A 72,089-nucleotide genomic window follows, 5' to 3' on the forward strand; every position below is an offset into this window, starting at 1 on the left:
TACAGGGCACAGACTGTGAGAGCCGCCAATAAACGCAGGATTAAGAGTCCAAGGTATTGTTGCGGCCAGAGAGTGTGGCTTTCCACTCGCAACCTTCCTCTTACGACAGCTTCTCGTAAGTTGACTCCGCGGTTCATTGGTCCGTTCCGTGTCTCCCAGGTCGTCAATCCTGTCGCTGTGCGACTGCTTCTTCCGCGACATCTTCGTCGCGTCCATCCTGTCTTCCATGTCTCCTGTGTTAAGCCCTTTCTTCGCACCCCCGTTCGTCTTCCCTCCCCCTCCCGTCCTTGTCGAGAGCGCACCTATTTACAAGGTACATAAGATCATGGACATGCGTTCTCGGGGACGGGGTCACCAATACTTAGTGGATTGGGAGGGTTACGGTCCTGAGGAGAGGAGTTGGGTTCCGTCTCGGGACGTGCTGGACCGTTCACTCATTGATGATTTCCTCCGTTGCCGCCAGGATTCCTCCTCGAGTGCGCCAGGAGGCGCTCGGTGAGTGGGGGGTACTGTCATGTTTTGTCATTTATTATCTTGTCTTGTCCCTGTGCTTCCCATTCTATTCGTTTCCCTCTGCTGGTCTTATTAGGTTCTTTCCCTCTTTCTATCCCTCTCTCTCCCCTCCCTCTCTCACTCTCTCGCTCTCTCTTCTCTCTATCGTTCCGTTCCTGCTCCCAGCTGTTCCTATTCCCCTAATCAATCATTTAGTCTTCCCACACCTGTTCCCGATCCTTTCCCCTGATTAGAGTCCCTATTTCTTCCTTTGTGTTCCGTTCCTGTCCTGTCGGTTCCTTGTCTAGAATTCACCGTGCTGTGTTTGTGTATCGCCCTGTCGTGTCGTGTTTTCCTCAGATGCTGCGTGGTGAGCAGGTGTCTGAGTCTGTCTGGTTCAAGTGCCTTCCCGAGGCAACCTGCTGTTCACCTGCTGTTCAAGATCGAGTCTCCAGTTTGTCCTCGTCATTTCGAGTGAAAGTTGTGTTTTTTGTTTGTATTTACTTTACTGGATTAAAGACTCTGTTTTCGCCAAGTCGCTTTTGGGTCCTCTTTCACCTGCATGACACCATTACCTCACCCAATGGCATATATCAAATACACCCCCTCCTGGACAAGAACACAGAGAGGAGAGTGACTCTCTAGGTCAAGATAAGGGCAACCTCAGAGGGAACATAGAATGGTTCCAGACACTGCCATCCTCCTCTCCCCGATGGGAAAAGTAGGGAGTGACTGGCACACAGACATTGTGAAGCCAAGAGATAATTGGTTCCCCCTCAATCATCCCTTCACATGGTTTAAAAGATCTTTCTTTGGCTCAAGTAACTGAACCCTGACAGAGAACAGATAACTGCAAACGGCCAACACTATAGTACAACAAAATACATTCTAAATGACAAGTATCTCACAAGCATATTATGAAAATAAAACATCTTATCTATGTTACCCAACTTATTCTGATTCTTCTACGACAACGTAATTTTTTTGACTAGGCTACCTGTGTTTGACATTGTGTTATTTCGCTGAACACTAGATAGTTGAATTTTATTTTTGTCAGTGAAACGAGGCTACTCAGGTGAGAAAAAACCCTCACCCAAATGTATAGCCCCATTGAAAAATATAAATGGACTGTTAGAAAATGTGGGGAAAACCTGCTCTATGCCGATCCTTCAGTTGTTTAATTGTTTCAACTGCAGATTTGAGCTTTAATGTGTTTTCTTCTGATGTGCTGTACCAGCCAAGCAAACTACATTCGTTATTTAAGAATGTCAGTTTGACCATGTGAAACAGTGTTGCTTCCCCCCATGTCCTTGCCCAAACCTGGGCACGAACCAGGTACCCTCTGAACACATCGGCGACCGTCATTAACGCACACTGCTAACTAGCTAGCCATGTCACATTGCCTAGACATGCCCTGTTTAATATACTATTCTCTATGAATGACTGTATTTCTATAGAATTTAAAGGAAAGATTCACCCATTTTGAGTGTTGTTTTTTGTGCTTCTCTGTGATTTTCTATCTGAGTTATTAACGTTCAAGCAGGCAGAAATTCTGGCCAGTATGACGTAGCATATTTATAAAGCTGTTCTCACTACACTGGTAGTTAACAGGAATACGACTTTTAGATTGCGAAAACGTCTATCATACAAGTCAGATTTGAATACTGGCCGATGTCATAATGCAATAATATAATAATATAATAATAATATATGCCATTTAGCAGACGCTTTTATCCAAAGCGACTTACAGTCATGTGTGCATACATTCTACGTATGGGTGGTCCCGGGGATTGAACCCACTACCCTGGCGTTACAAGCGCCATGCTCTACCAACTGAGCTACAGAAGGACCAATAGGTTGTCTTCTCTCGAATGAGCCATTGGTCATATTTTTGCAACATTCCAGTCTAGCTTTAAATTACGTTTAGCTTATAAAGGCTTCATAAAGCCTTCATAAGCACTACATAAATGTGTTAGTATCTTCAACCGTATGTCATGCTTTATAAAGGGTTCATAAATGTGTCATAACTGTGTGTCATAATCATCATTGTCAAATGTAACATAAACAACTATGTTGGATATAATATAACCATGTGCTTTGTAAAGGGTCACATGTTGGGTCAAATGATTGGAATACGCTCTAAAGTAAAGTCATGTTAGTCACATTACATCAATTTGACCTTCATTAGTTAGGGTTAGGTTCAAAATGTCATTTTCAGAAGATAAATTGTGGAAATGGGTAGGGTTTAGCCATAGTTATGACTTTCTGACGGTTAACTAGTGACGATGACAAATACTTCACTCAGTAAGGTCACTCCTATAGAATTCTATGGTCACTCCCACTAAGGCCAACTTTGAATGGTAGCTATCCCAGGCTTATATGTGCCGTGTGTGCAATAGGCTGGGGATGACGTTACACCAAGAAACAGTTACCTCGATGAAAGCCCCCAGCGTACCGAAATTGAAAGTGGCTTTCTTCTGGAAGCAGTACACAAACATGCACACAACAAAAACAACAAAAACCTCTCACACCGTACAGTAACCTATGAATCATGAGAGAACCTTCATAAATCAGTAGAATGTTAAGAACCTATTTATTGACACTTTATGTGGTGTCCTATAATACTTGGTTGGAAGTGAGGCACATTCAGTAATTCATAACACATCCATAAAGTCTCTATATCGCATGGCGCTGCACTTACTTTAAAGTCAGGCCCCTTCAGTCATTTATAACACGTACATAAATGCATTGTATCATATGACTTACTATAAAGTCAGACACCTTTGGTGATGTCAACACAAATGTATTAACCCTAAGAAATTATCCACAACTACTAAAACAAAAAAATTACATTTTTAAATGTAACCTTTATTTAACTAGTCAAATCAGTTAACTTAAGAACAAATTCTTATTTACAAACCCGGATGACGCTGGGCCAATTGTGTCCCACCCTATGGGACTCCCAATCATGGCTGGTTGTGATACAGCCTGGATTCAAACCAGAGTGTGTGTAGTGACGCCTCTAGCACTGAGATGCAGTGCCTTAGACCGCTGTGCCACTCGGGAGCCCTAAATAAGGTACTTCTCGCATGTGTCAGAGATCTCTATTTTTATTTAAAACATACATTTCCTTTTATTTGTATATTTCTAAAACAATACAAATACATACAATTTCAAAAAGTCCAGCAATGAATTAAACATTACACAGGACTAGGCTGGACACATGACATTTTTATCATCATTTTTTTCCTGGATAAAATTCAGTTCATTGCATTTGCTGTGGTGCTCAGTTTCATAATATGACCATATTTCCCAGCTATTTGCTGTCGTTTTAAAGTAATCACGAGAAAACTGGCCTTATTTTAGGGCATTTTTCACCCTGCAAGCTCCTATTTGTTCTACTGAGCACTGTGGCACCAACTCGCCTTCCGAACATTCTATTCCTAACTTCCCAGCTTGTTCAACGTCACAATGCCTGATTCGCTATTGTTGGCAATGAGACCTGCTCACGTTGTTTATAGTTAAATGTAAACAACAAAATAAAAATGCAATTTCATTCATTTGCTATGAGCTCGCGCTAGTGTTCCAGCTTAGCCAACATTCTTAAGACGTTTTTCAGCCTTGGGTGAATTTTGACTCGTTCTATTGTCCAGCCTAACAGAACTGAGAATAGTGTAGCTTGTCCCTGAGCTGGTGGATGAATGGTTCTTGCCTCTCTGCCTGCTGGAGGTACTGCATGTTGGTTCCAACCTTAAAATTAACAACAAATAAAGTTAGCAGGTCTGTTAGGAAATGCCTTTAACACACCATCTTGACAAGGGCATTTCTGTGCTAAACGATAAACTCTAAATGGGGAGATGTGCCACGCTCTGAACTTTATTTCCTTTGTTTTGTCTTTATTTAGTATGGTCAGGGCGTGAGTTGGGGTGGGCAGTCTGTGTGTTTTTCTATGTTGGGGTTTTGAGATCAGCCCAGTATGTTTCTCAATCAAAGGCAGGTGTCGTTAGTTGTCTCTGATTGAGAATCATACTTAGGTAGCCTGGGTTTCACTTTTGAGTTGTGGGTGTTGTCACGCCTTGGTCATTGTATTTTGTGGTTTTGTTATATGTTTGGGTAGGCCAGGGTGTGACATGGGTTTATATGTTGTATTCGTATTGGGGTTTGTATTATTTGGGATCGCGGCTGATTAGGGGTGTGGTATAGGCTTGGCAGCCTGAGGTGATTCTCAATTAGAGTCAGGTACTTATCGTTGTCTCTGATTGGGAACCGTATTTAGGCAGCCTGAGTTCGCTTTGTATTCGTGGGTGTTTGTTCCTGTCTCTGGGTTGTAGTCACCAGATAGGCTGTAATAAGTTTCACGTTCCGTTCTGTTGTTTTGTAGTTAGTATCAGTTATTCCATGTACCGCATTCTTTCATTAAAGTCATGAGTAACCTACACGCTGCATTTCGGTCCGACTCTTTCTTCAACAGACAAACGCCGTTACAGGTGTTTGTTTCCGTGTGAGTGTTTGTTGCCACATGGTACTGTTTCGGTTGCGTTCGTTTCACGTTTATTGTGTTCCTCAGAAGAGGAGGAGGAATGCCGTTACAAGATGAAAGAGGAATATAATAATACGAATCTAAGGGAGTTTTCCCCTTAGATTCGTATTATTATATTCCTCTTTCATTTACAAATCTCATGATGTGACTACGAGACGAGACGTGTATTTAGCTAGCTAGCAAAATGTCAGCTAGCTAGCAATTGCTGTAAAGTCACCAGAATTATTTGAAATAACGACTGAGGTGGCTACAGTATGTAATGTAACTCAACACTTTACTACAAACTAATTTAAACTACAATAAATAAAGGTGATGTAACGGTTTTCATGGTGTGGTGAAGGAGAGTCGGACCAAACTGCAGCGTGTAGATTGCGATCCATGTTTAATGAAAACAAACGTAAATACGAAATAAACACAAAACACTACATAATAATAAACCTAATGAAAACCGAAACAGCCTATACTTATCAACTAAATACAGCGACAGGAACAAAGACACCAAGGACAATCACCCAGGACAAACTCAAAGAATATGGCTGCCTAAATATGGTTCCCAATCAGAGACAACGATAAGCACCTGCCTCTGATTGAGAACCACTCCAGACAGCCATAGACTTTGCTAGATAACCCCACTAGCTACAATCCCAAATACATACACACCAAAACCCCAAGACAAAACACACCACAATACAAAAACTCCATGCCACACCCTGGCCTGACCCAATACATGAAGAAAAACACAAAATACTTAGAGACCAGGGCGTGACAGAACCCCCCCCCCCCTAAGGTGCGGACTCCCGAATGCACCTCAAAACAATAGGGAGGGTCCGGGTGGGCGTCTGTCCATGGTGGCGGCTCTGGCGAGGGACGTGGAACCCACTCAGTCAATGTCTTAGTCCCCTCTCCTCGCGTCCCTGGATAGACCACCCTCGCCGCCGACCATGGCCTAGTAGTCCTCACCCAGAACCCCACTGGACTGAGGAGCAGATCGGGACTGAAGGACAGCTCGGGACTGAAGGACAGCTCGGGACTGAGGGGAAGCTCGGGAATGAGGGGAAGCTCGGGAATGAGGGGAAGCTCGGGAATGAGGGGAAGCTCAGGCAGGTTGATGGATCTACCAGATCCTGGCTGACTGGCGAATCCTGGCTGACTGGCAGATCCTGGCCGACTGGCAGATCCTGGCCGACTGGCAGATCCTGGCCGACTGGCAGATCCTGGCCGACTGGCAGATCCTGGCCGACTGGCAGATCCTGGCTGACTGGTGAATCTAACTGATCCTGACAGACTGGCGGCGCTGGGCAGACTGGCGGCGATGGGCAGACTGGCGGCGCTGGGCAGACTGGCGGCGCTGGGCAGACTGGCGGCGCTGGGCAGACTGGCGGCTCCTTGCAGACTGACATCTCCTCGCAGACTGACATCTCCTTGCAGACTGACAGCTCTGGCTGCTTCATGTAGACTGACAGCTTTGGCTGCTCCTTGCAGACTGACAGCTCCTTGCAGACTGGCAGCTCTGGCTGATCCATGCAGACTGACAGCTCTGGCTGCTTCATGCAGACTGGCAGCTCTGGCTGCTCCATGCAGACTGGCAGCTCTGGCTGCTCCATGCAGGCTGGCAGCTCTGGCTGCTCCATGCAGGCTGGCAGCTCTGGCTGCTCCATGCAGGCTGGCAGCTCTGGCTGCTCCATGCAGGCTGGCAGCTCTGGCGTCTCCATGCAGGCTGGCAGCTCTGGCGTCTCCATGCAGGCTGGCAGCTCTGGCGTCTCCATGCAGGCTGGCAGCTCTGGCTTCTCCATGCAGGCTGGCAGCTCTGGTTGTGCTGAACAGGCGGGAGACTCCGGCAGCGCAGGAGAGGAGAAAGGCTCTGGCTGCGCTAAACAGGCGGGAGGCTCCGGCAGCGCTGTAGAGGAGGAAGGCTCTGGCTGCGCTGAACAGGCGGGAGGCTCCGGCAGCGCTGAAGAGGAGAAAGCTCTGGCTGCGCTGAACAGGCGGGAGACTCCGGCAGCACAGGAGAGGAGAAAGGCTCTGGCTGCGCTAAACAGGTGGGAGGCTCCGGCAGCGCTGTAGAGGAAGGCTCTGGCTGCGCTGAACAGGCGGGAGGCTCCGGCAGCGCTGTAGAGGAGAAAAGCTCTGGCTGCGCTAAACAGGCGGGAGACTCCAGCAGCGCAGGAGAGGAGAAAAGCGCTGGCTGCGCTGAACAGGCAAGGCGCACTGAAGGCCTGGTGAGTGGTGCTGGAACTGTGGGTACTGGATCGAGGACACGCACAGGAAGGCTGGTGCGGGGAGCTGCTACCGGAGGACTGGAGTGTGGAGGTGGCACAGGATGGGCTAGACCATGAAGGCGTACTGGAGATCTTGAGAGCAGTGTTGGCACAGGACGTGCAAGGCTAGGGATGTGCACAGTAGGCCTGGTGCGTGAGGCTGGCACCAACTTCACCAGCCGACTAACACGCACCTCAGGACGAGTATGGAGCGCTAACCCAGGTGCCATCAAATCCCCAACACGTTCCGTCGGGCGAATTCCATGCAAAAAGCACCAACACAGCAACTCCCTCATTTCTCTCTCATCCCAATTTCCCCATTAACTCCTTCACAGTCTCTGTTTCGCTCACCTCCAACACCGGCTCTGGTTCTGGTCTCCTCACGATAAACAGGGAGAGTTGGCTCAGGTCTGACTCCTGACTCTGCCACACTCTCCCTGAGGCCCCCCCCCCAAGACATTGTTGGGGCTGATTCTCAGGCTTCCATCCGCTACGCCGTGCTGCCTCCTCATATCTGCGCCTCTCAGCTTTCTTCGCCTCCAGTTCTTCCTTGGGGCGGCGATATTCTCCAGGCTGAGCCCATGGTCCTTTACCGTCCAGTTCCTCCTCCCATGTCCATTTCTCCAGGTGGTGCAGCCTCTCCCACTGCAGCTGCTGTTGCTCCTGCTGCTGCTGCCTCTGTTGCCTCTCCTGTGGCTCCTGCCTGTTAACATGCTGCTTGGTCCGTTGTTGGTGGGTGATTCTGTAACGGTTTTCATGTTGTGGTGAAGGAGAGTCGGACCAAACTGCAGCGTGTAGATTGCGATCCATGTTTAATGAAAACAAACGTAAATACGAAATAAACACAAAACACTACATAATAATAAACCTAATGAAAACCGAAACAGCCTATACTTATCAACTAAATACAGCGACAGGAACAAAGACACCAAGGACAATCACCCAGGACAAACTCAAAGAATATGGCTGCCTAAATATGGTTCCCAATCAGAGACAACGATAAGCACCTGCCTCTGATTGAGAACCACTCCAGACAGCCATAGACTTTGCTAGATAACCCCACTAGCTACAATCCCAAATACATACACACCAAAACCCCAAGACAAAACACACCACAATACAAAAACTCCATGCCACACCCTGGCCTGACCAATACATGAAGAAAAACACAAAATACTTAGAGACCAGGGCGTGACAGGTGAACTTACTTGATTTTTGCTTTCAGGTTGGCACCACAATTGGATATTTGATTTGCGAACTCACCACATGATCAGCGTCTCATCAGCAACACTAAAAAATACTTCTGGGTCCACCACGTAATAGTATAAAAGAGTCAACAACCTGTATTTATTAATGATATATGAAAAATAATTGTCTAAAAATGAACAATGATTCATATTTGTTCATATTAAAGTGAAATTTGCATTAAATGTGGGTTTTAAAACATGTTCCAAGGTCATATGAATACCCCCATTTTGAATCACTGGACAGTATATGCAATACATATTGGCTTATAGAGCAAAAATTGTTCTGGGTGCCGGAGTAAAAGTATTGTCAGCTGTACTCAACAGGGTCTGTAGAATGTATATCTGTCATCATTTAATGGAGTTCTGAATAATACGAAGTGTTGGCCTTTTACTCTACCCATTCCATTGGTGGCCACAATGTGAATCACACTATATGGAATATAGAGTGAATACATACATCATTACTGCACTACAGAAAACCCTCTAACCAAACAACAGTGGACAACTACAAAGGGCAATTATACAAAAAAAATGAAGTTTCTTTGATTTTTCACATCATCACATGATGTGGCTTAAGCATTGTTGTGAACACAGAAAATCAAATGTTGCTGTTTTTCTAAAAAAAAAAAAAGTTTGGAAGAAACTGGGGGAAACCGGAAAAACATGGGGGAAATCCGAAACCTGGAAAAACTCAACTGAGAATATGGAATTTGGGGAGAAAAAAACGAAGTAGACATAAAATTGAAACGGATTTAAAAGGACTCACCAACGTTTTTTTCTGTGCATGACTGCACTTTAGAGTGTTATCCTGCTGCACAGCATTTTGTGGAAAGTTGAGGTCAAGTCCAATATTGACTATGCACCCAAGAGGGAAAGATGTTGGGCCTACCTAGAAATGTTTTAGAGAAATTGAATATATCAAATTTAGCAGACTCTTTTATCCAAAGTGACTTAGTAATGTGTGAAGACATTTTTATGTATGGGTGGCACCGGGAATCAATCCCACTATCATGGCATTACAAAAGTCTACCAAGATGCATGACAGGTTTATAAATGCTTTGTGAAACTTCATTCCAAAATGATTTATAAGGCCTTTATTAAGCGTTGCTTATGCTACACTTTATAAAGCACAAGTTTGTCAAATTTGACATCGGTGATTATGTCACACAGTTATGCCAAATTTATGAAACCTTTATAAAGCATATCATACGGTTATAGATTATTTGTAACACATTTAAGTATTGTTTATGAAAGTTTTATGAAGGCTTTATAAGCTGCATGTCATTTAAAGCTGGACCGATACTCCTACCTCAAGAAATGTGTAATTTTACAGACAGTCGAGCACATTTCTTCTATTTTTCTGCCTCTTCAGTCCAGGGCCCACTGTATGGTACCGTTGAGAATGCCAGACTCCACTCGGTGAGGCACATCGATCTGCAGGTTGAACATGATTCCATTGTAGACAACTAAAATAAGTACAGTTGGATAAGGCAATTTTACAGCTAACCTGCTACGTCACATACTGATATTGTCTTTGGTATTATTGTGTGTAGCTATGTTTGCTAGCTAGCCAGCCAGCCCATAGAGAAAGCATTGTAATGTGGATTTTTGTCGTCAACTTGAGCTGCAACAGATTTCCACAACAATTTTCATATGTTGCTACCATCCCTATTAAAAAGACAAAATGAAACATTGGTTCACAAAAACATATTGTTGTCACATAGGAGTGTTATTTAAATTATAAGAATCATCGTTTTGGGTGGATTTTTCATTTAAAAAAGGCATTTGAACAGCATGTAATACAAAATTGTATCTGTTTTTCCTCTATATGGTTTCCTTGACTCTGAAAATATCTAATTATCCCCAGGTATTGATAATCATTTGCATATCACGCCATGGCAGGCTTCTTTTTTTTTTATCTCACAAGTATAAGAATCAAGTGAGGAGCTGAGTTTAAGGAGATCATCATGGATTAGAAATGAGCTGTCTTCATTTTGGATTTAGAATACATGTATCATTTTGCATTTGAATGTAATAAGTTACATGAGTACAGCATACAAAGTAAAATATTTGTAGAATTATGTGTTCATGAGAATGAAAAGCAGTCTATATTGGTGAGTATACTGTATATGTGGGGAAATCTATTACTGAATCAACAAGTCAAGGAATTATCCATTTAGGTTGTCTGTTCTTTGTGATTTCATCAATTTAACTTATATGAAAGCTACAGTAGGAAGATTCGCTCCTCTTCTTCAAACATTGACAGCACATCTTTACCAACTCCCAGGACCATGGAAAACTCTACTCACTTTAAGGTCTTCAGGCTTGCTGCATACGGTGATATTGGACAATTGAAGTATTGCTACTTTGCTGTAGTAACTGTTTTATATTTTGCCATCATTCTTGCCAATGCTTTGCTTATTGGAGTTATCTGCATTGAAAGAAGCCTTCATGAACCCATGTATATGTTTCTATGTGCTTTGTTTGTTAATCAGTTGTATGGGAGCACTGGTTTGTTTCCTGCTCTCATGTTTTACTTGCTGTCTGACACACATGATATTTCCCTTCTTTATTGTTGTCTCCAGGTTTATATGTTGTACACATATGCTCTAACAGAATTTAGTAATTTAGCAGTTATGTCCTATGACAGGTACATCTCTATTTGTTATCCTCTACAGTATAACAATATTATGACACCTAAAATAATTTGTGGCTTAATTCTGCTGTCGTGCTCGTCTTCTTCTTTTCTCAACGTCATCAATATCTCCCTGAGTTTGCGACTGCAATTTTGTGGTAATGTTCTAGACAGACTGTATTGTGACAACTACTCAGTAGTCAAGCTTGCCTGTTCAAATACTACTATGACTAACATATGGGGTCTTGTTGTCACTGTGGTTTATCTTTATTGTACTATATTTCCTACCATATACTCATATGTAAGAATTCTACAGATATGTTTAAAGTCTTCTAAAGAGACGAAACAGAAAGCATTTAACACCTGTACACCACATATAGCCTCTTTGCTGAACTTCTTATTTGGCTGTTTATTTGTGATTCTACAAGGCAGATATGAAACTGCAGATCTTCCACCTATAATTCGCACTATTTTATTAGTTTATTTTCTGATGTGTCCACCAATTTTCAATCCTATAATGTATGGCGTTAGGATGGTTAAAATCAGGCAGGCTTGTAAAAAGGTACTAGGACTTTACCCTAAAACATAACCTGATAGTTCCTTTTTCTCATGTTGAATCATGTTCTCTTACTTATAGTTGCTATAATTGAATGTAAAAATCACATCAAGTTTATAATGTATTGTAACTGAGAATGTTTTGTGTCATATTAGCTAGTTAACTGCATAACTACAGAGCATCAAGGGGAGCTACCCTCCCTACCTTCAGACTATATTCAAACAGATGCTGAGTGGGATCTTTGGGAAGACCCTACACCCAAAACCATTCTGCCAGATCTGGACTCTTGGCCCACCTAACTTCAGGACAGCTGTGTCCCTGCGCATCTTCCTAAAAGTTAATTTCCTGCAGTTCTACACGTTTTGCCATGAGGCAGAAATAAAGGGAATCTCTCACGAAGGTTGTGTATTGCAGGTTTTTTCTGCAATGTATATGTAATGAGTGCTTACTTATTCTGTCAGTGATGGCTCATGACCGGCATGTCTTCATTTGTATTTTATTCCATAACCATTTTCTCTCACTTAGCAGTTGTTAAACTCTCCTGTGTTGAAAGTGCACTGAGAAACCTGCATGGTATATGTATCATAGCAAGTTTAATGTTTTAATCTCTGTGTAAGTTGTGCTCTCATATACTTGTTTGCTTGAAAGCCTCAAAGGAGTCACGAACTAAGGATTTTAATACATGTGCTCCCCACTTGATCACTTTCATCAACTTCTCTACAACCATCCTTTTTTCTGGTGTTTACAGTAACCAGAGATATCAGTATAGTTGAGCCATGGGGGAAAGATATTCTATGCCCGTGCTACAGAATGCTATATTGTTCCGCTAATGCAGGATAGTAAAGGCCCAGTGTGCTACTTTTGTGATAAAAAAAGTAATCCAAAAATATTTATATTAATATTTATTAATTCAGATTTTTCAGGGGGTGCTGCACCCCTACTTCCTGTGGCTATGTTCTGTTCCCACCACTGTTGCACCCTATCATATAGGGATGAGAACCAAGGAGATCAGAAATCTGAACCTAAACTGGTACCAATTATGACTTTAGATGGTACAGCAGCAGGGCCAGGGTTACTGGTTTGAATCCCAGGACTGACAGACATATCTGCCAAGATGTGAGCTGCCAGAACTGAATGCTTATACTGTACATTTGTTTTTTATCATCAACATAATTGTTTGTATTGCATTTTATTTCTGTAAATGTATTTTACTGTCATAGTACTGTAAAGCACTGTAGTAAAGTCAAGTCAGGGATGCTGCTGTGGCTCTGACCCTACATTCTTCTAGAATGTCAATGGATATGTACTGTTTGTGTGTTTCAGGGGGGTTGGGGAAAGGGCAAAATTATGTGAGGTTCCAATAAGTTCTGGAAGCACCATTGAGGCAATCTCCATTTTAAAGTAGTCCATTTTCTTCTACTACTTCTACGAGTTTTCAAACAAGCTGGAATGGTGCATACTGCCACCTGGACAGTGTTTTTTTAAAACAGGTATAAAGCCAAGGTTGGCTATTTACTGACACCTGCAGTTATGGAAAGTTTGCTCATAAGTATAATTCATTGGCTGATCCACCAGTTACTACTTCAAAATGGTGAAGGTCCTCAATGTCCAACCCATGCTAAAACTGGCTTTTGGACCGGTCACTGAGCTAAAGATGGATCAGGCCATCTGGCATTTGCCCTTACTACCTGGCTCGTCTGTTTCTGCTTAATTCTTAAATATATGTTCACACTGTCATTTAAGCACAGGTGTTGTTGAATACCACTATCCAATGATAATGTCCCTGAGAGGAAAAGCTTGTGAGTTGTGTTCGTTTTAACATAGAGAACCGCTTACAGCATAATATTCTAAGTGAGTGTTCCCGCACAAGGTGTCGGCACTACCACCACACCCCCCCCCCAAAAAAAACTGGGTAGTGCATCAGCAGTTCCTCTTGTTTTGTTAGTCATTGCATACCTTAGAGAGCTATTTACAACTTGTCAGAAATGTACAGATCAACTAGCCCATGTCAGCTAATGTATTTGTATTTATTTTTTGTCCATAGATATTGTCGTAATTGTTTAGTCACTCAAATATCACATGAATACACATAAGACATGGCAAAATGTATAGAATTGCAAGAACATTTGCTTTAAATGCATTTTCTTTGTACCCGATGACAAAATGTGTAGAATTGCAGGAAATAATAATTAAACTTGCAAAATTCTCTCCACCAACAAGAGAGGTGTGAACAGTTTGTGTCATAAACAGTGCTTGTGCCCAGAGAAATAGATCAATGTTAGTTTCACTTAAATGTCCAATGCAGCCATTTTTCTCTCAATATCAAAACATTTATGGGTAACAACTTAAATACCTTACTGTGGTTATTTTTTTACCACTTTAATTGAAACCAAACAATAATGGCTTCTTAGCAAGGACACAATTTCTCAAGCAAGAATATTTTTGAGTGTCTGGGAGTGGTCTGATTGAGGAGGGGGAAACTGAAAACTAGCTATGAACGCAACATGTAGGTCCCACGTTTCATTAGCTAAAATAAAAGATCCCTGAAATGTTTCATGAGCTGAAAAAGAAGATCCCAGAAATTGTCCATACGCACAAAAGATTAATTCTCTCAAATTTGTGTCAGAAGTTTGTTTACGGTTAGTGAGAGTTTCTCCTTTGCCAAGATAATCCATACACCTGACAGGTGTGGCTTGTCAAGAAGCTGATTAAACAGCATGATCACTACACAGGTGCACCTTGTGCTGGACATAATAAAAGGCCACCAAAATGTGCAGTTTTGTCACACAACACAATTCCACAGATGTCTCAAGTTTTGAGGGAGTGTGCAATAGGCATGCTGATTGCAGGAATGTCCACCAAAGTTGTTGCCAGAGAATTTTATGTTCATTTCTCTACCATAAGCCACCTCCATTTTAGAGAATTTGGCAGTACTTTAAAAAGGCCTCACAACCGCAGACCATTTATACAGCGTCGTGTGGGTGAGTGGTTTGCTGATGTCAACATTGTGAACAGTGCCCCATGGTGTAGGTGTGGTTATGGTATGGGCAGGCATAAGCTACGGTATTTTATCAATGGCAATTTGAATGAACAGAGATACATTGTTGTGCCACTCATCTGCTGCTATTACATGTTTCAGCATGATAATGCATGGCCCCATGTCGCAAGGATCTGTACACAATTCCTGGATGCTGAAAATGTCCCAGTTCTTCCATGGCCTACATATTCACCAGACATGTCACCCATTGAGCATGTTTGGGATGCTCTGGATTTACATGTACGACAGCGTGTTCCAGTTCCTGCCAATATCCAGCAACTTCGCACAGCCATTAAATAGGAGTGGGACAACATTCCACAGCCCACAATCAACAGCCTGATCAACACGATGCGGAGGACATGTATCGTGCTGCATGAAGCAAACGGAGGTCACACCAGATACTGACTGGTTTTATGATCCACACCCCTACCTTTTTTTTACGGTATCTGTGATCAACAGTCCATCTCATTCCCAATGATGTGTTATCCATATGTTAGTTCAGCGTTGGGAGGGCCAAGAGACCAAAGGTGTCAGAACGGAGTGCTCAGGTTGGCCATGGTGTTAAGAGATTTTATCATGTGTGAATATACATCTTTGCAAAACTCATTACATGGACTGGTGTAGTTCACAGAATTTCCAACCTTATGAGATCTGTTTTTATCATGACGTGTCAATACTCAGCTTTTATTTATAATGATTAAAGATAATAGGATGGCTATTTCGCACCAGATCCTGCTATCAAAATCCTCCTCTCTCCCTCTCGCTCAAACGCTAAAGAATTAATTGTGTTAGTAAATGTCCTACTGCTACTGTAGACCTAGGTCCAATCACTGCAAAAATACATATCATTTACTAATCATACATACCAATAACCGTTGTTTTATATAGCTTAATAACAAGATAGATATTGGTCTCCACTACGACATACAGGTGTCAAGTTTATTAGAAATGCTACTCCTAAACTATATCCTACTGTAGCCTATCAAATCTAATTTAACACATAGGTTTATAATATTAGATGTAGATGAAATTGAGAAAAGTGCAGCCTGGTCTCATAAACTAGACGTAACATGGTAAATGTAAATTCAGTCAACAAATTTGTATAATAATTTATTTTATGTTTGGTATGGTTACATAAGACAAAAGGTTACTTAGGGCAAAAATGTAAGGAGGGTGGGTAGTTGGTTGGTTGCTATGAAATGTTACAAGTTGTAATTAGTAACATATTATACTAAATGGAGGGAGACTGATTTACATGAATTATGTTACGTCTACCCCTGATTCCCGATTGAATGCAATATCAAAGTTTATTAAAATAGTTTGGGGAATGGCCTCCTCTCCGAGGGAAGATTTGACGGCAAGTCACATATGTCACATTAATGGAAGGTGTGAAAAACATTCATTTGTGTTTCCCTGGCTGAGTTGACTAGCTGATATGAGCTGATGGCCCATCAGTTGAACTTCAAATGTAGGATCTTAATTTGAGCCAGTTTGCCGCAACCGGAAATGTGAATAATTATGTGGATTTTAATTAATGGACATTTTGTAAGGGCTGATACAATTTCCATAAGAGGAAATCAAGTCTGAAATTTCTAAGTGGAAATTACAAACTTCAGAAGTATTTTTAAACTTCAAATATATTACAAATTCGACATTTCCTGCATTACAGGAAAGTTCTCTTGCAACAGGGTGATCAAATGAAGATCCCACATCTGTAGGAAGTTTGCTAGCGACAGATTTTTTGTCTTTGGGTCATTGAAGGCTGCCAGTGTGGGCATGAGGTATGGGTGAGATGGCGGACAGAAAAAAATGAGAAAAGTGGAACACATAAGTAAATATGGAATGTACAAGCCTTGTGGAAGATCTGATGGAGTAGATGGCGGACAAGGAAGAAAAAGGAGATAAGTGGAACTTGTTTTGAGTAAATATGAAATGGTGGATCACACATAACTTTTGGAGGAGCTACAGAAGGAAATTGAACATGATGACAGTGAGGATGAATTAACTGTGGTGGCATGCGCGATGAAGACCACCGAGTTTGAACCTCATCCTGATGATGACAAAGACGATTCTGACCCAGGGGGAGTGATATTTTTGGAGAGAATTTATCCTTTGCTTTTGGCAGATCCATATGTGGATTGAGATGCAACAGATTTCCACCAAAATTAAACATTGGTTCAAGATGGCATAGCAGTCAGACGTCTTTGACCTGTCGTGTCCCTTCTATATATATTTTTTTTTAACATATTCTTCTTTGCATATCTTTTAAAATATTTTGCTAAACCTCAACATCTAAATACTCCCCTGCAACCCGCCTCACCCAATGTCGCGTGGATCTGCTTTTTTCCCCTAAAGTATCTATATTTACTTCGGATCTGGAATCCCTCAACTGAAGCTAGCCAGCTAACTACCAGCTATCAGTCAGCAAACCATTGCCAGCGGTCATCAACTAACCTTCAGCTCGAATACCTCTCGCCAGTTCGAACAACGTGACTCTAACCAGAGCATAACGGACCTATTATTTTTATCCCCGGATTCCCACCGCAAACTGAACATTTTCATCTGGATCTTCACAACTAGCTAACCGCAACCCCGGATGACTACTCCTGGCTAGCGTTTCCATCCACTTAGCTTGAAGCTAGCCCAGCCAGAGCTCCTGTGCTACCACTGAAGCATACTCCTGGGCTACAATATCCGGACCCCTTCTACAGCTGGTACGGGGCATGGAACCCCGCAGATCCCCTACGACTGGAATACCGACATAATCTGCCCGAGGACTCCAACAGGCCCCTCAGGCGCGACGCCCGCTGAAGGCCCATTATGCTAACCAGCTAGGCCTGCTAGCTACCTAGAGCTACTTGGAACCCTACTAATTCTACGACCGGTCTATCGATGCCACGAAGAGGCCTTCTCCGCTGTGCATGAAGAGGCAAAAACAGACTTAACCCCATCGCGACGTCCACCAAAGGCTAACTTTATAGCCCTTGCTATCTGCTTGCGTGCTAACCCGGCCTGCTAACTGCTAACCTGCTCCGGTCTACTAACTGCTAGCTTGTTTAGCCCCGGTCTGCTAACTGCTAGCTTGTTTAGCCCCGGCCTACTAACTGTTAGCTTGTTAGCACAGGCCTGCTAACTGTCTGAATCGCTGTGTCCCCAGCCAGCCCAACCACTCACTGGTCCCATATTTATTTTCAATCTCTTTTCGATTTTTTATTTGATTATACCTTCCGGTGTGGTTGCAAATATAACACATAGACAAAATGCATAAGATATATAGAATAGTTGAACAATAAAAACAGACTACATGAAGGGAAGGTGACATAGACGCCTAGACCAGCTTGACATACAAAGATCAAAGATGTTGTCTGAGGAGGGGGTCAGCCAAATGACCAACTGATGGATTACAGACATCAATCACAGGGCAGCTGGACACTGAAGCTGGAGGAGATGAAAGACACATGCAGAGGGACACATGGAGTTAATTACAGGGTCTAAAACACAGGCCACAGGAAGAGGAATGTATAGTATTTTTAGTATAGCTGGACACGCTAGAAACTGAGGAGACACATAGTCTGCTGATCTTAGATAATACACAAACAAAAGAATGCATTTAGTTAAGTGCAGGAACAAAGCAAGGGTCTTATCATTATCTGGCCGAAAGCAGATGTGGGCGTTACTGGGCTGAACAAGCAGGACGCACAGATTGGGATGTAACTGTATTTGCATTGGGGGATGAACTGATGATGTATGCATGGATATAAAAGGGAAGAGCGAGAGCTCTGGAGGGTGTGGGTCCCACGGGGCTCTCCGGCTTGTGATTCTGCTGTATTAAAAGTCTATATTGATTTTCACAAAGTTCTTCATTGTGTCATATTTGAACCGATTGGCCGCTACACCGGTAACCTGCCTCACCCAATGTGATACGGAATCGCTATTCATTTTAATTTTAGAATACTTTCAAGAACCTCCAGAAGCTAACCAGCTAATTAGCTACAAGCTGTTTAGTCATTGTTAGCCACTGCTAGTGGCTTTTACCTTCTGCACAGCCAGTCCTGTTTTTAGCCTGGATAATACTCGCCAGTCTACCAGTATCGAACTGTCTCTCCACAACAATGCCGGATTCCTGCCATAATCCCTGGACCACTACTTCTGATCTTCACAGCTAGCTTGCACCCAGTACTGAAGCTATCCCTGAGGCCCACCTCCCGGCCTACTCAGCTGTTCACCCGAACCCCACTCAAACACGGCTAGATCCCAATACTCCACCGGATCCTTGCTGTAAACTCTGGACCTTGGCTAACGCCACTGCCACGAAGCTAGCACCAGTTAGCCGTGAGCCAGGCACATCTCCCTGTTAGCAAACTAAATTCTACAATACCTCTTTTGCCATCTGGCTTGGATTCTCTGTCGACCCGGCTGTTTCAGTATGATATGTAGTATAAAGGAATAAAGACAGACACCAATGTCAAGTTCAATAGCCTTGTTTGTGCATTGTACAAATCCCTACACATGGAGTCCGGGGAACAGTCCGGGCTAGTCGAATACCTATCAACTAGACTCCGTAACAACTGCCCCCCGCCGCATCACCATGACTGGTCTGCCGACGAATACTCCACCCGCTGTGCCTTCAACCGGCCTCCGTCTGAGCAGACCCCCCCCTACCACCCCCGGGCTACTAACTTTAAACTCTGTGTCGCCCGCGTGCTAGCGTAGTGGCGACTTCCCTGTTCCATCTACTGCTGCCCCCTGGACACTATGATCACTTGACTACATAGCTGATGCCTGCTGGACTGTCCATTAATCACGGTACTCCATTCTGTTTATTTATGTTTTATCTGTCGGCCCCAGCCGCGAACTCAGGCTCTGTGTGTAGTTAATCCGACCCTCTCTGCCAAGTCATCACCATTTTATCTGCTGTTGTTGTGTTAGCTGACTAGCTGTTGTTGTCTCACCTGTTGTTTTAGCAAGCTCTCGCCATCAAGAACTGCGATTACTTTATGCCTTGCTGTATGTCTCTCTCAAATATCAATATGCCTTGTATACTGTTGTTTAGTTATCATTGTTTTAGTTTACAATGGAGCCCCTAGTTTCACTCCTCACACCTCTGATACCTCCTTTGTCCCAACTCCCACACATGCGGTGACTTCACCCATTATAACCAGCATGTCCAGAGATACAACCTCTCTTATCATCACCCAGTGCCTGGGCTTACCTCCGCTGTACCCGCACCCCACCATACCTGTCTGCACATTATGCCCTGAATATATTATACCACGCCCATGAATCTGCTCCTTTATTCCTTGTCCCCAACTCTCTAGGCGACCAGTTTTGCTATCCTTTAGCCACACCCTCATCCTACTCCTCATTTGCTCCTCGGGTGATGTGGAGGTAATCCCAGGCCCTGCATGTCCCTAGGCACCCTCATTTGTTGACTTCTGTGATCGAAAAAGCCTTGGTTTCATGCATGTCAACATCAGAAGCCTCCTCCCTAAGTTTGTTTTACTCACTGCTTTAGCACACTCTGCCAACCCTGATGTCCTTGCCGTGTCTGAATCCTGGCTTAGGAAGGCCACCAAAAATTCTGACATTTCCATACCCAACTATAACACTTTCCGTCAAGATAGAACTGCCAAAGGGGGAGGAGTTGCAATCTGTCATACATTCCAGGTCTATGCCCAAACAGTTTGAAAAAATTAATCTCTCCAGAAATAAGTCTCTCACTGTTGCCGCCTGCTACCGACCCCCCTCAGCTCCCAGCTGTGCCCTGGACACCATCTGTGAATTGATCGCCCCACATGTAGCTTCAGAGTTTGTTCTGTTAGGTGACCTAAACTGGGATGTGCTTAACACTCCGGCAGTCCTTCAATCTAAGCTAGATGGCCTCAATTTCACACAAATCATCAAGGAACCCACCAGGTAAAACCCTAAATCCATAAACATGGACACCCTAATTGACATTGTCCTGACCAACTTGCCCTCCAAATACACCTCTGCTGTCTTCAATCAGGATCTCAGCGATCACTGCCTCATTGCCTGTATCCGCTACGGGTCCGCGGTCAAACGCTCCCTGAAACACTTCTGCAAGCAGGCCTTTCTAATCGACCTGTCCCGGGTATCCTGAAAGGATATTGACCTCATCCCGTCAGTTGAGGGTGCCTGGTCATTCTTTAAAAGTAACTTCCTCACCATCTTAGACAAGCATGCTCTGTTAAAAAAAATGCAGAACTACGAACAGATATAGCCCTTGGTTCACCCCAGACCTCGACCAGCACAAAAACATCCTGTGGCAGACTGCAATAGCATCGAATAGTCCCCGTGATATGCAACTGTTCAGGGAAGTCAGGAACCAATACACGCAGTCAGTCAGGAAAGCAAAGGCCAGCTTTTTCAAGCAGAAATTTGCATCCTGTAGCTCTAACTCCAAAAAGTTCTGGGACACTGTAAAGTCCATGAAGAACAAGAGCACCTCCTCCCAGCTGCCCACTGCACTGAGGCTAGGTAACACGGTCACCGCCGATAAATCCGGGATAATCTAAAACTTCAACAAGCATTTCTCAACGGCTGGCCATGCCTTCCTCCTGGCTACTCCAACATCGGCCAACAGCTCCACCCTCCCCGCAGCTACTCGCCCACGCCTCCCCAGCTTCTCCTTTAACCAAATCCAGATAGCAGATGTTCTGAAAGAGCTGCAAAACCTGGACCCATACAAATCAGCTGGGCTAGACAATCTGGACCCTCTATTTCTGAAACTGTCCCCCTCCATTGTCGTAACCCCTATTACCAGCCTGTTCAACCTCTCCTTCGTATCATCTGAGATCTACAAGGATCGGTCATCCCCCTCTTCATCTTGAAGAGGGGGAGACACCCTGGACCGTCACAGACCAAACTGTCACAGACCTATATCCATCCTGCCCTGCCTATCCAAGGTCTTCGAAAGCCAAGTCAACAAACAGATCACTGACTGACTATCCCGAATCCCACCGTACCTTCTCCTCTGTGCAATCCGGTTTCCAAGCCGGTCACGGGTGCACCTCAGCCACGCTCAAGGTGCTAAACGATATCATAACCGTCATCGATAAAAGACAGTACTGTGCAGCCGTCTTCATCGACGTGGCCAAGGCTTTCGACTCTGTCAATCACCATATTATTATTGGCAGACTCAGTAGCCTCGGTTTTTCTAATGACTGCCTTGCCTGGTTCACCAACTACTTTGCAGACAGAGTTCAGTGTGTCAAATCGGAGGGCATGTTGTCCGGTCCTCTGGCAGTCTCTATGGGGGTACCACAGGGTTCAATTCTCGGGCCGACTCTTTTCTCTGTATATATCAATGATGTTGCTCTTGCTGCGGGCGATTCCCCGATCCACCTCTACGCAGATGGCACAATTCTGTATACTTCTGGCCCTTCCTTGGACACTGTGCTATCTCACCTCCAAACAAGCTTCAATGCCATACAACACTCCTTCCGTGGTCTCCAACTGCTCTTAAACACTAGTAAAACCAAATGCCTGCTTTTCAACCCTTCGCTGCCTGCACCCCGACTAGCATCACCACCCTGGATGGTTCCGACCTAGAATATGTGGACATCTATAAGTACCTAGGTGTCTGGCTAGACTGAAAACTCTCCTTCCAGACTCATATCAAACATCTCCAATCCAAAATAAAATCTAGAGTCGGCTTTCTATTTCGCAACAAAGCCTCCTTCACTCACGCCGCAAAACTTACCCTAGTAAAACTGACTATCCTACCGATAGTCGACTTTGGCGATGTCATCTACAAAATAGCTTCCAATACTCTACTCAGCAAACTGGATGCAGTTTATCACAGTGCCATCCGTCTTGTTACTAAAGCACCTTATACCACCCACCACTGTGACCTGTATGCTCTAGGCTGCTGGCCCTTGCTACATGTTCGTCGCCAGACCCACTGGCTCCAGGTCATCTACAAGTCTATGCTAGGTAAAGCTCCGCCTTATCTCAGTTCACTGGTCATGATGGCAACACCCACCCGGAGCACGCGCTCCAGCAGGTGTATCTCACTAATCATCCCGGCAGCGTAGCCTAGTGGTTAGAGCGTTGGACTAGTAACCGGAAGGTTGCGAGTTCAAACCCTCGAGCTGACAAGGTACAAATCTGTCGTTCTGCCCCTGAACAGGCAGTTAACCCACTGTTCCCAGGCTGTCATTGAAAATAAGAATATGTTCTTAACTGACTTGCCTGGTTAAATAAAGGTAAAATTAAAAAAAAAAAAAAAAAAAAAGCCAAAACCTCATTTGGCTGCCTTTCCTTCCAGTTCTCTGCTGCCTGCGACTGCAACGAATTGCAAAAATCTCTGAAGTTGGAGACTTTTATCTCCCTCACCAACTTTAAACATATGCTAACTGAGCAGCTAACCCACCCGATTTACCTACGTCATCCCCATACTGTTTTTATTTTATTTACCTTTCTGCTCTTTTGCACACCAGTATCTCTACCTGCACATGTTCAGCTGATCATTTATCTCTCCAGTGTTAATCTGCTAAATTGTAATTATTCACTCCCATGGCCTATTTATTGCCTACCTCCTCATGCCTTTTGCACACAATGTATATAGATTATTTTTCTCATTCTTTTTTTCTACTCTGTTATTGACTTGTTAATTGTTTACTCCATGTGTAACTCTGTGTTGTTGTCTGTTCACACTGCTATGCTTTATCTTGGCCAGGTCGCAGTTGCAAATGAGAACTTGTTCTCAACTAGCCTACCTGGTTAAATAAAGGTGAAATAAAAATTAAATACACAAAAAAATATTGTTGTCACATATTAGTGTTATTTAAACGATAAGAATGAGCGTTATGGGTGGATTTTCCATTTAAAAAAGGCATTTGAACACCCTGGAGGGCATGTGATACAAAATGGTATCTGTTTTTCTCTATATGGTTTCCTTGACTCTGAAAATATCTAATTATCCCCAGGTGTCCCCAGGTATTGGTAATCATTTGCATATCACACCATAGCAGGCTTCTTTTTTTATCTCACAAGTATAAGAATCAAGTGAGGAGCTGAGTTTAAGGAGGTCACCATGGATTAGAAATGAGCTGTCTTCATTTTGGATTTAGAATACATGTAATCAATGTATTATTTTGGAATTGAATTGTAAAGTTACATGAGTGCAGGATAAAAATAATAATATTGCTTGAATTTTGTTATCAGGAGAATGAAAAGCTGTCTATATTGGTGAGTATACTGTATCTATTACTGAATCAACAAGTCAAGGAATTATCCAATGAGGTTGTCTGTTCTTTGTGATTTCAACAATTTAACTTATATGAAAGCTACAGTAGGAAGATTTGCTCCTCTTCTTCAAACATTGACAGCACATCTTTACCAACTCCCAGGACCATGGAAAACTCTACTCACTTTAAGGTCTTCAGGCTTGCTGCATACGGTGATATTGGACAATTGAAGTATTGCTACTTTACTGTAGTAACTGTATTATATTTTGTCATCATTCTTGCCAATATTTTACTTATTGGAGTTATCTGCATTGAAAGAAGCCTTCATGAACCCATGTATATGTTTCTATGTGCTTTGTTTGTTAATCAGTTGTATGGGAGCACTGGTTTGTTTCCTGCTCTCATGTTTTACTTGCTGTCTGACACACATGATATTTCCCTTCTTTATTGTTATCTCCAGATTTATGTGTTGTACACATGTGCTCTAACCGAATTTAGTAATTTATCAGTTATGTCCTATGACAGGTACATCTCTATTTGTTATCCTCTACAGTATAATAATATTATGACACCTAAAATAATTTGTGGCTTAATTCTACTGTCCTGCTTGTCTTCTTTTTTTCTCATCGCCATCATTATCTCCCTGAGTTTGCGACTGCAATTTTGTGGTAATGTTCTAGACAGACTGTATTGCGATAACTACTCAGTAGTCAAGCTTGCCTGTTCAAATACTATGCTGAATAACATATGGGGTCTTGTTGTCACTGTGCTTTATATTTCTTGTACTATATTTCCTACCATATACTCATATGTAAGAATTCTACAAATATGTTTAAAGTCTTCTAAAGAGACGAAACAGAAAGCATTTAACACCTGTACACCACATATAGCCTCTATGCTTAACTTCTTATTTGGCTGGTTATTTGTGATTCTACAAGGCAGATATGAAACTGCAGATCTTCCACCTATACTTCGCACTATTTTATTTGTTTATTTTCTGATATGTCCACCGATTTTCAATCCTTTAATGTATGGTGTTAGGATGGTTAAAATCAGGCATGCTTGTAACAAGGTACTAGGCCTTAACCCTGAAACATAACCTGATAGTTCCTTTGTGTAACTTAAAATGATGTGTTTTCTTACATATAGTTGCTATAGTTGTCTGTAAAAATCGCATCAAGTTTATCATGTATTGTAACTGAGAATGCTTTGTGTCATATTAGCTAGTTAGTTGCATAATTACAGAGCATCAAGGAGAGCTGCCCTCCCTACCTCCAGACTATGTTCAAATAGATGCTGAGTGGGACCTTTGGGAAGACCCTACACCCCAACCCATTCTGCCAGATTTGGACTCTTGACCCACCTAACTCAGGACAGCTGTGTACCTGCCCATCTTCCTAAAACGTTTGTCTACATTTTTTTGTTGCAGTTTTCAAGTTAATTTCCTGCAGTTCTACACATTTTGTACTTGAGGCAGAAATTAAGGGAATCTCTCACAAAGATGTATATTGCAGGTTTTTTTCTGCAATGTATATGTAATGAGTGCTTACTTATTCTGTCAGTGATGGCTCATGACCGGCATGTCTCCATTTGTATTTTATTCCATAACCATTTTCTCTCACTGAGCAGATGTTTAACTCTCCTGTGTTGAAAGTGCACTGAGTAACCTGTATGGTATATGTATCATAGCAAGTCTAGTGGTTTCACCTTTTGTGTTAGTTGTGCTCTCATTTGTCAAAATATTACTTATTTGCTTGAAAGCCTGAAAGGAGTCATGAAAGTAGGCTTTTAATACATGTGCTCCCCACTTGATCACTTTCATCAACTTCTCTACAGCCACCCTTTTTAATGTTGTTTACAGTAACCAGAGATACCTGTACAGTTTATTCTGTTCCATAGCCACGGGGGGCTTGGTAGTGCATCAGCAGTTTCTCTTGCAGTTCCTCTTGCCTGCACTACAGAATGCTATATTGGTCCGCTAATGCAGGACTAGTAAAGGCCTAGTGTGCTACTTTTGTGGGAAAAAAAGTTACCCAAAAATATTAATATTTGTTATTAATTCAGATTTTTCAGGGGGTGCTGCATCACCCTAACCCTAATTCATGTAGCTATGTTCTGTTCCCACCGCTGTTACACCCTATCATATAGTGATTAGGACCAAGGAGACCAGAAATCTACCTAAACTGGTACCAATTATGATTTTAGATGGTACAGCAGCAGGGCCAGGGTTACTGGTTTGAATCCCAGGACTGACAAGAATATCTGTCAAGATGTGAGCTGCCAGAACTGAATGCTTATACTGTACATTTAAAAAAAAAATCAACATAATTGTTTGGATTGCATCTTATTTTTGTAAATGTATTTTACTGTCAGAGAACTGTAGAGCACTGTAGTAAAGTCAAATCAGGGATGCTGCTGTGGCTCTGACCCTATTTCTTCTAGAATGTCAGTGGATATGTACTGTATGTGTGTTTCAGGGGGGTTGGGGAAAGGGCAAAATGATGTGAGGTTCCAATAAGTTCTGTTTCTACAAATGGGCAGTAAAGTATTCCTCTAGTAGTGAAAGATCTATAGACTTAGATCATCAGTATATCTGTCCCATTATGGCATCTGCGAGAGCACTGGAAGCACCATTGAGGCAATCTCCATTTTAAAGTAGTCCATTTTCTTCTACTACTTCTACGAGTTTTCAAACAAACTGGAAGGGTGCATACTGCCACCTGGACAGTGTTTTTTTTAACAGGTATAAAGCCAAGGTTGGCTATTTACTGACACCTGCAGTTATGGAAAGTTTGCTCATAAGTATAATTCATTGGCTGATCCACCAGTTACTACTTCAAAATGGTGAAGGTCCTCAATGTCCAACCCATGCTAAAACTGGCTTTTGGACCGGTCACTGAGCTAAAGATGGATCAGGCCATCTGGCATTTGCCCTTACTACCTACCTTACTACCCCCCCCCCCCCCCCCCCCCCCAAAAAAAAAACTTGGTAGTGCATCAGCAGTTCCTCTTGTTATGTTAGTCATTGCATACCTTAGAGAGCTATTGACAACTTGTCAGAAATGTACAGATCAACTAGCCCATGTCAGCTAATGTATTCGTTTTTTCAGTCCATAGACATTGTTGTAATTGTTTATTCACTCAAATATCACCTGAATACACACGACATGACAACATGTATAGAATTAAAACATTTTCTTTGTACCCCATAACGAAATGTGTAGAATTGCAGGAAATAAGCATTAAACTTGCTAAATTCTCTCTGTGAACAGTTTGTGTCATAAACAGTGCTTGTGCCCATAGAAATAGATCAATGTTAAAATCTGCTGCTATTACATGTTTCTGCATGATAATGCATGGCCCCAAGTTGCAAGGATCTGTACACAATTCCTGGAAGCTGAAAATGTCCCAGTTCTTCCATGGCCTGCATACTCACCAGACATGTCAACCATTGAGCATGTTTGGGATGCTCTGGATTGATGTGTACGACAGCGTGTTCCAGTTCCCGACAATATCCAGCAACTTCGCACAGCCATTGAATAGGAGTGGGACAACATTCCACAGCCCACAATGAACAGCCTGATCAACACAATGCGGAGGAGATGTATCGCGCTGCATGAAGCAAACGGAGGTCACACCAGATACTGACTGGTTTTATGATCCGCGCCCCTACCTTTTTTTACGGTATCTGTGATCAACAGTCCATCTCATTTCCAATGATGTGTTATCCATATGTTAGTTCAGAATTGGGAGGACCAAGAGACCAAAGGTGTCAGAACGGTGTGCTCGGGTTAAAGAATAAATTATATTAGTAAATGTCCTACTGCTACTGTAGACCTAGGTCCAATCACTGCAAAAATACATATCATTTACTAATCATACATATCAATAACCGTTCTTTTATATAGCTTAATAACAAGATAGATATTGGTCTCCAATACGACATACAGGTGTCAGGTGTATTAGAAATGCAGCTGTATGCTACGCCTAAACTATAGCCTACTGTGGCCTATCAAAGCTAATTTAACACATAGGTTTATAACATTAGATGTAGATGAAATTGAGAAAAGTGTAGCCTGGTCTCATAAACTAGACGTAACATGGTAAATGTAAATTCAGTCAACAAATTTGTATAATAATTTATGTTATGTTTGGTATGGTTACATAAGACAAAAGGTTACTTAGGGCAAAAATTTAAGGAGGGTGGGTAGTTGGTTGGCTGCTATGAAATGTTACAAGTTGTAAATAGTAACATATCATACTAAATGGAGGGAGACCGATTTACATTAACTATGTTACGTCTACCCCTGATTCCAGATTGAATAGTGAGGTAGCCTACGGAATGGAGTGCAATGGAACATGAAAGAGAATGATTTTAAAACAAACAAATAACACGCACATTTTTGGGAATCTATATATAATCAAAAAAGAGCACTTATTAATGTTTCTAGCAGACCTAACATTTCCAATCACTGTTCAAAATGAGTTCAAACGAGTGAAGTCTTAACTGAATGAATAACAGAGACTATTTAGATTTGACGTCAAGTCACATATGTCACATTAATGGAAGGTGTGAAAAACATTAATTTGTGTTTCCCTGGCTGAGTTGACTAGCTGATATGAGCTGATGGCCCATCAGTTGAACTACAAATTTAGGATCTTAATTTGAGCCGGTTTGCCGCAACAGGAAATGTGAAAAATTATGTGGATTTTAATTAATGGACATTTTGTAAGGGTTGATACAATTTCCGTCAGAGGAAATCAAGTCTGAAATTTCTAAGTGGAAATTACAAACTTCGGAAGTCTTTTTAAACTTCAAATATATTACAAATTTGACCTTTCCTGCAACACAGGAAAGTTCTCCTGCAACAGGTTGATCAAATGAAGATCCTACATCTGTAGGAAGTTTGCTAGTGACGCATTTTTGTCTTTGGGTCATTGAAGGCTGCCGGTGTGGGCATGAGGTATGGGTGAGATGGCGGACAGGAAAAGAATGAGAAAAGTGGAACTTGTTTTGATTAAATATGAAACTCTGCCTTGTTTCGGCTGCATGGCCTTCGTCAGGGAGTACAAAGAAATTATAATACAACTTCCTCTTTTGAACAGCTTTTTCCAATCGCCCCTGATAGAATGGTGGCGCGTGTACAACTCAAGGCTCGGCGTCTACCCAGATTTTGAGAATTAGTTGTAATTTACTTAACAGTTCTTAGTTTATTCACTCAGTACAGCCTGATCTTCACTTTATATAGCTTACAAGATCTCCTGGATATTGGAACACAATGCACAAAGAGAGTTTTTGACAACTTACAACTTCCACTGGAGATCCCGAAGACGGCACGGGAGACTGAAACATCGCTGAGAGGAAGGGAGCGTCAAGATCGTAAACAAAGGAGAGGGAAGCAGGGTGGCCTCCGGGCTTGTCAAAAGCTAACCCACATCGGCTCTCACTACCTAGCCTTTTCCTCGCTAGCGTCCGGTCACTGGCGAACAAAATGGACGAAATCCGACTAAGAATCATCTCACAAAAAAGTATTATGGATTGCAGCATCATGATTTTCACGGAAATGTGGCTAAACAACAGCATACCTGACAAAGCTATTGGGCTAGATGTGCGCGACGTCTTCAGGGCTGATCGTACGGCAGAGGACTGGTAAGACCAGAGGAGGTGGTCTGTGCATTTATGTACACAAAACTTGGTGTACAGACAGTAACATAACCGGGAGTCACTGTTCAACCAATCTAGAGTACCTGATGATTAGGTGCAGACCTTTCTACTTGTCTCGGGAGCTTACATCCATTGTTGTTACTGCAGCCTATATACCTTTGGATGCTAATGCTATACAAACATTCCGGAGGCTTACAAAGCCATTCCACTCCTCCACCCGGGACAGTCTGATCACCTTTCACTGTTCCTACTCCAAGTATTTACCCCTCATTAAACACGTGAAACCATCAGTGAGGACAGTCAAAGTGTAGCCAGAGGGGTCAACAGTTTCAACATACAGATTGGAGATTGTTTGCCACTCAGGCCCTCCTTGACTCCCATACGGACATCGAAACATATGCTTCTTCCGTTCTGGATTACATCCACATCAACAATGTCACCACCCATAAACTAAAAAAGACCTTCCCACACCAGAAGCCTTGTATGAACAGAGAGGTAAAGACATGCAAAAAAGGCCTCAAGATGTAAACATGACCACAAACTGCGGATTGAGGAGCACAACAACAACTCCGACCCTCGACACATGTGGCAGGGCATCCAAGCCATCACAGACAACCGGCCAAAAACCCCTACTCCCACAGCCAGCGACATCTCCATCTCCGATGAGTTAAACAGGTTCTATGTTCACTTCGACCGGGACAACAAAGATCCAGCCATCAAAGCTGAGCTCCCTTTCTATCCATCGCAAATGTGTTGCCTGCACTGAGCAGGGTGAATGTCCACAAGGCTGGTGGTCCTGTTGGTGTCCCCGGTCGTGTGTTCAGAGCATGTGCTGGGCAGCTGGCCGAGGTCTTCACTGACATTTCAACCCGTCATGGGCCGAGGTGGTTGTCCCCACGTGCGTTAAGACCGCAACCATTGTGCAAGTGCCGAAGCAGTCGACCGCATCAAGCCTGAATGACTTCCAACCTGTTGCACTCACCCCCACGATCATGAAGTGATTCGAAAGAATGGTTTTGGCCTACCTTAATCAAATCAAATCAAATGTATTTATATAGCCCTTTGTACATCAGCTGATATCTCAAAGTGCTGTACAGAAACCCAGCCTAAAACCCCAAACAGCAAGCAATGCAGGTGTAGAAGCACGGTGGCTAGGAAAAACTCCCTAGAAAGGCCAAAACCTAGGAAGAAAACTAGAGAGGAACCAGGCTATGTGGGGGGGGGGGGCAGTCCTCTTCTGATTATAACAGAACATGGCCAAGATGTTCAAATGTTCATAATAATAATCACAGGCAGAACAGTTGAAACTGGAGCAGCAGCACGGCCAGGTGGACTGGGACAGCAAGGAGTCATCATGTCAGGTAGTCCTGAGGCATGGTCCTAGGGCTCAGGTCCTCAGAGAGAGAAAGAGAAAGAAACGTAGTCTTCACTGCTCTGCCCAGCAGCTAGCCAGCTAGCAAACGTCCACCGATTAGCAGCACTGTAGAAACTATTACACTCAACTGAACGACTTGATTAGTGTAGTGTTAGCTAGCTACATAGCTGTCTTTGCTGTCTTCGTATCCAAGATAATTGTGTAGTTTAGAGTGTGTAGTCTTAGAGTGATTATCTTAATTTACCGAGGTTAGTTAGCCAGCTATTTGTCGTCCTTAACGTAGGAGACTCTGCTAGCTAGCCAACAGCTAGCCAACGTCTTCCGAATAGAACTCAACAACCCGGTCGCATTCACAGGTAGTATCACATTTTCATTTCATTTCATTACAGTACAACGGTTTGATTTGTTTGATCGTAGCTAGCTACATAGCTAGCTACATAGCCGTCTTTGTATCAAAGATAATTGTGTAGTCTAGAGAGATTTTCTAGGTTAGCTAGCCAGCTATTGTCGTTCTTTTAACGCAACGTAACGTAATCAACACTGCTAGCTAGCCAGCTAGCCCCCGAATAGCTGCACTGTAGAAACTATTACACTCAACGGAACGACTTGATTAGTGTAGTGTCAACAACGCAGCCACTGCCAGCTAGCCTACAAAGTCAACAACGCAGCCACTGCCAGCTAGCCTACTTCGGCAGTACTGTATCATTTTAATCATTTTAGTCAATAAGATTCTTGCTACGTAAGCTTAACTTTCTGAACATTCGAGACGTGTAGTCCACTTGTCATTCCAATCTCCTTTGCATTAGCGTAGCCTCATCTGTAGCCTGTCAACTATGTGTCTGTCTATCCCTGTTCTCTCCTCTCTGCACAGACCATACAAACGCTCCACACCGCGTGGCCGCGGCCACCCTAATCTGGTGGTCCCAGCGCGCACGACCCACGTGGAGTTCCAGGTCTCCGGTAGCCTCTGGAACTGCCGATCTGCGGCCAACAAGGCAGAGTTCATCTCAGCCTATGCCTCCCTCCAGTCCCTCAACTTCTTGGCACTGACGGAAACATGGATCACCACAGACAACACTGCTACTCCTACTGCTCTCTCTTCGTCCGCCCACGTGTTCTCGCACACCCCGAGAGCTTCTGGTCAGCGGGGTGGTGGCACCGGGATCCTCATCTCTCCCAAGTGGTCATTCTCTCTTTCTCCCCTTACCCATCTGTCTATCGCCTCCTTTGAATTCCATGCTGTCACAGTTACCAGCCCTTTCAAGCTTAACATCCTTATCATTTATCGCCCTCCAGGTTCCCTCGGAGAGTTCATCAATGAGCTTGATGCCTTGATAAGCTCCTTTCCTGAGGACGGCTCACCTCTCACAGTTCTGGGTGACTTTAACCTCCCCACGTCTGCCTTTGACTCATTCCTCTCTGCCTCCTTCTTTCCACTCCTCTCCTCTTTTGACCTCACCCTCTCACCTTCCCCCCCTACTCACAAGGCAGGCAATACGCTCGACCTAATCTTTACTAGATGCTGTTCTTCCACTAACCTCATTGCAACTCCCCTCCAAGTCTCCGACCACTACCTTGTATCCTTTTCCCTCTCGCTCTCATCCAACACCTCCCACACTGCCCCTACTCGGATGGTATCACGCCGTTCCAACCTTCGCTCTCTCTCCCCCGCCACTCTCTCCTCTTCCATCCTATCATCTCTTCCCTCTGCTCAAACCTTCTCCAACCTATCTCCTGATTCTGCCTCCTCAACCCTCCTCTCCTCCCTTTCTGCATCCTTTGACTCTCTATGTCCCCTATCCTCCAGGCCGGCTCGGTCCTCCCCTCCCGCTCCGTGGCTCGACGACTCATTGCGAGCTCACAGAACAGGGCTCCGGGCAGCCGAGCGGAAATGGAGGAAAACTCGCCTCCCTGCGGACCTGGCATCCTTTCACTCCCTCCTCTCTACATTTTCCTCCTCTGTCTCTGCTGCTAAAGCCACTTTCTACCACTCTAAATTCCAAGCATCTGCCTCTAACCCTAGGAAGCTCTTTGCCACCTTCTCCTCCCTCCTGAATCCCCCCCCCTCCTCCCGGTCTGCAGATGACTTCGTCAACCATTTTGAAAAGAAGGTCGACGACATCCAATCCTCGTTTGCTAAGTCAAACGACACCGCTGGTTCTGCTCACACTGCCCTACCCTGTGCTCTGACCTCTTTCTCCCCTTTCTCTCCAGATGAAATCTTGCGTCTTGTGACGGCCGGCCGCCCAACAATCTGCCCGCTTGACCCTATCCCCTCCTCTCTTCTCCAGACCATTTCCGGAGACCTTCTCCCTTACCTCACCTCGCTCATCAACTCATCCCTGACCGCTGGCTACATCCCTTCCGTCTTCAAGAGAGCGAGAGTTGCACCCCTTCTGAAAAAACCTACACTCGATCCCTCCGATGTCAACAACTACAGACCAGTATCCCTTCTTTCTTTTCTCTCCAAAACTCTTGAACGTGCCGTCCTTGGCCAGCTCTCCCGCTATCTCTCTCTGAATGACCTTCTTGATCCAAATCAGTCAGGATTCAAGACTAGTCATTCAACTGAGACTGCTCTTCTCTGTATCACGGAGGCGCTCCGCACTGCTAAAGCTAACTCTCTCTCCTCTGCTCTCATCCTTCTAGACCTATTGGCTGCCTTCGATACTGTGAACCATCAGATCCTCCTCTCCACCCTCTCCGAGTTGGGCATCTCCGGCGCGGCCCACGCTTGGATTGCGTCCTACCTGACAGGTCGCTCCTACCAGGTGGCGTGGCGAGAATCTGTCTCCTCACCACGCGCTCTCACCACTGGTGTCCCCCAGGGCTCTGTTCTAGGCCCTCTCCTATTCTCGCTATACACCAAGTCACTTGGCTCTGTCATAACCTCACATGGTCTCTCCTATCATTGCTATGCAGACGACACACAATTAATCTTCTCCTTTCCCCCTTCTGATGACCAGGTGGCGAATCGCATCTCTGCATGTCTGGCAGACATATCAGTGTGGATGACGGATCACCACCTCAAGCTGAACCTCGGCAAGACGGAGCTGCTCTTCCTCCTGGGGAAGGACTGCCCGTTCCATGATCTCACCATCACGGTTGACAACTCCATTGTGTCCTCCTCCCAGAGCGCTAAGAACCTTGGCGTGATCCTGGACAACACCCTGTCGTTCTCAACTAACATCAAGGCGGTGGCCCGTTCCTGTAGGTTCATGCTCTACAACATCCGCAGAGTACGACCCTGCCTCACACAGGAAGCGGCGCACGTCCTAATCCAGGCACTTGTCATCTCCCGTCTGGATTACTGCAACTCGCTGTTGGCTGGGCTCCCTGCCTGTGCCATTAAACCCCTACAACTCATCCAGAACGCCGCAGCCCGTCTGGTGTTCAACCTTCCCAAGTTCTCTCACGTCACCCCGCTCCTCCGCTCTCTCCACTGGCTTCCAGTTGAAGCTCGCATCCGCTACAAGACCATGGTGCTTGCCTACGGAGCTGTGAGGGGAACGGCACCTCAGTACCTCCAGGCTCTGATCAGGCCCTACACCCAAACAAGGGCACTGCGTTCATCCACCTCTGGCCTGCTCGCCTCCCTACCACTGAGGAAGTACAGTTCCCGCTCAGCCCAGTCAAAACTGTTCGCTGCTCTGGCCCCCCAATGGTGGAACAAACTCCCTCACGACGCCAGGACAGCGGAGTCAATCACCACCTTCCGGAGACACCTGAAACCCCACCTCTTTAAGGAATACCTAGGATAGGATAAGTAATCCTTCTCACCCCCCCCTTTAAGATTTAGATGCACTATTGTAAAGTGACTGTTCCACTGGATGTCATAAGGTGAATGCACCAATTTGTATGTCGCTCTGGATAAGAGCGTCTGCTAAATGACTTAAATGTAAATGTAAAATGTAAATTAGAGAGAGCATACTTAAATTCACAAAGGACACCGGATAAGGCAGGAGAAGTACTCCAGATATAACAAACTGACCCTAGCCCCCCCAACACATAAACTACTGCAGCATAAATACTGGAGGCTGAGACAGGAGGGGTCAGGAGACACTGTGGCCCCATCCGATGACACCCCCGGACAGGGCCAAACAGGAAGGATTTAACCCCACCCACTTTGCCAAAGCACAGCCCCCACACCACGTTCAAAAAAAATGCAGAACCAAGAACAGATACAGCCCTTGGTTCACTCCAGACCTGACTGCCCTCGACCAGCACAAAAACATCCTGTGGCGGACTGCAATAGCATCGAATAGCCCCCGTGATATGCAACTGTTCAGGGAAGTCAGGAACCAATACACGCAGTCAGTCAGGAAAGCTAAGGCCAGCTTCTTCAGGCAGAAGTTTGCATCCTGTAGCTCCAACTCCAAAAAGTTATGGGACACTGTGAAGTCCATGGAGAACAAGAGCACCTCCTCCCAGCTGCCCACTGCACTGAGGCTAGGAAACACGGTCTCCACCGATAAATCCATGATTATCGAAAACGTCAATAAGCACTTCTCAACGGCTGGCCATGCCTTCCGCCTGGCTACTCCAACCTCGGCCAACAGCTCCGCCCCCCCCCGTAGCTCCTCACCCAAGCCTCTCCAGGTTCTTCTTTACCCAAATCCAGATAGCAGATGTTCTGAAAGAGCTGCAAAACCTGGACCCGTACAAATCATCTGGGCTTGACAATCTGGACCCGCTATTTCTGAAACTATCTGCCGCCATTGTCGCAACCCCTATTACCAGCCTGTTCAACCTCTCTTTCATATCGTCTGAGATCCCCAAGGATTGGAAAGCTGCCGCAGTCATCCCCCTCTTCAAAGGGGGAGACACCCTGGACCCAAACTGTTACAGACCTATATCCATCCTGCCCTGCCTATCTAAGGTCTTCGAAAGCCAAGTCAACAAACAGGTCACTGACCATCTCGAATCCCACCGTACCTTCTCCGCTGTGCAATCTGGTTTCCGAGCCGGTCACGGGTGCACCTCAGCCACACTCAAGGTACTAAATTATATCATAACCGCCATCGATAAAAGACAGTACTGTGCAGCCGTCTTCATCGACCTCGCCAAGGCTTTCGACTCTGTCAATCACCATATTCTTATCGGCAGACTCAACAGCCTCGGTTTTTCGGATGACTGCCTTGCCTGGTTCACCAATTACTTTGCAGACAGAGTGCAGTGTGTCAAATCGGAGGGCATGCTGTCCGGTCCTCTGGCAGTCTATATGGGGGTGCCACAGGGTTAAATTCTCGGGCCGACTCTTTTCTCTGTATATATCAATGATGTTGCTCTTGCTGCGGGCGATTCCCTGATCCACCTCTACGCAGACGACACCATTCTATATACTTTCGGCCCGTCATTGGACACTGTGCTATCTAACCTCCAAACGAGCTTCAATGCCATACAGCACTCCATCCGTGGCCTCCAACTGCTCTTAAACGCGAGTAAAACCAAATGCATGCTTTTCAACCGATCGCTGCTTGCACCCGCATGCCCGACTAGCATCACCACCCTGGATGGTTCCGACCTTGAATATGTGGACATCTATAAGTACCTAGGTGTCTGGCTAGACTGCAAACTCTCCTTCCAGACTCACATCAAACATCTCCAATCGAAAATCAAATCAAGAGTCGGCTTTCTATTCCACAACAAAGCCTCCTTCACTCACGCTGCCAAGCTTACCCTAGTAAAACTGACTATCCTACCGATCCTCGACTTCGGCGATGTCATCTACAAAATGGCTTCCAACACTCTACTCAGCAAACTGGATGCAGTCTATCACAGTGCCATCCGTTTTGTCACTAAAGCACCTTATACCACCCACCACTGCGACTTGTATGCTCTAGTCGGCTGGCCCTCACTACATATTCGTCGCCAGACCCACTGGCTCCAGGTCATCTACAAGTCCATGCTAGGTAAAGCTCCGCCTTATCTCAGTTCACTGGTCACGATGGCAACACCCATCCGTAGCACGCGCTCCAGCAGGTGTATCTCACTGATCATCCCTAAAGCCAACACCTCATTTGGCCGCCTTTCGTTCCAGTACTCTGCTGCCTGTGACTGGAACGAATTGCAAAATCGCTGAAGATGGAGACTTTTATCTCCCTCACCAACTTCAAACATCAGCTATCCGAGCAGCTAACCGATCGCTGCAGCTGTACATAGTCTATAGGAAAATAGCCCACCCATTTTCACCTACCTCATTCCCATACTGTTTTTATACTGTTTTTATTTATTTATTTTTCTGCTCTTTTGCACACCAATATCTCTACCTGTACATGACCATCTGATCATTTATCACTCCAGTGTTAATTTGCAAAATTGTATTATTCGCCTACCTCCTCATGCCTTTTGCACACATTGTATATAGACTGCCCGTTTTTTCTACTGTGTTATTGACTTGTTAATTGTTTATTCCATGTGTAACTCTGTGTTGTCTGTTCACACTGCTATGCTTTATCTTGGCCAGGTCGCAGTTGCAAATGAGAACTTGTTCTCAAGTAGCCTACCTGGTTAAATAAAGGTGAAATAAAAAAATAAAAAACCCAGGGGGGGGGGTGCCAACCCAGACAGGAAGATCACATCAGTGACTCAACCCACTCAAGTGATGCACCCCTCCTAGGGATGGTATGAAAGAGCCCTAGTAAGCCAGTGACTCAGCCCCTGTAATATGGTTAGAGGCAGAGAATCCCAGTGAAAAGAGGGGAACCTGCCAGGCAGAGACAGCAAGGGCGGTTCATTGCTCCAGAGCCTTTCCGTTCACCTTCACACTCCTGGACCAGACTACACTCAATCATATGACCCACTGAAGAGATGAGTCTTCAGTAAAGACTTAAAGGTTGAGACTGAGTTTGCGTCTCTCACATGGGTAGGCAGACCATTCCATAAAAATGGAGCTTTATAGGAGAAAGCCCTGCCTCCATCTGTTTGCTTAGAAATTCTGAGGACAATTAGGAGGCCTGCGTCTTGTGACCGTAGCGTATGTGTAGGTATGTACGGCAGGACCAAATCAGAGAGATAGGTAGGAGCAAACCCACGTAATGCTTTGTAGGTTAGCAGTAAAACCTTGAAATCTGCCCTTGCCTTGACAGGAAGCCAGTGTAGGGAGACTAGCACTGGAGTAATATGATAAAAAAAAAATTGTTCTAGTCAGGATTCTAGCAGCCGTATTTAGCACTAACTGAATTTTATTTAGTGCTTTATCCGGGTAGCCGGAAAGTAGAGCATTGCAGTAGTCTAACCTAGAAGTGACAAAAGCATGGATTAATTATTCTGCATCATTTTTGGACAGAAAGTTTCTGATTTTTCCAATGTTTACGTAGATTGAAAAAAGCTGTCATTGAAACAGTCTTGATATGTTATTCAAAAGAGAGATCAGGGTCCAGAGTAACACCGAGGTCCTTCAGTTTTATTTGAGACGACTGTACAACCATTAAGATTAATTGTCAGATTCAACAGAAGATCTCTTTGTTTATTGGGACCTAGAACAAGCATCTCTGTTTTGTCCGAGTTTAAAAGTAGAAAGTTTGCAGCCATCCACTTCCTTATGTCTGAAACACATGCTTCTTGCGAGGGCAATTTTGGGGTTTCACCATGTTTCATTGAAATGTACAGCTGTGTGTTATCCGCATAGCAGTGAAAGTTAACATTATGTTTCCGAATGACATCCCCAAGAGGTTAAATATATAGTGAAAACAATAGTGGTCCTAAAATGGAACCTTGAGGAACACCGAAATTTACAGTTGATTTGTCAGAGGACAAACCATTCACAGAGACAAATTGATATCTTTCCGACAGATAAGATCTAAACCAGACCAGAACTTGTCCGTGTAGACTAATTTGGGTTTCCAATCTCTCCAAAAGAATGTGGTGATCGATGATATCAAAAGCAGCACTAAGGTCTAGGAGCACGAGGACAGATGCAGAGCCTCGGTCTGATGCCATTAAAGGTAATTTCCCACCTTCACAAGTGTAGTCTCAGTGCTATGATGGGGTCTGAAACCAGACTGAAGCATTTCGTATGACTTGTTTGTCTTCAGGAAGGCAACAGCTTTTTTTGTTGTTGAGAGGAATGGAAGATTCGATATAGGCCGATATTATATAGGATATATATATTTTGAGATGTGAGGTATCATGATCGCTTTCAATAATGACAGGAATGGAGGAGGTCTTTATCCTAGTGAGATTGCTAAGGCGAACACCGCCATGTTTAGTTTTGCCCAACCTAGGTCGAGGCACAGACAATGGGGATCTCAATGGGGATAGCTGAGCTGACTACACTGACTGTGCTAGTGGCAGACTCCACTATGCTGGCAGGCTGGCTAACAGCCTGCTGCCTGGCCTGCACCATATTTCATTGTGGAGCTAGAGCCCTGTCTATGTTGGTAGATAAGATGAGAGCACCCCTCCAGCTAGGATGAAGTCTGTCACTCCTCAGCAGGTCAGGCTTGGTCCTGTTTGTGGGTGAGTCCCAGAAATAAGGCCAATTATCTACAAATTCTATCTTTTGGGAGGGGCAGAAAACAGTTTTCAACCAGCGATTGAGTTGTGAGACTCTGCTGTAGAGCTCATCACTCACCCGAACTGGGAAGGGGCCAGAGACAATTACTCGATGCCGACACATCTTTCAAGCTGATTTACACGCTGAAGTTATGTTGCGCTTGGTGATCTCTGACTGTTTCATCCTAACATCGTTGGTGCCGACGTGGATAACAATATCTCTATACTCTCTACACTCGCCAGTTTTAGCTTTAGCCAGCACCATCTTCAAATTAGCCTTAACGTCGGTAGCCCTGCCCCCTGGTAAACAGTGTATGATCACTGGATGATTCGTTTTAAGTCTAACGCTGTGGGTAATGGAGTCGCCAATGACTAGAGTTTTCAATTTGTCAGAGCTAATGGTAGGAAGCTTCGGTGTCTCAGACCCGGTAATGGGAGGAGTAGAGACAAGAGAAGGCTCGGCCTCTGACACTGACTCGTTGCTTAATGGGGAAAACCGGTTGAAAGTTTTTGTCGGCTGAATGAGCGACACTGGTTGGGCATTCCTACAGCATTTCCCTCCAGAAACCGTGAGAAAGTTGTCCGGCTGCGGGGACCTTGCGAGGGTTTTATACTAACGTTACTATCTGTACTTACTGGTGGCACAGACGCTGTTTCATCCTTTCCTACACTGAAATTACCCTTGCCTAACGATTGAGTCTGAAGCTGGGCTTGTAGCACAGCTATCCTCGCTCTAAGGCGATCATTCTCCTGTATATTATGAGTACAGCGACTGCAATTAGAAGGCATCATGTTAATGTTACTACTTAGCTTCGGCTGTTGGAGGTCCTGACGAACCATGTCCAGATAAAGCGTCCGGAGTGAAAAAGTTGAATGGAAAAAAAAGAGTTTTGGGAAAAAACAAAAATAAAAACAGTAATTAAAAAGTAAAAACTGTAAAGTTGTCCGGTAGCAAAGTAAGGTTGGCAACAAAACGCACAGCAACACGTAAACAAGTCTGCAAGTTGTCCTGCCTCTCTCCAACACTGGATCCCCACCAGTTTGCCTACCGACCGAACAGGTCTACAGAGGACGCCATCTCCACAGCTTTACACTCTGCCCTGACCCCCCTGGACAAAACCAACACCTATGTGAGAATGCTGTTCATAGAATTTAGCTCAGCATTCAATACAGTCATTCCCTCTAGGCTGGTCACCAAACCCCAGGACCTAGGGATCAGCCCCTCTCTCTGTAACTGGACTTTGGACTTCCTAATCAACAGACCCCAGAATGTCAGGTTAGATAACTTCACCTCCTCAACCCTGAACCTGAACACTGGTGTGCCACAGGGCTTTGTGCTGTTTCCCCTCCTGTACTGCCTCTTCACCTACGACTGCGTTTCTGTACACGGTTCCAACACCATCGTCAAGTTTGCAGACGACACCATGGTGGTAGGCCTGATCAATGACAATGACGAGCTAGCCTACAGGGAGGAGGTCAAGCATCTGGCTGCATGGTGCTCTGACAACAACGTGGCCCTCAATGCAAAGAAAACCAAGGAGCTCATTGTAGATTACAGGAAGTCTAAAAGCTGCAGCCACTCCCCAGTTGTCATTGATGGCACTGAGGTGGAGCGTGTGCCCAGCTTTAAATTCCTGGGTGTCTACATCTCAGAGGACCTCTCCTGGACCCTCAACACCTCAATCGTGGTCAAAAAAGGCGCAGTAGCGCCTGTACTTTTTGAGGAGGCTGAAGAAGGCACACCTGTCTCCCAAGATCTTAGCCGCTGCATGGTCGAGAGCATTCTGACAAACTGCACAAACAGTGATTTGGCGGATGCTCCGTGGCTGCCCGTAAGGCCCTGCTACGTAGATCCAGCGCAAGCAGTGTCTGCGTAGGGCACGCGGCATGATCAGGAACCCTTCACATCCATGCCACAAACTGTTTTCCCTCTTACCATCAGGCAGGCGGTACAGGTCTCTATGTTCCCACACTAGCAGGCTCAAGAACATTTCTTTCCAGCTACTGTAACCCTGCTGAACTCTGTGACACGGCACTAGCCATATCCACCCGCCCACATCTTAGTACTGCCTCTCAGGGACCTTGTTGCACTACTCTCTTGCACTCTTCAAAGTACTAGTGGACTCTGACATTGCTTTGCATAGTCTGATTAAGGACATTATCCAGTTGAACATGTACATGTCTACCTCAGTAACCTCATTTCTGCTATTCCTGCATTTCAGTTGAGTGCCTGCTTGCACTTTCAATTTGCCTTCATTGCACATTTAGACTTGCCATTTGTACTTGCCATTTATACATCCCATTTAATAACATACATTGTACCTAATTGTTTCAGTTGTACATTTTTGCATGCTTATTTGCACTTCTGGTCAGATGCTAACTGCATTTCGTTGTACTGTACTTGTACTTGTTCAATGACAATAAAGTTGAATCTAATCTAAAAAAAATGAAGAGGGATTGGTTACAACGTTCATTGGACAACACCTAATAAGCAATACTATACACATTAAAAAGTGAAATATTGTACATATGTTGTTGCGAAATCCTGCACGGATCCTTCACCGTGCGCTGCCACTTTAAGAGTGCATCAGCAGTAAGGAAGGAGGAGATAAAAGACAGCTCTTTCAGCTCTCTGGGAGGGAGCTATTGGTTGGCTCGACAGTTTGATTGTGTGTGCTATGCTGCAGTAGTCTGTTTGTTTTCAGCGTGTTTAGTTTATAAAGTGTTTAACTTAATCATCGGTGTGACCGCTCTAGGTCGTGGTTGTTATCGTTTGGGTCTGCACCAGTTATGGATTAGTAGCAACATTGATGCGAAGCTTTGACATACAAACCATCAGATGGTCAGACAGTACAACTGCATGCCTGAAGTCAACAGCAAATATCTCTCTTTCTCTCTCTTTCTTTTCCCTCTATCATTCCACTGCTGTACACTGCTGGCAAACGTTCTATTTTTCAAATGCACTTCCCGTTGATGTTCATTAGCGCTGGACTATTATTGCCCTGCAAGAAGTATTTGGGTTGACATTTTAGTTAAAAGGGAGGTTGCTTTCAAGTTGTGTGTTGTATTTGAACTGTATTGGGATGGGGGTGGACTAATGACATGTGGCAGAGAAGATTGTGGACATTTTAAGGCCTTTGTTTTGTCTATGAACACCCCCCACATTCATACCTTCTGCACTCCTCCACTGGAAGGTAATACAGATTATTGCAAATCCTCTCTTGATGACTTGGTTCTTTCATGTAAATTGTTTCGATGACGTTGCCATTCAATTGCTTTGCCATTATTATTTTTATTATTGTATGAGGTATTAATGGTGGGGTTACCCCTGTGCTGTGACGTGGGTTTTATATGGTGTCTTCTTTTTTCTCTCAATTGGCTATCTGACAAACAGGCTACACTCTAGACAGTAACTACACTCTAGACAAATTTATATTCAGTGACAGTCTGCGTATGGCTTCTTTTTATCTTCTTCCAAAAGTCCACAAGAATCTTGAACCCCCCCCCCCCAGAAAAACCAGTCATTAGTTGTAATGAACGTCTGACAGAACCCATTTCCAAGTACATTGATTACTTCAATAAGCCTGTTCTGCCGTCACTCCCAGCCTATCTTTAAGATACCACAGGTGTTAATTGAACAATATAGGTGCAGCTTCCTTTTTAGTCACCATGGCTGTGGAGTCTCCATACATCACCATTGAACATGAACAAGGATTGGCAGCTATGCATCATTTCCTTGTAGTTTTGTGGGATAATCAAAATGATTGCCTTGGGGTAAATTGCCTATTAGCAAATGTAGCATATTGAAGAGTTTTCTTCCTAGGTGTAATGCAAGACATTCTCGCTATGAGGTAATAACAGGGCCTGGCCTATGTTAAAGGTGTTTAAAAAAGTACAAAGTCCTTGTTAGGTGCTAAGCCTGTGTTAAAATATGCCTATAAATACTAAAAAGCATTTTATTGTTTTCAGTTGTGTTTTGGAAATAAATATATAGATATACGCCATTCAGTCCATAAATGTGTTGGTTGAGCCAAACTTACCCTGTCCCGTGTCTAAACTTTCCCCATACCTGGGTAATTTGTGCCAAGAGAAATTATTTTTAGTGGGGACAAGCTTGATTTTCAAAACTAATGTTTACATTAATTCTGATTTATTTCCAGGGATACACAACTGAAATATATGTAGATACTATATTTGCTGACTGTAAAAAATGGCACTTCTTACCTCACTCACCCCGACATACATACAGTAGTTCTATATGCCACACACTGGCCAAGAGGGGCTCTGACTAAACTCAGTTCAGTACCATTGATCCTAGACCACTAGGTTTACACCAAGAGCACAGGGAGCTCTGAATAGCAGTTTTACCACAGGCAGCACATGTTCTCTGAGAATGGGCTTGAGTGGAAATTCATGAAAGGAAAATCAGAGGCAGCTAAAGGTTCACAAGTTAATTTATTTCTCTCCCAATTTTAGCTTCCATCTAAGTTAGCCTTTGCTTAGTAAACACAGAGGGAGGATAACACAAAATAGTGAACACAATCAAACAAAAACAGATTTCAGTGCAGGTGGAGGGAAAGCATCTTGGCATCAACTTAAATCATAATTTCATCAAGCAATACTTCTCTTAGCAAAACCTAGGCTTAGCTCTGCCACAGTTTCAACCTCAAATGTCTGTTTCAACAACTTAGTTTCCCTCTGACCTGCACTTTCCCATGGGTCTCATATCCTCTGTCCAGTGTCTGTTCTTTTGTCCATCTATATATTTTCTTTTTATTGGCCAATCTGAAATATGCCTTTTTCTTTGCAACTCTGCCTAGAAGGCCAGCATCCTGAAGTCGCCTCTTTACTGTTGACGTTGAGACTGGTGTTTTGTGGGTACTATTTAATCAAGCTGTCAGTTGAGGACTTGTGAGGCTACAATCGTCATTTACAACATTAACAATGTCTACACTGTATTTCTGATCAATTTGACATTATTTTAATGGACTAAAAATGTGTTTTTCCTTCAAAAACAAGGAAATGTCTAAGTGACCCCAAAGTTTTGAACGGTAGTGTACATACAAAAATTATTTTTCATGTACAGATTTTGGGCAGAGTAAATCCTCTCGCATGGAACAACAGGGAGCTAATCACAGGTCTCAATTAGCAAGCACTAGATTTGGAGTACATGGGCTAAAACGTGCAAAGTAATCAAATGGCATTTGTCTCACCTGTGACATATACACAGCTAATTTCACTTAATTGGTCAGGGTAAGAAGATGACGCCAAATGCTCTCTGTCATTAAAACAACAAATATGTGAGCCAAGGTTATTACACATGTCCTTGAAATATTTTTCTGACGAAGGCCATTGATGGATACAATATCAGAATTTTAATATTTCAATAAATAAAGTACCACGTGTTTAATTGTGAACGAGATGCACATATTCCTTCCTAATTTCCATTCAAAAGAACATATGCAAATGGTCAAGCTTTATGTAAAATAGATCAACAAGAAAGATATGTTGATACACACTACAGTACATCACCACAATAAATTAGGTCAAGGCAGCAACTTTATGTTTAAACATCTGTCCAACTCTATTCCGAATCCGAGTGAGTTTCATCCCGTATATGATAGGGTTCACCAGAGGAGGCACAACAAGGAACTCCACCGCCATGATATTCCTCAGGGCCAGCAGGCTGGTGTTGCTGCTGTAGCGAGCAAACATCACATCGAAGGTGAGGGATATGGTGAAGTTAGTGAGGGTGATCAGATGAGGCAGACAGGTCTGCATGAACTTCTTCCTCTCCGCCCGGGAACGCAAAGACGCTTTGATGATGTTCACATAAGAAATCACGATGAGTATCATTTGAGAGATGTGAGAAAAAGTGGCAATGAAGCCGTAGAGGTTGTTCAGAGTGGTGTCAACGCATGAGAGCTTCACGACCGCCCAGTTTGAGCAGTAGAGTTTATCGATGTCGACGCCACAGAGGGGTAACCTAGCTGTTATTCCCATGCCGAAGCCACTTTCTAGCCATGAGAAAAGCCACGTAAGAAGAAGCAGTGTCCACACTTTTCGAGTAGTCATGATAGAGTGGTATTGTAACGGTTTACAGATGGCAACATACCTGTCATATGCCATCACTGTCAAGCTGGTGAATTCACAGAAAGCATAGGAGTAGATTACCAATATCTGGGTCATGCACCCAATGTATGTTATCACATGAGAGTCAAATAAAAGGTCATAAAGTATCTTTGGGTAGAAGGCTGAAGCACCATAGATACCATTAATACACAGATTACAGAGAAATAAATACATAGGTTCATGCAACATTTTCTCCAGAAAAATGGTAACGATCAGTATCAGATTCACAAAAATGGTGAGGATGTATAGGATGAGAGTTAATGAGAAGTAGATGTGTTTGTTTATCTGTGTCACGTTCAGTCCGTGCAGCACAAACACTATCTGCTGGGAGGAGTTGAACTCTATTGTCATTGACAGCAGGCACACATGGCTAGTTCACACAGGACCTGAGAATGTTCCGTTTATCTTTAAATAAATATATATATTCTAACAGTAACTGACAACCATACAGCAGTCTCTCAGCCTCTCAACAATGATATCTCTCCTTTGAACAGTGTTGGCATTCAGAGGTTGAACATGATTTTGATTGCAGAACAACCCTAAACCACCCAGCTTCAGCACCCACTTAGAGTACAGTAAAATGCAGTGAGCATACAGTCTGGCATTCAACATATATCACATTCTGGTGTGCATGAAGCATTATATATATTTCTTAATCTTCACAAATCTTAATTTAACTAAGTTAAAAAACAAATATTGAACGGAATTAGATTATTAATCATACAAAGTAATTTCAAAGTCTTCAAAGTTCCCCTTGAAAGATAATAATTGATTATCATTCGTATGGTTGATCAATGATAAAAACAACAAATCAAGTTCTCCTTAAATTCTCCTTGAAGATGATCATTGGTATGGTCTGTGTATTTGTATGGTCTCTGTATCTCTCTTCTGAGGGCCAGAGCAGATCACCTCCACCTGAGCAGACCAGATCATACCTACAGTAGGTATGACACTTCTCCACTCTCCGCACCACTCCTTTATGGGGCAGTATCTGAGTATCTCAACTGCCATAGCAACATGTGAGATGTATGGAGTGACAGACAGGTGAACCCCTCAGACACACACTGCTCACTCTGGAGGTTACCTTCCTAATGAGACCACGTCAATAAGATCGATTATGAGATGAGATATGAGATCAATTCCAAAACAGTATTTCGTTCATGTTGCAAGGTGATATTTTTCAAGATCATATTAACGCTTTCCAACAATTTCAATGTTTTCAAAGTAATGTTGTTCAAGTTTATTTGCCACTTTACTTCATTTTGAACAGAACTTGTTTAGAGCATGGCCAAACTCCTACAGATGTTGGATCGTAATTTGTTCTTTCTTGTCGGAGAATTTTCCTGCACATCAGGAAATAAAAATGAGCCTCATGATTTAGATAGATTCAGTGAAAACCCACAGTTCTCATTTTCTCCATGTGGGGGTAGTCAACACAGCACCAAATAGGTTACAGTTGTACTTGTACTCATTAGCCTTTTCACGTGTGAGTTCCAAATATCTCTAACGGTTGCCCCAGCATGAGTTTATTTAGGTCGGAACGTGACAGTACACCCCCCCAAAGTGCAGACTCCGGCCGCAAAACCTGAACCTAAAGGAGAGGGTGGGTGGGTGTCTGTCCGCGGTGGCGGCTCTGGCACGGGACGTGGACCCCACTCCACCATAGTCCTTGTCCACCTCTTAGCCCGCCTCCATGGCCTCTTTAGAGTGGTGACCCTCACTGCCGACCTCGGACTGGGGACCCTATCCACGGGTCCCGAATGGACGGGAGACTCCGGCAGCTCAGGACAGACAGGCGGCTCCGTTAGCTCAGGACAGACGGGCGACTCCGGCACCTCAGGACAGACGGGCGACTCCGGCACCTCAGGACAGACGGGCGACTCCGGCACCTCAGGACAGACGGGCGACTCCGGCACCTCAGGACAGACGGGCGACTCCGGCACCTCAGGACAGACGGGCGACTCCGGCACCTCAGGACAGACGGGCGACTCCGGCACCTCAGGACAGACGGGCGACTCAGGACAGACGGGCGACCTCCGGCACCTCAGGACAGACGGGCGACTCCGGCACCTCAGGACAGACGGGCGACTCCGGCACCTCAGGACAGACGGGCGACTCCGGCACCTCAGGACAGACGGGCACCCGGCACCTCAGGACAGACGGGCGACTCCGGCACCTCAGGACAGACGGGCGACTCCGGCACCTCAGGACAGACGGGCGACTCCGGCACCTCAGGACAGACGGGCGGCTCCGGCAGCTCAGGACAGACGGGCGGCTCCGGCAGCTCAGGACAGACGGGCGGCTCCGGCAGCTCAGGACAGACGGGCGGCTCCGGCAGCTCAGGACAGACTCCGGCAGCTCAGGACAGACGGCTCAGGACAGACGGGCGGCTCCGGCAGCTCAGGACAGACGGGCGGCTCCGGCAGCTCAGGACAGACGGGCGACTCCGGCAGCTCAGGACAGACGGGCGACTCCGGCAGCTCAGGACAGACGGGAGACTCCGGCAGCTCAGGACAGACGGGAGACTCCGGCAGCTCAGGACAGACGGGAGACTCCGGCAGCTCAGGACAGACGGGAGACTCCGGCAGCTCAGGACAGACGGGAGACTCCGGCAGCTCAGGACAGACGGGCGGCTCCGGCAGCTCAGGACAGACGGGCGGCTCCGGCAGCTCAGGACAGACGGGAGACTCCGGCAGCTCAGGACAGACGGGCGGCTCCGGCAGCTCAGGACAGACGGGCGGCTCCGGCAGCTCAGGACAGACGGGCGGCTCCGGCAGCTCAGGACAGACGGGCGGCTCCGGCAGCTCAGGACAGACGGGCGGCTCCGGCAGCTCAGGACAGACGGGCGGCTCCGGCAGCTCAGGACTGGAGGGCGACTCCGGCAGCTCAGGACTGGAGGGCGACTCCGGCAGCTCAGGACTGGAGGGCGACTCCGGCAGCTCAGGACTGGAGGGCGACTCCGGCAGCTCAGGACTGGAGGGCGACTCCGGCAGCTCAGGACTGGATGTCGACTCCGGCAGCTCAGGACTGGATGTCGACTCCGGCAGCTCAGGACTGGAGGGCGACTCCGGCAGCTCAGGACTGGAGATCGACTCCGGCAGCTCAAGACTGGAGGGCGACTCCGGCAGCTCAGGACTGGAGGGCGACTCTGGCAGATCCGGACTGGAGGGAGACTATGGCAGATCCGGACTGGAGGGAGACTCTGGTAGATCCAAACTGAAGGGAGACTCTGGCAGCGCTGGACAGGCGGGAGCACCTGTAGGAAGGAGATGGAGAGACAGCCTGGTGCGGGGGGCTGCCACCGGATAGACCGGACCGTGAAGGTTCACTGGAGCTCTTTAGCACCGAGCCTTTCCAACCCTACCTGGCTGAATGCTCCCCGTTGCCAGGCCAGTGCGGCGAGGTGGAATAGCCCGCACTGGGCTGTGCTGGCGAACCGGGGACACCATGCGTAGGGCTGGTGACATGTACCCCGGCCTGAGGAGATGCACTGGAGACCAGATGCGCTGAGCCGGCTTCATGGCACCTGGCTCGATGTCCACTCTAGCCCGGCCGATACGAGGCGCTGCTATGTACCGCACCGGTCTATGCCTGCGCACCGGGGACACCGTGCCTGCCCGGTCCACCTCTCTCCACGGTAAGCACGGGGAGTTGGCTCAGGTCTCCTACCTGACTTAGCCTGACTTAGCCACACTCCCTGTGTGCCCCCCAAGACATTTTTGGGGCTGCCTCTCAGGCTTCCAGCCGAACTGCCGTGCTGCCTCCTCATACCACCGCCTCTCGGCTTTCGCTGCCTCCAGCTCAGCCTTGGGGCGGGGATATTCTCCAGCCTATGCCCAGGCTCCCTTGCCGTCCAGAATCTTCTCCCATGACCAGGAGTCCTGAGATCGCTGCTGCTGCCCATTACCACGCTGCTTGGTCTTTTGGTGGTTGGTGTTTCTGTAACGGCTGTCTTCCTCCTCCGACGACGAGGAGAGGACCAATGCGCAGCATGGTACGAGTTCATGCTCTTTATTAAAACAAGCGAACATTGAAACAAAACAATAAACGACACGTGAAATAACTAACCGAAACTGTTCCCTGTGGAACACACAGACACAGACACAGAAAATAAACATCCACGAAACACAAGTGGGAAAAGGCTACCTAAGTATGATTCTCAATCAGAGACAACTAATGACACCTGCCTCTGATTGAGAACCATACCAGGTCAAAAGCAAACACAACATAGAAAACGGAACATAGACAACCCACCCAACTCACGCCCTGACCATACTAAAACAAAGACAAATAAAGGAACTAAGGTCAGAACGTGACACCCCTGGACTTGAAAACCTTCCCACAAATTAAAATAACCCCCCAAAATGGTTTCATCCCTGCTTAGCTTTCACACGGTGGTTAGGCTAGGCAGTAGGCTTGTATTTAGTGTGAGGATATGTGATGTATTAACATTTTATTTGCTTTGTGATTTGTCAGAAACGGTAAATCACTTGTCAAGTCATGTGCACCGGATCTTCTATACACTGTAACAAGTATATCGAAGGTTTTTTATCGTGCTGAACAATGGCCAAACTAAGTTCACATTTTTCAGGCAATGGGCACATCCATCTTTGACTTTGACTTTGTTTTATAATGAATGGTATTCTGGAATTAGGGAGTTTTCGCTAGTCAAACATAAAGAAGCATGCCTGCCATCATAAAGAATTTAGCTGACACGCATATCTTTTCGAAACAATATTACATTTCTCCCTTGTGATCCCTAAAGAGGTTTAGTGCCAGTGTTCCACAACATCCCGCAAATGTGGAGACTTTGTTAGATTCAGTGCTTGATGGGTAATTATGTTTCTATAATCAGCCAAACCTACTATACTATATGACCAAGTTATTCAAATTTCCATATTTCCAGCCCATAGACATCCCACTGGGCACAGATGTCAGTTCAACGTCTAAATTTGGATTTACATTTGGTTGAGTTGTCAACTAACGTCAATTCAAAGTGAAATCAACAAACATTTCACAATATCATTGGATTTAGGTTAAAAGTTGGGTGAACAAATGACTAAATTCCCTTACGTTGATGTCTTTTTTCAAATCCAAATCAGTTTTTCACGCTGATTCAACATCATCACATTTAATTTGGGGGTTGGAAACAATGTTGATTCAACCAGTTTTCGACCTGTGGGATGTAGCCTGTAACAAGCCTGTAACAAAGCCTGTAACATTGAGCGAGTTGGAGAGGCTCACTGCCTCTTTATTCAACAGTTCTGTGAGAGCTTTGCAAGATTGTATGGAAAATGGTATTGCACACCAAATATGCACCTCCATGGCCAATGTGTTTTGGACTATGGCCCAGTATATGTTATTTTGCAGTGTTGCAGTACTCACAACCACATTTTGAGTGTCTTGGTCTTGTCTCATGTAAGATACATTTGTACTCGGTCTTGACTCTTTTTTGACAGTGAGGACTCTTATTTCTTCCCGAGACCAGCAGAGACCAGAGGACTGTATAAACTGGTAATTATCAGCTTCCACTCAATAAGCGCATAAAACCGCTTCGTCAGGCCAAATGTATACTGTGCACTCTTTTTTTGAAACATGAATGCCTGAAGAGTCTTTATATCTATTGTAGACATGTTTGCTCAGTGCGAACCTACTGGACCTAAGCCTTCAGTGTGTGACAGGTTCATGATGCTGATAGGAGGACAGCAATGGTAATACCAGCGCACTTATGTAGGAGAGGGCACTTTTTGTAAAACACAAAGGGCCAGTGTTGTATTGGAGGCTATGGTATAAGCCATATACCCACTTCTTTTTCAGTGGGCATTGTGTATAGTCACTTCTTAATCCCCACTGATGCGTATCATAGTAGTGTAGTGCAGTTATACGACTTATCAATTATGTAGTACAAAAGTGAAATCATGCAGAAGTAGCATACACAATTGAAAATTGTGAAATATATCCACATGCGTGCCACAGCTGAACATATAGCCTATTTTCTGCAGAATATCATCTGCAGACAGCAAGAGCGCTCAGCTCTCAACTGGCTTTGGCATGGAGCAGCTCACAGGAGAATGTCGTCGTAGCCGGTATGTAGTATGTAGGAAAGACGTTTCATATCTACCAGTAAATTCTGACTAAGGCAAAAATTGGTATGCAAACCAGGTATTGAAAAATGTGCATCAGGGGCGGAGGCATGAGCGGGCCTGGGTGGACACAAAAGAGATATATATTATTATTACAAAAAACACAGTTCCACTCACCAGAAGCAGTCAATGACAAAAATCACCCTTTTTGGCCTCATGGGTGAAATGTTATTCATATTCATAATTGAATAATTAATAAAGAATATCTCAAGTAACCTGTGTTTCTATGTCAAACTATTTTGTTATATTTCAGTATTCTGTGATGTATATAAAGTGATGAATGGAAGAACAGTATACAGTGTATTCGGAAAGTATTCAGACCATTTGACTTTTTCCACATTTTGTCACGTTACAGCCTTACTCTAAAATTGATGAAATAAATAAAAAATCTCATCAATCTACACACAATACCCCTTAATGAAAAATCTATATTATGTTTCACATTCTTAAAATACAGTGGTGATCCTAACTGACCTAAAACAGGGCATTTTTACTAGGATCAAATGTCAGGAATTGTGAACAACTTGTAACGGCGTTCCTCTGTTGAAAGAAGAGAGTCGGACCGAAATGCAGCGTGTTGGTTACTCATGACTTTAACCTCTTGCTCCTACCTGGCACGCAGGCGTCCCATCTAGAGATCTGGAAATGCAAATGCGCTACGCTAAATGCTAATAGTATTAGTTAAAACTCAAACGTTCATTAAAATACACATGCAGGGTATTGAATTAAAGCTACACTCGTTGTGAATCCAGGCAACAAGTCATATTTTTAAAATGAGAAGATATTATCTGATAGCATGTAACACCCCAAAAGACCCGCAGGGGACGTAAACAAAATAATTTGCATAGTCGGCGCTACACAAACCGCACAAATAAAATATAAAACATTCATTACCTTTGACCATCTTCTTTGTTGGCACTCCTAGATGTCCCATAATCACTATTGGGTCTTTTTTCGATTAAATCGGTCTATATATAGCCTAGATATCGATCTATGAAGACTGTGTGATAAATGGAAAGAAATAGCGTTTCATAACGTAACGTCATTTTTTAAAATTCAAAAAGTCGACGATAAACTTTCACAAAACACTTCAAAATATTTTTGTAATGCAACTTTAGGTATTAGTAAACGTTAATAAGCGATCAAATTAATCACGAGACGAAGTGTTTTCTATAGGGGTCCGTCTTGAAATACTGTCCGTGTATTTCTCAACCAAAATATCCGGTCGGACACCTGAAGAAAAAGCCTGTCTCTTGTTCGTTTGACCAAGAAACAAACAATTGGCAAATGACAAGACTGTTGACATCGTGTGGAAGCTGTAGGTACTGCAACCTCAGCCCTATTTAATGTCTTTCGCCCATAACAATGGGTTGAAGCGGCGGATGGATATATTTTTCCACTTTCAGTGATCAGATTTTCCTGCACTTTTCAATGAAACGCACATTCTGTTGAAGTCACAGCTGTGATTTAACCAGTTTTATAAACGTCTGATTGTTTTCTATCCACACATACTAATCATATGCATATACTATATTCCTGGCATGAGTAGCAGGGCACTGAAATGTTGCACGATTTTTAACAGAATGTTCGAAAAAGTAGAGGGTCGACTGAAGAGGTTAATGAAAGAACGCGGTACATGAAATAACTGATACTAACTACAAAAACAACAGAACGGAACGTGAAACTAATTACAGCCAATCTGGTGACTACAACACAGAGACAGGAACAAACACCCACGGTGGGTCCGGGTGGGCGTCTGTCCATGGTGGCGGTTCTGGCTCGGGACGTGGACCCCACTCCATTAATGTCCTTGTTCCTCCCCTTCGCGTCCTGGGATAATCCACCCTCTCCGCTGACCATGGCCTAATAGTCCTCACCCAGATCCCCACATAACTGAGGGGCATCTCGGGACAGAGGGGCATCTCGGGACAGAGGCAGCCCGGGACTGAGGGGCAGCCCGGAACTGAGAGGAAGCCCAGTACTGAGAGGAAGCGGAGTACTGAGAGGAAGCCCAGTACTGAGATGAAGCTCAGGCAGGTAGTAGGCTCCGGTAAATCCTGGCTGGCTGGCGGAACTGGAAGAGACTGGTTGTCTGGCAGATCTGGAAGAGACTGGTTGTCGGGCAGATCGGGAAGAGACTGGTTGTCGGGCAGATCTGGAAGAGACTGGTCTGTCTGGAAGAGACTGGATGTCTGCTCTGGAAGAGACTGGTTGTCTGGCGGCGCTGGGCTGACTGGCGGCACTGGCGGCGCTGGGCAGACTGGGAGCACTAGCGGCGCTGGGCAGACTAGGAGCACTGGCGGCGCTGGGCAGACTGGGAGCACTGGCGGCGCTGGGCAGACTGGGAGCACCGGCGACGCTGGGCAGACTGGGAGCACCGGCGACGCTGGGCAGACTGGGAGCACTGGCGGCGCTGGGCAGACTGGGAGCACTGGCGGCGCTGGGCAGACTGGGAGCACTGGCGGAGCTGGGCAGACTGGGAGCACTGGCGGAGCTGGGCAGACGGGAGACTCCGGCAGCGCAGGAGAGGAGAAAGGCTTTGGCTGCGCTAAACAGGCGGGAGACTCCGACAGCGCAGGAGAGGAGAAAAGCGCTGGCTGCGCTGAACAGGCGAGGCGCACTGGAGGGCTGGTGCGTGGTGCTGGAACTGGTGGTACTGGATTGAGGACACGCACAGGAAGCCTGGTGCGGGGAGCTGCTACCGGAGGACTGGTGTGTAGAGGTGGCTCTGGATAGACCGGACCGTGCAGGCACACTGGAGCTCTTGAGCACCGAGCCTGCCCAAGCTTACCTGGCTCGATGCCCACTCTAGCCCGGCCAATAGGAAGGGCTGGTATGTGCCGCACCGGGCTATGCTCCCGCACTGAAAACACTGTGCGCTCCATAGCATAACACGGTGCCTGCCCGGTCTCTCTAGCCCAACGGTGAGCACAGGGAGTTTGCGCAGGTCTCCTACCTGGCATAAACATACTCCCTTCTAGACCCCCCCCCCCCCAATAATTTTTTGGGGCTGCTTTTCAGGTTTCCTTGCCAACAGTGTTCCCTCGTATCGTCGGCTCCTATCTCCGGCTGCCTCTGCTCTCCTTAGTGCCTCCACCTGTTCCCATGGGAGGCGATCTCTTCCGGCCAATATCTCCTCCCAAGTGTAACAACCTTTACCATCCAACACGTCTTCCCATGTCCATTCTCCGAATAATTCATCCTCCTTTTGCTGCTCCAGCTGTCGCTGCCTGTTTATACCTGCGCCTCTTGGTTTTAGCCGGTGTGTCTTTTTCTTTGACTCCATTCGCCTATAGCCCTCTTCGCACTGCTGAAGCGAATCCCAGGCGGGCGCCTGCACTCTCTCTGGGTCGGCTGCCCACCTGTCGATTTCTTCCCACGTCGTATAATCCATGCCTCTACCATCCATAACGTCCTCCTTTAGCTCCTGCCAGTTTACACACCGCTCGGTCCGTGAGTGGTGGGTGATAATGTAACGGCGTTCGTCTGTTGAAAGAAGAGCGTCGGACCGAAATGCAGCGTGTTGGTTACTCATGACTTTAAAGAAAGAACGCGGTACATGAAATAACTGATACTAACTACAAAAACAACAGAACGGACCGTGAAACTAATTACAGCCTATCTGGTGACTACAACAGAGACAGGAACAAACACCCACGAAATACAAAGCGAAACTCAGGCTGCCTAAATACGGTTCCCAATCAGAGACAACGAGAATCACCTGACTGATTGAGAATCACCTCAGGCAGCCAAGCCTATACAACACCCCTAATCAGCCGCGATCCCAAATACTACAAACCCCAATACGAAAAACAACATATAAACCCATGTCACACCCTGGCCTACCCAAACATAATAACAAAAACACAAAATACAATGACCAAGGCGTGACACAACTGAGTTTAAATGTATTTGGCTAAATGTATTTGGCTAATGTATGTAAACTTCCGACTTCAACTGTACTTCAAGCGGTCGTAAAATTAAAAATGCAATAGCAAAATGTTCCCTGGTATGACCTTAATAAGGATTGGACCCTTTTTTCCATTCTTTGTCTAAAATGACTAACTGCCTGTATGTAGCTCAGGACCTGAATCAAGGATATGCATATTATTGATACCAGTTTAAAGGTAACACTTTGAAGTTTGTGGAGATGTGAAAGTAATGTAGGAGAACATAACACATTTGATCTGGTAAAAGATAATACAAACAAAAAAACAGGTGTTTTCTATAATTTTTTGTTGTTTCATCTTTGAAAATTCGAAATTTTCATCTTCGGCAAGACGGAGCTGCTCTTCCTCCCGGGGAAGAACTGCCCGTTCCATGATCTCGCCATCACGGTTGACAACTCCATTGTGTCCTCCTCCCAGAGCGCTAAGAACCTTGGCGTGATCCTGGACAACACCCTGTCGTTCTCAACTAACATCAAGGCGGTGGCCCGTTCCTGTAGGTTCATGCTCTACAACATCCGCAGAGTACGACCCTGCCTCACACAGGAAGCGGCGCAGGTCCTAATCCAGGCACTTGTCATCTCCCGTCTGGATTACTGCAACTCGCTGTTGGCTGGGCTCCCTGCCTGTGCCATTAAACCCCTACAACTCATCCAGAACGCCGCAGCCCGTCTAGTGTTCAACCTTCCCAAGTTCTCTCACGTCACCCCGCTCCTCCGCTCTCTCCACTGGCTTCCAGTTGAAGCTCGCATCCGCTACAAGACCATGGTGCTTGCCTACGGAGCTGTGAGGGGAACGGCACCTCAGTACCTCCAGGCTCTGATCAGGCCCTACACCCAAATAAGGGCACTGCGTTCATCCACCTCTGGCCTGCTCGCCTCCCTACCACTGAGGAAGTACAGTTCCCGCTCAGCCCAGTCAAAACTGTTCGCTGCTCTGGCTCCCCAATGGTGGAACAAACTCTCTCACGACGCCAGGACAGCGGAGTCAATCACCACCTTCCGGAGACACCTGAAACCCCACCTCTTTAAGGAATACCTAGGATAGGATAAAGTAATCCTTCTCACCCCCCCCTTAAAATATTTAGATGCACTATTGTAAAGTGGTTGTTCCACTGGATGTCATAAGGTGAATGCACCAATTTGTAAGTCGCTCTGGATAAGAGCGTCTGCTAAATGACTTAAATGTAAATGTAAATGTAAATCTTTGGAATGAGAAAGGCCAATTTATAATATAGGAATCTAGGTGCAATTTAGATTTGCCACTAGATTGCAACCATGTGTATGCAAAGTTTCAGATTGATCCAGAGAAGCATTGCAATACTGCACAATATGTTTGATCAAGTCTGCCCAAATGTGCCGAATTGGTCAATTGATACATTTTCAAGTACATAACTATACAGAAAATACAAAAATGACATAGTAATACAAAATGTAAGTTTACACACTCAGGAATGGCATACATTATGGATCATTAGCTCATACAGCTCATAACTAGATGGCCGGGCAAGATTGCTGAATGTAAGTACATTTTTTATCTTCAAATGTATCAAACCAGTTTCCATGATAACATTTTTGTTGTTGTTGTGCACTCTCCTCAAACAATAGCATGGTCTTTTTTCCACTGTAATAGCGATTGTGCATTGAACAGCGCAGTTAGATTAATAAGAATTTATTAAGACATGTCTATGTCCTGGAAAGTTTGCTGTTACTTACACCATCATGCTAGTCACATTAGCGCACGTTAGTGACAACCGTCACGGTATAGGGACACCAAAGCCGTAGAGATTAAAACAATTCAATGTACTTTAGTTGATACCCCCCCTTAGACTCTCATTAAATTATTAAAAAGTTTAGTATTTGGTACCATATTCCAAGCACGGAATGATTGTGACTATACAAACTTGTTGGATGCATTTGCTGTTTGTTTTGGTTGTGTTTCAGATTATTTTGTGCCGAATAGCAATTCATGGTAAATCATGTATTGTGACATTTTGGAGTGACTTTTAAATAAGAATAAAATATGTTTCAGTATACTTCTACATTCATGTGGATGCTATGATTATGGATAGTCTTGAAATAATCGTGAATAACGATTACACAAATATCATACCCCCCAAAAAAATAATGCTAAGCTCCCCTGTTAATTTAATGGTGAGAGGTTAGCATGTCTTGGGGGTATGATATTTGTCCGGCTGTAACTTTCTCACTCATCATTGTTCACAATTCATTCAGAACTATGGAACTTTGCATTGTGCAGTGAAACTGCTTGAGCTGTTTAAATACTATTTGACAGTATGACTTTTTAGTTTGTCCTATTAAAGCCAACTTTATTTTCCGCAGCCTTTGTTTTTTGTTCTTTGATTCATGTGTTTTATTACCTTTTGTTCGTTTTTTATCCTTAATTTCATGTGAAAATACAGTTTGAAAATAAAAAATAATGTTAGAGTTTAAGTTTTATTTGATATTGGATCTTGAAACGATGGAACGACAATAGTTGTATGAATATAGAATCCAATAACTTAATAGTGTATTAGTCTTTAAGATATTTAAAAATATATATATTAACTAATTCCAAAGACTAAGCTACTGCACATATTTGGAGAAGATTTATGCAGAACTGATCAGGATGAATGAGAACAATGGTCAAGGTGTTATTAAGAGCTATTAGCATGTGTGAAGATCCAGGTCCTTCCAAAGCTGAAGACTCAGACTGGTGAAATTCACAGAAATTCCAAATTCATGACTGTTGAAATCTGTTTTTATTGTGACTTGTCAATACTTGGCTTTTCCTTGCCAAAAGTTACGCGTTTGAATCTCATCATGAACAACTTTAGCATTTTAGCTAATGTCACGCCCTGGTCTTAGCATTTTGTGTTTTCTTTATTATTTAGATCAGGCCAGGGTGTGACATGGGTTATTTTATGTGGTGTGTTTTGTCTAGGGGTTTGTTGTAGGTTATGGGATAGTGGTTAGTGGGGTTGTCTAGAATAGTCTATGGCTGCCTGGAGTGGTTCTCAATCAGAGGCAGGTGTTTATCGTTGTCTCTGATTGGGAACCATATTTAGGCAGCCATATTCTTTGAGTGTTTGGTGGGTGATTGTTCCTATCTCTGTTTGCACCAGATAAGGCTGTTTAGGTTGTCCGCGTTTATTGTTTTTTTTTTGGTATTCAGTTGTTCATGTGTACTATTTAGTATTAAAAGAACCATGGACACTTACCACGACACATATTGGTCCTCCGATCCTTTTCGCCTCTCCTCTTCGGAAGAGGAAATCCCTAACAGCTAATCAGCAACTTTGCAAATATTTTTTACTTTTTAGATATTTAACATGTTAGATAACCCTTTAACCTAACTCCTAACCTTAACCCCAACCTTAACCCTAACTTCTAACCTAGTTAACGTTAGCGAACTAGCTAACATTAGCCACATCAAATTAGAATTAGAATTAAAATTTGTAACATATCATGCAAATTGTCATTCTTAGCGAACATACTAAATGGAGGGAAATAGACTTACTTTAGTCCAGGTTGTCCAGGTTGAATAGTGAGGTAGCCTACGGAATGGAATGCAATGTTGTAGAAAGAAAGATTGTAAAACAAGAAACACGCAAGAAGGCAGCTCATTAATTTTGTATTTATATATTATCGATAAAGAGGACATCTTAAAGGAAACTTGCCCATCTCAAGCACCATCCTAACATCCACATATGTGAAAGTGTTTGTTTTTATAGTAAAAAGATAGGGGAAGGTAAGCGATTCCAATGGCACCATCGGTGTGCATTGTGATTTTGACCAATTGTGAGTAGGTATTTCTTGATGTTGGGATGAGGTAATTTAAACACATTTCTGTCTTTCTAATTACATAAAAACAGTGCAGGTTTCTAGTGAACCTAAGGTTGCTAATCAACTGTAAAAAATGTGTTCAATTAAGTGAAGTCTTAAGTCTTAACTGAATGAACAGAGACAAAATGCAATATCGTAGTCTATCACAATAGTTTGGGTATTGGCCTAGTCTCCAGGGAAATATTTTTGATTGCAGGTAGCCTACCCTATGTTGTCAATGGATGGTGTGAAAACCGTTAATGTTTGTGTTTCACTGGCTGAGTTGATTGTCTGATTTTAGATGATGGCCTATCAGTTAATTGACAGCTGATTGAACAGCCTGTTGAACAGCTTATTTCACCAACCCCAATCCTACAAAATGTGCCAACCCTGTCTCTTTAATCATGTGAGTATTTGGTCATAATCAATTAAGAATGTGATCACATTGATTGGATGAAGATACAGTTATACAATGATCAAATCCAAATGACTTCACAATAATTGTAACAATGAAAATCACCTCTTTACATGTACAGTTTAACATTATGTTTAGTTGTATTTGCAGCACTATGTCAATCAACATACCCTGACAGTACTATTGTCTGTGTCACCACCTTATTAATAGGCATATACAGGGTGCAGTAGAATGCGTCCATCAGTTGATTGACAGGTGTAGACCTAGGCTGTGAAACTTGTGTGGATGCTAGCTATAATTTGTCATTATAGATATGGTCTTTGGTGGCTCTTAGTTGAGATTTCCATTGCTAAACTGTTATGCGCAGGCTACAGTAGCATACTGTACTTTCCGTTTGATGTTGGCATTTGAAGTCATCCTTGTTCTGCATTGAAAGCCTGTATTGTGTGGCTTTAATATGTGCATTTTCATTTCGTAAAGATGTCAAGATGTTTATGCATTTGAGCCAATGATCCAAAGACGATTTCATTGAGCTGAGAAACTTTGCTTTGACGTGTAAATTATTTGACTATTCGTTTTACTTTTTGAAAACATTGAACTAAATGCAATTACAGTACTTATAGGTCTAATGTATAACTAAATCTATTCAAAAATATAATTACGATCAGATGGTGGAACTCCTCCATTCATTCAGTGCGTCAATCAAAAGTAAAAGGGCAAAATTGCAATGTATTCAAGGCTTAAAATTCCTCAGATTTGTCTTTTTCTTTAAATCTCTGACCTTAATTTCAGAATATAGAGTTATTATTCTATTTGGTTGTTTGTTTTCGCTTTCAATGGCAGAATCAGTTAGCATAACATCTATTGTTGCTTGCTAGGTCTGTGCATGTTCTATGAATTTGATGAGGGGTCACCTTGGGATCATGATAGGGGCTGCACCAAATGTTTGATGTATTATAATCATTGATTATGTTTATGTTGTATTAATAAAAGGGGAAAGGCTATAAGACCCCTCTCTCACTACACCTATAGGGACCTGGACTACAGATTAGCAATATATATATATATATATGCATGCATGATAAGGTTTAATATTGTTCCACAGTTCTTTTATAGTCTCTGCTTCTTATGTGTTATTGCAGTCAAAACAGGGTGTCCATGAGAAAGCGCAAGGCTAAAAGAGATTCATAGACACAGAACCCTGCAGGGGAGGGAAAGAGACAAGTCAGACATATATAGACATTGATAATCATGTTTTATGTTGGACTTGCTCACAATTGTTATTTGTCCAATTATTTATTCTGCCTATTGCGTTCTTAAACACAGTATAATAAAACAATTGATGAAAAAAAAAAATCAACAAAAAATACCCCCCCTACAAATGTCTAATTATTATAATTTAGTACCACGTAAGAGTTCACACAAGATGCATTGTAGCTGCATGTAGCTTACACTATGCTACTTGAAATTGTGCAGTCTAAGGGACAATGTAGCTTGTAGGTACTATATTGCGTACAATCACCTCTTCCAGCCGTCCTCTGGTGGCGATTCTAAATATTTTTCTAAATCTACCTGCTTCAGGATTATTTTACTCCTGTGACAAAACGGGTCAAATTAAGATCCAATGTCTGTAATTGGTATTTGGACCCGAGGGCTACATTTAATTAATTAACAAATAATTTCATCTTATTTAATTTAACTATTACATTTCAAAATGCACTGTACCTTCATAAAGTTGATATTGAAGTAGTTTGTATAATCTATCTACTTCCAATGTACTGTTCACAGGCCTCATGGCAGTTGACGTCTTGATTGGCATTAACACACCTATTGTCACGGTTTACTTCCTGTGAAGGAGAGTCGGACCAAAACGCAGCATGGTTATAGTTCATGGTTCTTTAATAAGAAAACTCAAACATGAACACACTGCAAAACAATAATCGTGAAACCCGAAACAGCCCTATCTGGTGCAGTAAACACAAAGACAGGAAACAATCACCCACAAAATACCCAAAGAATATGGCTGCCTAAATATGGTTCCCAATCAGAGACAACAATAAACACCTGCCTCTGATTGAGAACCAATCTAGGCAACCATAGATTTACCTAGACACCTAATCTGAACACAACCCCATAAATCTACAAAAAACCCTAGACCAGACAAAACACATAAATCACCCATATCACACCCTGGCCTAACCAAAATAATAAAGAAAACAAAGATAACTAAGGCCAGGGCGTGACACCTAGCCAAAGGCCTCATGCTCCCCCAAAATGTTGTACGGGCACTGATGAGTTAAATGTATATATTTGAATGTACTGTAGCATGAGTAAAATAAATGTACAAGTTAATACTTGTAATTATCTTAAAACATTGTCCTCAAAACCTCTGTATCTTCCCTCACCATAGTACACAGGCCTGACTCATATTAGGCTTAGGAATGACTGAAACACAATGTCCTTATATTTTCAACTTGACATACGGCCACTTATTTTAATATTGCAGTCATTACAAAGAAATAGGTAAAATTATGCCACCTTACTTATGGGGATATATATATATTGTATGTTGTATGAGATATAACAAAGTGTATACCACATAAAAACACAGACATTGGGACGCTAAGTAAAGACTTGAATGCCTGTCAATTATCCTCAGCCTTACATGCTGACCACACCGCCCACGTAGCTTGTGCGAGCATTGCAAAATAAATGTACACATGTTATTCAATCATTTCATCACTTGATTCTATTTTGACGTGTGACATGCTGTAAGTCCTGCCTCTCCCATCTCCTCATTGGTTTTTAGGAGCTTAAACCCATTTGGGTGATTGAAAGATGAACTGAGGTCCACACTCCAGTCAAGTTGGTTGCCAATCGCCATATAATGTGCACAGTATAAGAAACTGAAGGAGGAGGAGACATTTGGGAGTAGACATGCTGTTACACGAGTGAATGGAAAGAGAGCGGGTTGGAGGTCGGAAATGGCGGCAAGTAGTGCGGGCAAAACAGAAGAAATTGAGAAAAAGTTGGTGAAGCAACAGCTGTGCTGGAATGTGAACAATATGGGTGTCAGTTCTGATGGTATGGAGTGGGACGATGAGGGTCAAGTAGTGGAAAGACATAGGAAGGAGAGAGATCGTGATACAGAAACCAGTGGAGCATCAATTAAAGAAAGCATAACAAGGGCCAAAGTAGGAAACAAGACTAATGATGTGCTGGAGTGGAAAGTGGTGATGGTGTTTGATGAGACCACAAGGCCTCACTTACACCCTATCAGACTAACTAATGTTGCAGAGAAAGAGTTAGGTGAAGTGAAATTAGCTCTGTTCATTGGAAATGGTAGATTGTTAATATTCAATACTCCAATTTTAATACCGCCCAAACAGATCCACAGATGATGCAATCTCTATTGCACTCCACAACTGCCCTTTCCCACCTGGACAAAAGTGGTGACAGAATAACAACCTCTCCCTCAACGTTGCCAAGACAAAGGAGATGATTATGGACAATAGGAAAAGGAGGACCGAGCACGCCCCCATTCTCATCGACGGGGCTGTAGTGGAGTTGGTTGAGAGCTTCAAGTTCACCAACAAACTAGAATGGTCCAAATGCACGAAGACAGTTGTGAAGAGGGCACGACAAAGCCTACTCCCCATCAGGAAACTAAAAGGAATTGGAATGGATCCTCAGATCCTCAAAGGCTCTACACCTGCAACATCGAGAGCATGGTTGCATCACTGCCTTGTACAGCAACTGCTCGGCCTCTGACCGCAAGGTGCGTATGGCCCAGTACATCACTGGGGCCAAGCTGCCTGCCATACAGGACCTCTACACCAGGCGGTGTCAGAGGAAGGCCCTAAACATTCTCAAATTGTCCAGCCACCCCAGTCATAGACTGTCCTCTCTACTTCCGGATGGCAAGTGGTACCGGAGTGCCAAGTCTAGGACCAAAAGACCTCAACAGCTTTTACCAAAAGGCAAAATACTCCTGAACAGGAAATCAAATGGCTACCCGGACTATTTGCATTGTGCCCCCCCCCCCCCTTTTATGCTGCTGCTACACTCTGTTTATCATATATGCATAGTCACTTTAACCATAGCTACATGTACACACTATCTCATTTAGCCCGACTAACCAGTGCCTGTATATAGCCTCGCTACTGTTATTTTTCACTCTTTTTACTGTTGTTTTTATTTCTATACTTATCTATTGTTCATCTAATATCTATTTTCTACTTAAAAATTGCACTGTTGGTTAGAGCCTGTAAGTAAGCATTTCACTGTAAGGTCTACAGCCATTGTATTCGAAGCATGTGACAAATAATTGTATTTACTGTATTTGGCCATCAGTCTTCACAAAACAGGTCATTAGTCCACTGTATCTTTCAATTCCCTTGACAACTATTTAGCAACCTGTGAGACCAGGGAAGCTGAAACAAAAACAGAGGTAGCCCATGATTGCTGTCTCTCGTTAGACCAATTGAAGGGTTAGTCCCAGGGAGGTACAAAATGTTATTAGGCTTCATGTTTTCCCTTCAGACTGGTCTGATATGAATGATGCAACCATATCAAACTGGGCCTAACAAGAAGTTTGCTGCACCAGAAAGGTACTCTAAACACATGGTTGCTCATTTTATATTGACCTGTGACCTGAGAGTGGAAATCCTGATATGGTCAAGATTATGTAAAATGATTTTCACTCTCCGGTCTTGATCTGCTAAGAGAATAGAAAATACAGACAGTTTAGTTGCTAAGGATCCTAGATTCTAAGCCACTTCTGTAGACAAACATACAGGTTTGGTTGCATACGCATTTCCACTGAGAGAGAGAGGAGAGGTCCCTGATGCATTCAAATGATATGTATTACTCACAATTGTCGATTGTTTGTCACAGATTCCAGGTGGGTATTTGTAAAAAAATATATAATAATACACATATGGTTGAATTAATAATAATAATATAGTGAGAGTGTCAAGGACAGGGTCTGCCATGGCAACCCCTTAGCAATTACACATTACAAGTGATATTAATCAGGGTCGTTTCTAGGATTCAAAAGACATTGTGGGCTCATTCTAAAGCCAGTAGGGAGGTTCGGGGGAATTTTAGATGATTTTTAAAATATGTATAATGTATTAAACTGGATACATTTTGAGTGAGTAATTTAGTCAAATGTACTACAATTCAAATACTCAAGTTTTTTTTGCATTATTCGTTTTTTGATAATGAGTGTCTACACAATGCAAGACAAACTTTAGTGTTATTCCAATCGACATGAATGTGGTGTCATATTAAAGAAGATGTTGTGCTCTTTAAAACTAAGTTGACTTGTAATTGACATTTGGCCTTTGTTTTTTAGCTGTTTGTTTGTATTGTGTGAGAAAATTAGCTTTATCTTGAAAATTCTCAGTAATCTACAGCAGTATTCTAGAATTACATTTGGATATACAGTGGCAAGAAAAAGTATGTGAACCCTTTGGAATTACCTGGATTCCTGCATAAATTGGTCTTAAAATGTTATCTGATCTTCATCTAAGTCACAACAATAGACAAACACGGTCTGCTTAAACTAACACACAAATATGTTTTCATGTTTTCATGTCTTTATTGAACACACTGTGTAAACATTCACAGTGCAGGGTGTAAAAAGTTATGTGAACCCTTGGCTTTAAAAACTGGTTGACCCTCCTTTGGCAGCAATAACATCAACCAAACGTTTTCTGTAGTTGCAGATCAGACCTGCACAACGGTCAGGAGGAATTTTGGACCATTCCTCTTTACAAAACTGTTTCAGTTCAGCATTATTCTTGGGATGTCTCATGTGAACTGTTCTCTTGAGGTCATGCCACAGCATCTCAACTGGGTTGAGGTCAGGACTCGGACTGGGCCACTCCAGTGGGGAAATTTTCTTCTGTTGAAGCCATTCTGTTGTTGATTTACTTCTGTGTTTTGGGTCGTTGTCCTGTTGCATCACCCAACTTCTGTTGATCTTCAATTGGGGGACAGATAGCCTTACATTCTCCTGCAAAATGTTTTGATAAACTTGGGAATACATTTTTCCATCGATCGTAGCAGGCTGTCCAGGCCCTGAGGCCCCAAACCATGATGCTCCCTCCACCATACTTTACAGTTGGGATGAGGTTTTGATGTTGTTGTGCTGTGCCTTTTTTCTCCACACATAGTGTTGTGTGTTCCTTCCAAACAATTCAACTTTAGTTTCATCTGTCCACAGAATATTTTGCCAGTATCGCTGTGAAACATCCAGCTGCTATTTTGCGAACTTCAGACGTGCAGCAATGTTTTTTTTAGACAGCCGTGGCTTCTTCAGTGGTGTCCTTCCATGAACACCATTCATGTTTAGTGTTTCACCTATTGTAGACTCGTCAACAGAGATGTTAGCATGTTACAGAGTTTCCTGTAAGTCTTTAGCTGACACCCTAGGCTTCTTCTTAACCTCATTGAGCATTCTGGACTGTGCTCTTGCAGTCATCTTTGCAGGACAGCCACTCGTAGGGAGAGTACTGTAGCAACAGTGCTGAACTTTCTCCATTTATAGACAATTTGTCTTATCGTGGACTGATGAACATCAAGGCTTCTAGAGACACTTTCCAGCTTTTTGTGAGTCAACAATTCTTATTCTTGGCCTTCTGAGTTCTCTTTTGTTCAAGGCATGGTTCACATCAGGCAATGCTTCTTGTGAGTAGCAAACTCACATCTTGTGAGTGTTTTTTATGTTGCAGGGCAGCTCTAACCAACATCTCCAATCTCGTTTCATTGATTGGACTCCAGGTTAGCTTACTAATGATTGCAATTAGCTTTTGGAGAAGTCATTAGCCTAGGGGTTCACGTACTTTTTACAATCTACAATGTGAATGTTTATGTATTCAATGTAAACAATGTAAACAGTTTCAGCACACTGTTTGTCTATTGTTGTGATCAGATTACATTTTATGGACAATTTATGCAAAAATCCAGGTACTTTTTATTGCCAATGTAAAGGGTAAAGCAACAAACCATTGAAGTAGAATCACCCTAGGTATGACAAATTACACAAGTCTCCTAATAGTAATTTAATCCATTGTATGGACATCATAAAAATATCTGCTTAGATTGTTAAGGTGTGGTAACCAGAATGAATGTGTTTAGTTACGTATTTTTGTCATCTTTAGATTTCTTTGGGACAACTGCCATGTACAGTCTTCCATACAACCACAAAGTGCTATGGCGTCCACTCATACGAAAGGAAATGTAATGGTGTATTGCCTGAATGTCACGTGCCATTAACTTTGTCACCAATTTACTGCCTCCATCAACCAAGATGGCTGAAAGAACAACGTGGTTGGGAAACACACCCGCCATTGGACACCCCGTGGCTACGCCTACATTTAGGTTCACAGCTTGGGAAACCCATCCAAGCTGAAACCACAAGGGGGACTGTCACACACCCTCCAGGCAAAGATACACAGTTCACCCATAAATGGTGTGAAGGGGGATCAGCCATTCCTGTCACTAAGTGGCTTTCCAGACACCCCTATCACTCAGCTGTTTCTCCCCTTTTTACTACACTGGATGTCACATGAAGGAGGTCAGGAGACAAATAACAGCCACTTTCTTCAGATCACCAGACCATCCACATGGTTCACACAAATTTCTGGGGGTGCCACAGATGTGGATTCTTAGAAAAGGGAGGAGAGGCAGGCTATGATATTTTTTGTGGAAAGAGGGAGACGTGATGCCAATTGCGCCACTAACATTTAAATACTTTCCTTAACAAAGTATAAAACTGATGTCACGACTTCTGCCGAAGTCATTGCCTCTCCTTGTTCGGGCGGTGCTCGGCGTTCGACGTCACCGGTCTTCTAGCCATCATTGATCCTTTTTTCATTTTCCATTGGTTTGGTCTTGTCTTCCCACACACTTCCCTGCCACCTATTACACCTATGCATGACAGAATCTCTGACCAAATATATGAAGTCAGCAGGAGAGGACACTATGCCCATGGAGCTGGAGGAACGCGTTCAGGAGCAAGCGAGGGAGCTTGACGTTATCAGCTCCGTCATGGATCAAATTATCATGAAAATGGATCGCTGGGAGAGACGGGGAGTTTCTCCAGCTCCACCACCACCACAACCGGAATCTCCCGTGAACGTTTTTTCCTCTCCGGAATTGAGGATCCATTTATCCCTACCTACGGGATACAACGGAGATACTGCCGGCTGCCAGGGTTTCCTCCTTAAACTGAACTTGTATCTAGCCACGGCCTCCCCAGTACCATCTGACCGTGAGAAGAGTTACGCCCTCGTCTCATGCCTCACCGGGAGAGCTCTGGAATGGGCCAGCGCTGTGTGTAGTAGGGAGGATGCGGCGCTGGACCATTTTAGGGAGTTCACCCGCCAATTCCGGATAGTATTCGATCACCCACCTGAAGGCAAAGCAGCGGGTGAGCTTCTCTATCATCTGAGGCAGGAGACGAGGAGTGCACAGGATTTTACTTTGGAGTTTAGGACCTTGGCTGCCGGGGCTGGATGGAGCGACAGGGCCCTGATCGACCATTACCGTTGTAGTCTACGCGAGGACGTCCGTCGGGAGCTGGCCTGTAGAGACACCAACCTCACCTTCGACCAGCTGGTGGACATGTCCATCAAGCTGGACAACATGCTGGCTACTCGTGGACGTCTAGATCGGGGTCTGGTTGTTCCATCCTCCCGCACCCTCTCTCCCAAACCTATGGAATTGGGAGGGATGGTACGCAGGGAGACCGGAGGGGGTTCCCGCTCGAGCACCATTCAAGGTCGCAGAGAGCACACTGCTGCTCGGTGCCGGGTCGGTTCCTCTGGGAATAGAGAGGGCGGCTGGGAATTTCATTAATAAAAGTCTAGCTCATAGTTTAGGGATCCCTATTGTTCCTGTGGATATGCCTTTCCCTATTCATGCCTTAGATAGTCGACCATTAGGGTCAGGGTTTAACAGGGAGGTAACCGCACCGTTGTGTATGATAACGCAGGAGGGTCACAAGGAGAAGATTAGTATTTTCCTTATTGATTCTCCTGCGTATTCTGTGGTGCTAGGCCTACCCTGGTTAGTTTGTCATAACCCCACTGTTTATTGGCCACAGAGGGCTCTCACGGGGTGGTCGCGAGAATACACAGGTAGGTGTTTAGGGGTTTCCGTTGGTGCTACTACGGTGGAAAGTCCAGACCAGGTCTCCACCGTGCGCATTCCCCCCCGAATATGCCGATTTGGCTCTCGCCTTCTGTAAAAAGAAGGCGACTCAATTACCACCCCATCGACGGGGGGATTGTGCGATAGATCTCCTGGTAGACGCTGCATATCCCAAGAGTCACGTGTATCCCCTGTCGCAAGCGGAGACGGAGGCTATGGAGACATATGTCTCTGAATCCCTGCATCAGGGGTTCATTCAGCCATCCATTTCACCCGTCTCTTCGAGTTTCTTTTTTGTGAAAAAAAAGGATGGCGGTTTACGTCCGTGCGTTGATTATCAAGGTCTTAATAAAATCACAGTGAAATATAGTTACCCGCTACCTCTGATCAATACGATTATTGAGTTAATGCACGGGGCACGTTTTTTCACAAAATTGGATCTCAGGAGTGCGTAGAATCTGGTGCGTATTAAGAAGGGTGATGAGTGGAAGAAGGCATTTAGCACCACCTCAGGTCATTATGAGTACCTGGTCATGCCATATGGGTTGATGAATGCTCCATCAGTTTTCCAATCATTTGCAGATGAGATCTTCAGGGACCTGCACGGGCAGGGTGTAGTGGTGTATATCGATGATATTCTGATATACTCTGCTACACGCGCCGAGCATGTATCCCTGGTGCGCAGGGTGCTTGGTCGCCTGTTGGAGCATGATCTATATGTTAAGTCTGAGAAATGCTTGTTTTTCCAACAATCCATCTCCTTCCTAGGGCATCGGATTTCCACTTCAGGAGTGGAGATGGAGAGCGACCGCATTACAGCCGTGCGTAATTGGCCGACTCCAACCACGGTAAAGGAGTTGCAGTGTTTTTTGGGGTTTTCCAATTACTACAGGAGGTTTAGGGGTTTTGGTCAGGTGGCAGCTCCCATTACCTCACTGCTAAAGGGGGGCCCGGTGCGCCTGCAGTGGTCGGCTGAGGCGAACAGGGCTTTTGAGCACCTGAACACTCTGTTTACCTCGGTGTCTGTGCTGGCTCATCCGGAACCTTCTTTGCCATTCATAGTGGAGGTGGACGCATCCGAAGCTGGGATAGGAGCAGTGCTCTCTCAGCGTTCGGGTACGACACTGAAGCTTCGCCCCCTGTGCTTCCTTTTCAAAGAAGCTCAGCCCGGCGGAGCGAAACTATGATGTGGGGAACCGAGTGCTGTTAGCTGTTGTAGAAGCTTTGAAGGTGTGGAGGCATTGGCTTGAGGGGGCTAAACACCCTTTTCTCATCTGGACTGACCACCGCAATCTGGAGTATATCCGGCAGGCGAAGAGATTGAATCCTCGCCAGGCAAGGTGGGCCATGTTTTTCACTCGTTTTGTGTTTACTCTTTCTTACAGACCAGGCTCCCAGAACGTTAAGGCAGATGCATTGTCTCGGCTGTATGACACAGAGGAGCGGTCCATGGATCCCACTCCCATACTCCCAGCTTCGTGTCTGGTGGCGCCTGTAGTGTGGGAGCTGGACGCGGACATTGAGCGGGCGTCACGTGCAGAGCCTTCTCCCCCTGAGTGTCCAGCTGGTCGTCTGTACGTTCCGGCTGCTGTCCGCAACCGATTGATATATTGGGCTCACTGGTCATCCTGGGATAGGTCGGACGATGCGCTGTCTTGACGGGAGATACTGGTGGCCCAGGACGTGAGGATTTATGTTTCTTCCTGCTCGGTGCGCGCCCAGTGCAAGGCTCCTAGACACCTGCCGAGAGGTAAGCTACAACCTCTACCCGTTCCTCAACGGCCGTGGTCGCACCTGTCAGTGGATTTTTTGACTGATCTTCCACCTTCACAGGGTTACACCACGATCCTGGTCGTTGTGGATCGGTTTTCAAAGTCCTGTCGTCTCCTCCCTTTGCCCAGTCTCCCTACGGCCTTACAAACTGCAGAGGCCCTGTTTACACACGTTTTCCGGCACTATGGGGTGCCTGAGGATATAGTGTCTGATCGGGGTCCCCAGTTCACATCAAGGGTCTGGAAGGCGTTCATGGAGCGTCTGGGGATCTCGGTTAGTCTTACCTCAGGTTTTCACCCCGAGAGTAATGGGCAGGTGGAGAGAGTTAACCAGGATGTGGGTAGGTTTCTGCGGTCTTATTGCCAGGATCGGCCGGGGGAGTGGGCGAAGTTCGTGCCCTGGGCAGAGATGGCTCAGAATTCGCTACGTCACTCCTCCACTAACCTTACTCCCTTTCAATGTGTATTAGGGTATCAGCCGGTTCTGGCTCCTTGGCATCAGAGCCAGACCGAGGCCCCTGCGGTGGACAATTGGTTTCGGCACGCTGAGGAGACCTGGGAGGCAGCCCACGTCCACCTTCAGCGTGCCATAAGGCGCCAGAAAATTGGCGCAGACCATCGCCGCAGTGAGGCCCCAGTGTTCGCACAAGGGGACAGGGTCTGGCACTCGACCCGAAACCTGCCCCTTCGCCTGCTCTGCCGGAAGCTGGGTCCGCGGTTTGTGGGGCCGTTTAAAGTCCTGAGGAGAGTGAACGAGGTATGTTATAGGTTACAACTACCCACTTATTACCGTATTAACCCCTCATTCCATGTGTCTCTCCTCAGGCCGATGGTGGCTGGCCCACTCCAGGAGGCTGAAGTGCGTAATGTTCTTCCGCCTCCTCTAGACATCGAGGGGGTTCCGGCGTACTCTGTTCGATCCATTTTGGATTCGAGACGTCGGGCGAGGGGCCTTCAGTACCTCGTGGACTGGGAGGGGTACGGGCCGGAGGAGAGATGCTGGGTTCCGGTGGAGGATGTGTTAGATCCTTCCATGTTATCTGAATTCCACCGTCTCCATCCGAATCGCCCTGCACCTCGCCCTCCGGGTCGTCCCCGAGGCCGGTGTCGACGCGCAGCTGGAGCCGCGCGTCAGGGGGGGAGGTACTGTCACGACTTCTGCCGAAGTCGTTGCCTCTCCT

At 44.6% G+C, this 72,089-nt stretch overlaps 3 protein-coding genes across 3 annotated transcripts; 2 read left to right on the top strand and 1 right to left on the bottom strand.

Moving 5' to 3' along the window:
* The first annotated feature begins 10,828 nt into the window (after positions 1-10,828).
* On the top strand, positions 10,829-11,777 carry LOC124005108 (olfactory receptor 2A25-like). The gene has a single exon (XM_046314046.1). The coding sequence runs from the start codon at positions 10,829-10,831 to the stop codon at positions 11,759-11,761; it is 933 nt and encodes a 310-aa protein (XP_046170002.1). The 3' UTR covers positions 11,762-11,777.
* A 12,366-nt stretch (positions 11,778-24,143) lies between these two features.
* Positions 24,144-41,390, top strand: LOC124004900 (olfactory receptor 11A1-like). The gene is made up of 3 exons (XM_046313720.1): positions 24,144-25,049; positions 40,554-40,643; positions 40,842-41,390. The coding sequence occupies exons 1-3, from the start codon at positions 24,144-24,146 to the stop codon at positions 41,388-41,390; spliced, it is 1,545 nt and encodes a 514-aa protein (XP_046169676.1).
* Positions 41,391-45,054: 3,664 nt separating this feature from the next.
* On the bottom strand, positions 45,055-45,996 carry LOC124004901 (olfactory receptor 4S1-like). Its single transcript, XM_046313721.1, has one exon. The coding sequence runs from the start codon at positions 45,994-45,996 to the stop codon at positions 45,055-45,057; it is 942 nt and encodes a 313-aa protein (XP_046169677.1).
* Between the last annotated feature and the right edge of the window lie 26,093 nt (positions 45,997-72,089).

Source organism: Oncorhynchus gorbuscha, linkage group LG19, assembly GCF_021184085.1.
Source record: "Oncorhynchus gorbuscha isolate QuinsamMale2020 ecotype Even-year linkage group LG19, OgorEven_v1.0, whole genome shotgun sequence".
Classification (NCBI taxonomy): Eukaryota; Metazoa; Chordata; class Actinopteri; order Salmoniformes; family Salmonidae; genus Oncorhynchus; species Oncorhynchus gorbuscha.

Excerpts from the sequence above, each read along its gene's own strand:
- LOC124005108 (XM_046314046.1), top strand. The coding sequence starts at position 10,829 with ATGGAAAACTCTACTCACTTTAAGGTCTTCAGGCTTGCTGCATACGGT.
- LOC124004900 (XM_046313720.1), top strand. The coding sequence starts at position 24,144 with ATGGAAAACTCTACTCACTTTAAGGTCTTCAGGCTTGCTGCATACGGT. Across the intron at positions 25,050-40,553 it reads TCAGGCATGCTTGTAACAAG|TTTGCCTACCGACCGAACAG; the intron begins GTACTAGGCCTT and ends GATCCCCACCAG. Across the intron at positions 40,644-40,841 it reads TGGACAAAACCAACACCTAT|GGCTTTGTGCTGTTTCCCCT; the intron begins GTGAGAATGCTG and ends GGTGTGCCACAG.
- LOC124004901 (XM_046313721.1), bottom strand. The coding sequence starts at position 45,996 with ATGACAATAGAGTTCAACTCCTCCCAGCAGATAGTGTTTGTGCTGCAC.